The sequence below is a fragment of the Anoplophora glabripennis genome, unplaced genomic scaffold, assembly GCF_000390285.2.
Source record: "Anoplophora glabripennis isolate ALB-LARVAE unplaced genomic scaffold, Agla_2.0 scaffold1, whole genome shotgun sequence".
In the NCBI taxonomy this organism is placed as follows: Eukaryota; Metazoa; Arthropoda; class Insecta; order Coleoptera; family Cerambycidae; genus Anoplophora; species Anoplophora glabripennis.
This window is the reverse complement of record NW_019417028.1, coordinates 1,004,809-1,076,897: the sequence shown is the minus strand read 5'-3', so window position 1 is coordinate 1,076,897 and position 72,089 is coordinate 1,004,809. Positions and strand designations below refer to the sequence as shown.

At 32.7% G+C, this 72,089-nt stretch overlaps 2 protein-coding genes across 2 annotated transcripts; both read left to right on the top strand.

Moving 5' to 3' along the window:
- The first annotated feature begins 30,887 nt into the window (after positions 1-30,887).
- LOC108903152 (cuticle protein 19-like) lies at positions 30,888-31,428 on the top strand. The gene is made up of 3 exons (XM_018705617.1): positions 30,888-30,937; positions 31,009-31,056; positions 31,105-31,428. The coding sequence occupies exons 1-3, from the start codon at positions 30,926-30,928 to the stop codon at positions 31,426-31,428; spliced, it is 384 nt and encodes a 127-aa protein (XP_018561133.1). The 5' UTR covers positions 30,888-30,925.
- Positions 31,429-33,883: 2,455 nt separating this feature from the next.
- Positions 33,884-67,710, top strand: LOC108917186 (cuticle protein 18.6-like). Its single transcript, XM_018724076.1, has 3 exons — positions 33,884-34,003; positions 67,269-67,316; positions 67,387-67,710. The coding sequence occupies exons 1-3, from the start codon at positions 33,884-33,886 to the stop codon at positions 67,708-67,710; spliced, it is 492 nt and encodes a 163-aa protein (XP_018579592.1).
- Positions 67,711-72,089: the final 4,379 nt, after the last annotated feature.

Genomic DNA, 72,089 nt, shown 5'->3' with positions numbered 1-72,089 from the left:
ATCTAATAGGCCATGGATTTTAACCAGGCTAAATTCACACACGCACGCATTACCGCTAACAAGCTAAACTGTGCAGATTATTTGCTAAAATACCACGTGACTATCCCTTTCATGTGTAATTACTTCGTAATTACGCTTACTTGGAGTATATCAAAGTCTTAGGAGTTAGTTGAAGTTGAACCGAATGAAATTGACTGTATACGCTTGGTAACGTGAGCATATGAATACAGTCCTGTGCAATTTCGTTCGGACAATTCTTTCTGTCTCGACTACAGCTATGTCTCTTGTTTTAAAATTGGTATTTGCAGCGTGCTTCTGTAAGTGTACATCAGATGAAATATTGGGCTTTGTATTTTTACCCGACGCCTGAGAATCTGGTTGAATGGTTACGAATAGTGTTCGGTGTGATGTTGTGGAAAGAAAGAAGTATTTTATTCTTTGAAATTTCTTAAAGTTTCAATTAAATTTAACAGAAAAAAATATATGATACAATTTTTTGTTTATCTTTTCGCGCTTCAGGAAATTTTGATAACTTATAGAGACTATACAGTATGTTTCGAAATAGGCCAGCACTATTGCTAGCTCCGTTATTATTGGAGGTGCAAAATAGAGTAAATTGACAAAAGTGTATTAGTTTAAACCGTCGATTAATGTTAAACGAAAAACAATTGGAAATTGCGTTTACAAGATAGTTATCTAAAATTACATTTTTTAAGTATTAGATTTTGTTACTGACATAAGGGACCTTGATGTTTTTCAAGTGGAGTGTACGAGCTAAATTGACAGAATAAAACTCATCCTCATGTAAATAATTTTAGTTGGAAAATTGATGATTAAGAAACATATGTTTTCTAGCTTTAAAAAATGTGTATCCAAATCAAATTTTTACATTACGATAGACGGGAAAACATCTCAAATGTATGCTTTGACGGAAATATTATGATACTTTCGCTAAATTACTATTGTTTTGAAAATAAATATGGTCAAGGTAAGTCAGAAAAATAAAATAATCGGTCTGGGTAGTATTGAAGAAATTTTGCAGTAATTAAAAGAAAAAGGAAAATATACAGTATGTCCATTTAAAAGAAAACAACAAAACTTTACAAAAATAAAATTACTAGGCAGAATAAAAGGAATGTATTTAATTTTTGTTATCCATTATTTTTTTTAAGTTAGTTTTGTGTATTGTACAAATCTTTAAATTTCTGGGTGTTATAAAAAATATTATATGTTATTTTAATATTGTCCAATATGGTCTATTTAAAATTTCTGTAGATAGTTTTGATATAATTGTTAATTTCAGTCAAAATTGTTCAGTGTTATTATAAGGGAAATGTTTTTTTTTTCATCGGTTTGTGAAAAATTTGACTTTTTTAATCATTTTTACTAAAGAAAAATTCTAAATGACACTGACAAAAGTAATCATACAATTTTTTGTGCCAATTTTAACATTTTTTATTAACACGCTGTCACCGCCGTTTTTGGTGGTGAAAATTCGAAATATTTGAAATTATTAAATTTTCGTAGCTTAACATATTCATAGATATTGTATTTTTGAAACCGAGAGAGTTGCAAGAAACTAAATTTAGACAGGACATAGTTAATACAATGCGAAACATCGCCATAATGTTAAAAATGTTGTCACCATAGTTCTTGGTGGTGAAAATTCGAAATATTTGAAATTATTCAATTTTCGTGGCTGAAAACATACATCGGTATTGTCGAAACCAAGAGAGTTGCATGAACAAAATTTGGACAGGACATAGCTAACACTATGCGAAATATCGCCTTAATGTTAAAAATGCTGTCACCGCCGTTCTTGGCGGTGAAAATTCGAAATATTTGAAATTATTCAATTTTCGTGGCTGAAAACATACATAGGCATTGTCGAAACGAGAAAAAAAAAAAGAAAAAAATAGTTTATTTTAAATTTAATACTCATATACTAATTTTCAGAACTGTAGTAAAATTTTAACCAATAAACCTTCGAAGAATTATTTATTTTTACTACCACAAATAAGTTTTGTTTTTTGAAAAATCCAAGATACATTATTAAATATTTAACAAACAATGTAAATCGTATTTAGTTTTAATAATTTAGTCTAAAAATTCGTATATGAATTTCAAATTATAGCTTGACTATTTCTTTTTATACATTAAATAACACAAAATATGACGATTGATTTAAAATTTATTATAAAAATCTTTTATTTTCTTATTTTTTACATTATCGCCTACTTTGTATAAATCTTTAAATTTCTGGGTACTAAATAAATATCTCATAATTTAATTTTGTCTAATATGTTCTATTTAAAATTTCTGAAGATAGTTTTGATATAATTCTTAATATCAGTTAAATTTGATCAGTGTTATTATAAGGGAAATGTATAATCAATTTGTGAAATATTTCACTTTTTCAATTTTACTAAAGAAAAATTGACGCTGGCAAAAATAATCATGGGATTTTGTCTGTCAATTTTAACATTTTTTCAGAAAATATCATTATTTTTCAAAATTTCGTAAAACATACCAGTAAAAATGTGTATTTAAATTTTTCTTTTCATATACCAACATTCAGAAATTTAGTAAAATTTTATTAGGTACTGTTTTTTACAATTTTTGAAGTCAAGACATTTAATGGTATATAAACAAAATTATATTTTTGATATTTTTTTCAGAAAATTATGTTTACAAAATATCAGATTTTTTTCTTTAAAAAAATTGAGATTATTACCCGTACGCGCGACAATGATGAACATAAAATTCTTAATTGCGTGTCAAAAAATGCGCAATAACTACCTCTTTAACTACATAGGCATTGTCGAAACGAGAAAAAAAAAAAGAAAAAAATAGTTTATTTTAAATTTAATACTCATATACTAATTTTCAGAACTGTAGTAAAATTTTAACCAATAAACCTTCGAAGAATTATTTATTTTTACTACCACAAATAAGTTTTGTTTTTTGAAAAATCCAAGATACATTATTAAATATTTAACAAACAATGTAAATCGTATTTAGTTTTAATAATTTAGTCTAAAAATTCGTATATGAATTTCAAATTATAGCTTGACTATTTCTTTTTATACATTAAATAACACAAAATATGACGATTGATTTAAAATTTATTATAAAAATCTTTTATTTTCTTATTTTTTACATTATCGCCTACTTTGTATAAATCTTTAAATTTCTGGGTACTAAATAAATATCTCATAATTTAATTTTGTCTAATATGTTCTATTTAAAATTTCTGAAGATAGTTTTGATATAATTCTTAATATCAGTTAAATTTGATCAGTGTTATTATAAGGGAAATGTATAATCAATTTGTGAAATATTTCACTTTTTCAATTTTACTAAAGAAAAATTGACGCTGGCAAAAATAATCATGGGATTTTGTCTGTCAATTTTAACATTTTTTCAGAAAATATCATTATTTTTCAAAATTTCGTAAAACATACCAGTAAAAATGTGTATTTAAATTTTTCTTTTCATATACCAACATTCAGAAATTTAGTAAAATTTTATTAGGTACTGTTTTTTACAATTTTTGAAGTCAAGACATTTAATGGTATATAAACAAAATTATATTTTTGATATTTTTTTCAGAAAATTATGTTTACAAAATATCAGATTTTTTTCTTTAAAAAAATTGAGATTATTACCCGTACGCGCGACAATGATGAACATAAAATTCTTAATTGCGTGTCAAAAAATGCGCAATAACTACCTCTTTAACTACATAGGCATTGTCGAAACGAGAAAAAAAAAAAGAAAAAAATAGTTTATTTTAAATTTAATACTCATATACTAATTTTCAGAACTGTAGTAAAATTTTAACCAATAAACCTTCGAAGAATTATTTATTTTTACTACCACAAATAAGTTTTGTTTTTTGAAAAATCCAAGATACATTATTAAATATTTAACAAACAATGTAAATCGTATTTAGTTTTAATAATTTAGTCTAAAAATTCGTATATGAATTTCAAATTATAGCTTGACTATTTCTTTTTATACATTAAATAACACAAAATATGACGATTGATTTAAAATTTATTATAAAAATCTTTTATTTTCTTATTTTTTACATTATCGCCTACTTTGTATAAATCTTTAAATTTCTGGGTACTAAATAAATATCTCATAATTTAATTTTGTCTAATATGTTCTATTTAAAATTTCTGAAGATAGTTTTGATATAATTCTTAATATCAGTTAAATTTGATCAGTGTTATTATAAGGGAAATGTATAATCAATTTGTGAAATATTTCACTTTTTCAATTTTACTAAAGAAAAATTGACGCTGGCAAAAATAATCATGGGATTTTGTCTGTCAATTTTAACATTTTTTCAGAAAATATCATTATTTTTCAAAATTTCGTAAAACATACCAGTAAAAATGTGTATTTAAATTTTTCTTTTCATATACCAACATTCAGAAATTTAGTAAAATTTTNCCTATGGAGTTTAAGAGGTAGTTATTGCGCATTTTTTGACACGCAATTAAGAATTTTATGTTCATCATTGTCGCGCGTACGGGTAATAATCTCAATTTTTTTAAAGAAAAAAATGGTACGCCACTGAGATATTACAAATTAAAAATAATTTTTGAATTCCTCGTTCAATTTGTGGCAAAAAATCTCTCTTATTGACAATTAGATCAACACTGCCTTTGGATGACGTTCCAGGTATCGAAAGGCAAGGAATACGGTTAAATTCGAGTCTTTCATTTTGGTTACAGAACTACGAGATCTCAAAGTCGACGATCCATCACACTTCGGGGTGGCTTCGGGAATTCTCAGTCTGCTGTTCGGTTTGAATGTCAACAATCGTCCTCTCAGGATTCGGGAGATTAGTGACTGTTGACTTCTCTGTCGTGGAATACGACTGTTCCCAGTTCGATTTCGTGGCGATCCTGATATTTCCAGTAACCTCTTGTTATGATAGTTTATATCATCATCTAGAAACAAAGTATCGTGTTATTGCTTCGATTGGAGAATAACGATGAAATATCGAAGCTGCACGGCTTCTTCCGCGACATTTTTATTATTTTATGATTTCAATTATCACACGCAATCAAACATTATAGGGTTAAGTCCTGGAAAATTAACGTCTGTGCGCGGTTGCTCCGGCACTTCCAGCGTGTACCATAAAGCGTAGAATGCGGGTTGTTAGTTTTATGGGGATATAAACAAAATATTTCCTGGAAGCCATACTGTAAATTAGAAGTGAAATGTTCTAGATTATACGAGACCCCATTCCGCTTTAGTGTGTTGATTTACGCCGAATTGCTCTCGATCTCATAAAAGAGATTTGTCTTGAAATCGAAGGAATTCATTTACTAATTTAAGATCGGGGGAAACGGATCAAAAGCTAGCAATTTATCGCACACTGAAACAATTATTGTCTCCGGTGTGTACACCCCAGGCAGGTAATGAAATCTAATTTTACTTTAATATGTTCATTTGATGTCGCTTGGCACGGCGATGATATTTAATTATACATTAATTTATACCAAGAGAGATCAATTTATCTTACAATTATCTTGATCGAAATTACGCATTTAGTCTTTATTTGTATATTTTACAAATTTTGAGTAAACATTCCAATGAATTGTATTATGTCAAGTTTAAATTCTTTAATAATTGCGTTTCAGTTACAGTTTTTCAAGGGATTATTGAGTTCTTAGAAAAAGTTCCCCCTATATTTTTTATTTCTTTTGACGAAAGGAATCAGTCTTGAAAGTTATAAGGATACTATAAACAGTTCTATTCTAATGTAGCAGATTTAGATATAGTACAGTCATTAAAGCTTTACACCTTCGAATTCTTTGAAACTGAACCGATCGACTTGAAATTTGGTAGATAGTTAGAGAAAAGGTCAATGAATATTAGTGACATAGTGCCGATTGACGCTTCCACCCTGTTGGGGGTTGACACCCCTTCTCGGGGGTGGAATTTTTTTCAAAAATTACGCTGGAAATCGATAGAGAATCAAATTGTGATAAAAAAATAATGGAAGAATTTTTTCGAGAAATCAATAGTTTATTTATTTGCGATTGAAAACTTGGAATTTTGTGTGAAAAAAACACTTTTTCAAAGTATTTTTCGCGAATAACTCAAAAACTACGCATTTTGTTAAAAAAAGTGTAATGAACAAAAATGTAGCTTATAAATAAACAAAGAAAATCTTTTTTTAAAAAGTGTTGCACCTCCTACACAAAGCGAAATATGGTTAGTGAAAGGGGACTTGTTTTGGGGGGAATACTCGAATTCAACGTCAAATAACGGAAAAAGGATTAATTTTACGTGTATAAGGCTCCAGGAGTTTTTTGTACTACTCAAAAAGACATTCAAAATGAGCACTTATAAAAGTTAATTAGAGCAAAATTGAAGGAGTTATCGTCAAAAACAGATGGGTTGCTCATATTTTTTGAGGAAAAATGAGCAGCAAACGCTATAGCTGCCTAGGGTTTCTGATTTCTCGGCCTACTTTTTTTCTCGGGACTCGAGGAATTCCCGGGAATTCTCGAATTCTCGAGTAATTTCTAAAACTTAAAAAAGTCATAATTTTAGTATTGCAATACGAAAAATAAACATGCTATTATACTTAACAATCATTAACATTTATTATTTATTCAGTATTTTTATTAATTACTTATAAGTTTCTACTTCTACTAATAAAACTAAATTAAACTTTAAGTATCTTTTTCTTAAAAATCTTTAACTTGTTCTTTTATTAAACACTTTCATTACACTTATGTTTATTTCAATGTTTTTGAATCGTAGCTTTCNAAAACTAAACTAAACTTTGAGTATCTTTTTCTTAAAAACCTTTAACTTGTTTTTTTATTAAACACTTTCATTATACTTATGTTTATTTGAAGGTTTTTGAATCGTAGCTTTCTTCCAATAATTATTAATAATCATTAATTATGCAGTATTTTAATTAAACAAATAGTAAATAAGGAATTTAACCGAAGAAATCTTAAAAAAAACAAGCTTTAATTTAAAGATACAGAAGCGTTTTTCCTAGTAATTTATCACTTATAATCACAATCTTTTAATTAACAAAACAAAAATAAAATAATCAACTAAATATTATCAGAATCAACATCAACATTAGGTATCTGCTTATAATAAAATGTCTACATAGACTTATAACAAGGTACATTAAAAAAATAAGAATCGTCAAAGTAAAGTAAAGCCTTAAAAACTTAAAATAAATAAATCATGAGCTAGTCAAGAAACCACATTAACCGCTCAATTATTTGTCGAGAAACGAATTGAACGCATGAACGAAACGAACTCCAATCAAGAACTTAAGACGCGCGTGATTTTTAAAATTTCTCGATTTCTCAATACTTTTTTCTCGTCTCGAGTAAGGCCAGATTTCCCGGGAATTCTCGCTTCGAGAAGTCTCGACCAGAAACCCTACGCTGTACCATTTCCATCAGAATTAAAATTAATCGTAGACCCTTTACAATTCGTTTTGTTTTAGTGTTTTCACACGATTCTGAAGTTAGACCGGTTTAGAATACGTATTTTTTTAATAATGTAAGTACGGTAAAAGTTGAAAACGTATTTTTCATTATTCAAAAAAAATTGCCTTATTTATATAATAACTTTGAAAGATGCGTAAAAAATGATAGACAACAAAAATGTAGCTTTTTTTTCAACGAATATTTTGCTTTTTTTTATTCCTATAGCATAAAATATAAAGGAGATATCGTCGGTTGAATTTTTTATTGTAGTAATTTATTTATTAATTATAATTTATTTAGTTAATTTTAGTGAAAAAACTACCTGTCTCGAGCCCTTCGATTCTTTCCCTATAAAAAACGAAGGACTTAGAAGGTTTTATATGCAAACGATCTTACAGCTCTTGAAATTATCTTTAAAATGTTTTTTTGTAGGATACTATAGCTTCAATGTTAACCGAGTTGTGGTAAAAAAAACCAATCACATTTTTTTGGAGCAAAATAGGCTTTTTCATTTTTATATATTATATATTACATATATTATACAAATAAAATAAGTAAAAAAAATAGTGTGATTACTTATATGCAGCAATTATATTTAAAAATCGATTATGATAAAAATATTTTACATTAATATTGGTAAGAGGGTAGTTTATAAGAGTTGAAAATGGCAAAAGTAAAATATTCTTTCATAAACAATATAAGGGAATTTTTATTTTAAATTATTGCACAATTATAGCATTCCAAGATTTAAAACGTAATTTTTTATCATTTTCTTAGCACAGGGGTGATTTATAAGGGTTGGAAAGTGCTATGAGATACAAATTCTTTCATAAGCAATGAGGGAATTTTTATTTTAAATAATTGCACCGTTAAAGCATTCCAAGCTTTTAAAAGTAATTTTTTATTATTTTTGTCAATACAGGGGTGGTTTTTAGGGGTTGAGAGGGAAAAATTCTTTTATTAGCTATAAGGTAACTTTTATTTTAAATAATTTACGATTTAAGCATTCCAAATCTTTAAAAAGTAATTTTTTATCATTATTTTCTGGATAGAGGTAGTTTTTAAGGGTTAAATAAAGGGTCGAAAAGATCAAATATATCATAAAACATGTTCGAGAGCATGGAATATTATTTAATTTTGTGCTGAACAAGATTTCTATCAATAAAATGCTTAAAACTTAATTTTTTCAATTTTTTTCACTTAGGGGTAGTTTTTACCCCTAAAAAACAAAAAGCGTCAATCGGACTTATGTCACTTGAGCCTAAGATGAGCCTTATTCTAAATTTTCATGCAAATCCATGCAGTTTCAAAAAATTCGGAAGTTACAGCTGATTTTCAGCTTCAATGACTGTACTAATAAGAAATATCCGACTTCGAATAACGGTTTGTAATTGTCCAGTATCCTCTATCCTGCAGTTATATAAAAAAATCCTCACTCGCCTCAAAATGACGGTTGGCCACTGTAGGAAAACAATTCTTCTCGGTCGACATAAAAAGAATACATTCGCCGTTATCCTCCGAGAACGTATGGATTCATCCTGAGGGAGACCATCTTGGCAAACCAGTTCCTCAGGTGAATATGTATGTGTCAAGAGGGCCCCATGGGAAATATAACTATACAACGAGGTAGGTTAACATTGCATGGGATCATTTCAGCTGTGACGGTAAATCAAAATTCTATTTGCGGGTAGGTAATAAATTGAATTTAGAATCGATATAGGCGTAGGTAGAACATTGCCTGTAAGTCAATTAATTGGATCCGAGTTAATAGTCTTTAGGTATGTCTATATTTTCAAAAACTCTTTATTTTTTCGAATTCGGTGATATATTTAAAGTTTGACCATATAATATTTGTATTAACTCAGAGGATCACTAAATTAAGAAAAAATATTTCTAACCCCTTCTAAGTAGAGGAAGAATTAAAAAAAAACATTTTATTTACACACAGAATAGTTCAGGGATGAACAACAAAAACACAAGATATTTCTTTGAATTTACATTATTTAACAATTTTAATATATGATTGAATATACGTGACTAGTGATTTTATTTGAAAAAATATCCAAAATCATAGCATCTGGGCTGCTGAGAATCCTCATACATTTGTAGAAATCAGTTTGCATATCTAAAAAGGGCGTTTGGGTAGCGGCAGCAAGATGACATACCTACCTATATGTACTATATTCTTCTATGAAACTATAAACGCTGAAAGGTACCGAACCCTTATCTTAGAGCGATTTTTAGCACAATCACATGACGATGATGAGTTGCTAGTAGATTGTTTTCAACAAGTAGGGGCATTGACTGATTAGTCAAGGGTTGTGACCAGCCAGGTCACCGGATCTAACGTCTTTAGATTATTTTATGTTTGGACATCTGAAGAATGCTATTTTTAAAACAGTAATGCCCAAGAATGCGTCAAAGAATGTGTATAAAAATGCACAGGGTAGTAAATTTGTGTATAGTTAGTGAAGGACACCATTGTTGAACATAATATGTAATGTTTTTATGGCGAATATGTCAATATAGTTTTCTTCATACATTAAACTGTAAATTATAATGCTATTTTATCTATTATTCTGTGATAAAATTTAAAAAATAATAAACTTTTATGGAATCACATCTTGTCCTTTTTTTAACAAGTTTTCATATAGTTTTTAATACGGTTAAAAGCATTTCAACGAAAAAACAAAAGTATAATACTAAATTGTATGTAATATCAATAGTTCACTTTAATCAATTTCGAGATAATTTTTATTTGTAAATATTAGGGTGGCCCAAAAAAAAACAATATTTTTTTTTCGTGTCTCTTGTGAAAATATGTTAGTTTATCATGTTTTAAGAGACCCTCTCAAAAAATCAGCTCAAAAAAATTTTTTAGAGGTCGCTTAAGATTTTTAAAAATTTCCAAAACTGTCAAAAATTTAATTGTTTTTAAATTTTTTTCTCGTTATTTTATAATTTTCTAGGTTGAAAAAAATCTCGATTCTGAAAATTTCAAATCGATATTTTCATTTCTAAAGGTCACTCATAAAATTATTTCAACTTGAAAAGTAGTATACCTACTTGTTTTCGAGCGACCTCTAAAAAATAAATATCAACGATCTAATAATTTTTTTTATTGAATTTGATGAACAAAATAATAGAAATAAATCAGGAGACACTTAAATTTTAAATAATTAAAAAATTATAAATATTTGAAGTAGTAAATTTAGCCTCGAGAAATTTTTTAAGTGTCTCGTGATTTATTTCTATTCTTTTGTTCATCAAATTCAATTAAAAAAATTATTAGTTCATTGATATTTATTTTTAGAGGTCGCTCGAAAACATTTTAGGTATACTACTTTTAAAGTTAAAATCATTATGAGTGACCTTTAGAAATTAAAATATCGATTTGAAATTTTCAGAATCGAGATATTTTTCAACCTAGAAAATGATAAAATAACGAGAAAAAAATTGAAGATTTTGGAAATTTTTAAAAATCTTGAGCGATCTCTAAAAAAAATTTTTTATGAGCTGATTTTTTTAAGGGGCTCTTAAAGCATGATAAACTAACATATTTTCACAAGAGACACGAAAAAAAATATTCGTTTTTTTTGGGCCACCCTAATAAATATACAGGGTGAGTCAGAAAGAATGAGCCAACACTAAGTTGGAGATACTAAACACCAAAATATTATGTTTGAGCTCATCATACCTTATCAAATCATGTCGCTAGTTTAAGAAATACAGGGTGTTCAAGATTTAAATTTTATTCTGAAATTTCTTAATAATTGAGATAGTTTTGATAGCATGACTGAAAATTGGTAGTGTTGGGTTTTTGGTGTGAGAATTACGAATTTGAAGCTTATTTTGACGTTACTCCTAGAGAGCGCTAGGTATTATTTACGTAAATTAAAACATATATTTTTAAAAAGGTTAAAAATCTAAAAGAACATTCAATTTTACATAAAAATGTACCTATTCTTGTTTAGGTCGCCTAACTTTATCGGTATGTAAGTATTTTCTGGTGATTTTCTTTCGGAGGCTGATACTATGATTTATTTTCTAAGTAGGCTTGTATCAAATTTTTATGTTAATAAATATTAGCGTATTTTGCGAGCGTGTGATTTATTATTCGTGTAAAATTATTAGCTAGTGATCAAAAAATGCCACGATATAATAATTTTTCCAACAGTGAGATGCGTGATATGATTTGTGTTTTTGCTCAGGCTAATTTTAATGGAAGATATGTACAATTGTACCCAAATAGATTGCAACTTAATTGTAAACTATTCAGAAATCTTTACAACTGCTTAGACGAATCTGGATCTTGCTATCAAAACTTTATCAATTATTGAAAAATTTCGAATAAAATTTAAACCTTGAACACCCTGTATTTCTTAAACCAGCGACATTCGTATGTCTAGTATTCGTGTCTAGTGTCTCCAGCTTAGTGTTGACCCAGTCTTTCTGACTCACCCTTTATATATTGTATTATTAGTTCTCACATCTTTTTACTTTTTATCGACATATTAAATTAATTCAAGCAAATCCTATCAAATGAAGTCAATTTTTTTTTTATTTAATTGTATCTAACCCCTTCAATCACTCCATTGAGGTTTTTAGTTGATAGTGCCAATCGTGCAATGTTGCTTGCCTATGCTCTACGGTCACGCGGCTCTCAATTATTTATGAAGGATCTGTATTAAATGCAATTAGATATGTCATTTTAAGGTTTTATATAGATAATTCAGTGTAACTCACTGTTAATTCCACAATATCAACAGTTAAAAATCGAAGAACATTGTTTGACTCCATTTAATAAGATTTTTTAGAATTTTTTTTGTTTGAATTAGTTTAATACCTATTACTATAAAGAAAAATACGAAAGCTAATAATAGAATATATTTTTTCCCCATAGAACATCATATAGGTACGTGATAATTAAGCATTGAGTAACAGCAAACGGCAGATAAAGTCACCAAACGATTCTCACAAATGTCGTTCTTTGCCCTGGGTAGTCCCTCATATCAACCCCGTACCTGCATGCCAACGTCCCTAAATGAAAAAAAAATAATTGTCCCTATTAAAATCAATTGTGGATGCGACTGCTCTAAATGATTTCGTGTAACGGGGGCCTGTAGAGAGTGAAAATTTTATGAGGGCCTCGTGAAAACGAAGTACGATGGTGGTCACGATTAGCTGATTAGTGCATACGGGCCCCACGCTCCGATGCCGTTATTTAGAGGGGTTGGTAAATTTGGAAATTGTAAATAGCCGGTGGCTTGATGTCAGAGATCCTATAGTTCCGTTCCGGAGTATTGGTTAGGACAGTAGGGGTTCGTTTTAATATGGAGCTCTTGGGAATCATTAAACGAAAACATGTTCAAAATACTGTAAATATTACTATGAATTTGGGTAAATCGCTAAAAATGGCTAAAAATCCCATAAAATCGTGGACTAAGGGCATCAGTAAGGTTTTTCCTCTTGATAGGGTGTGTAGATTTTGTTATCCCATACTGAATCGGTAGAAAACAAAAAAAAAGATACATGAAATAGCCGCGGCGTATTCCATGTGATATCGTTTATTTTGCTCATGACAGAAAGTAGGCTCTAACCATATCAACTCTTCAGTACCTTTCCCAAACCGATAAAGTGGAAGACTAAACAAATATGTAACTAAATGAAACAGTGCAGTTTTTGGCTATTCCTGTTTTAGATCAGGTGCGAGGACAGTCGCCTTATCCGCGCCTTCAAAGACATACCGCAACAGAATTGCGGTTTTTTAGTGTTCGACGTTTCGTCCACATTAACATAGAAAAAAATATCGTGACTTTAAAATAACAAGTCGTAATGTTAAATTAATCTATTTTCATAAAATTATTTTTAATTAGATTCGTTGTCTAACAGTTGATTAAAAAAATATATTTACAGTTAGTAACGTATCTCTGTACCAATACTAGTTAATATTTAATAAATCATGTAAAAAATTTTTGTTTTTTTTTTTGGGAAACGATAAAATGTTTTTTAATGTTCGTCGCCCCGGCCACAGTGATATCAAAAAAATATGGTGACTTTAAAATAGCACCTTGCTAAGTTATACAAATGCAATCTGTTTCACTAAATTATTATTCATTGTCACAGCCCACAAAGTAGATTGATTTAAAAACAACTGGCAACTTTGATGTGCATTAACATAACTTCACACATAGGTAATCCATTTGTCAAAATTTTTCAAACATGTTTGTAAGAATTTTTTTTCTTATTTTCTTTCTCTGGAGGAATCTCTTGAATTTATTAGCAATACTAATGAATCACCCTGAATCAATATCAGCGCAGGCCCCTATCCTGACAGCCTACAAGAGCAAACATTGATATTTCCCACAAATTTTCTGATTTCATAGAACGTTCATGTTTAAACCTTTTGTTGTATTTTCAATTCATTATCACTATAACTGTGATTTGTACCTTTTATCACAAAAATACAAACCTAATTCATTATCAGTTTTATCAGTTTCGGCGGACGAACTGTTATCGTTCCACCTATGTAAATTTCTCCGTCTTCCAATGAAAGTCGGTTATTGAGGCGGACACGTGTCTAGAAGTTGCAGCTGTGTAAAGCAGAAGTAAAGCCAAAGGACAACAATCGACCAAATAAGAATAAGAAAGCCCGAAGATAATGCTTCTTTTCAGTCTTTAATGCCTCTGCTCAGCCTGTATTGTGCGTTAGATAGCCATAGGCGGAACCACACATTTCTGAGGGGAAATTCAATTATTAACTGCGGTTAGGCCAATGTCCAAAAAAGTGTATCAATATTAAATACAGAATTTGTGTTTTTTATGTTGGTATACATTATAAGGATCTGCATCGAGTCTTATAAAAATAGCCAAAACGTAGAGGTTCATCAATATTATCTACATTGCCACCCCTTGTAATCATCCACATCCATTTGCTGCACAAAGGTCCAACCTACACAACGACACCAAAACCACTCCGATCGGACCACCCCAGCGCTCAGCGGTAGCTTATCAAGCTACTTTCTAATAAGAAAAAAAAACAGTTTAAAACAGAGAAGTTAAATTTGGAATTTCCGTGTCAAGAATAGATTTATATGAGATATATTGTTTATTTCCTCCTCTCTGCTCGTTTTTTCAAGAATAAATTCAGGCTGCCTAGGAGTTACTTCGTATGAGTATTACAGGGAATCCATTGTCAAATAGTTGTGATTAGCGAATTAGTTTTACATAAAAGAGCAAAAATAATGAAAATGCAAAAATAATTTTAGACTCTCTAACAAGAAGTCCTCATGTATCTCTTTTACACATTCATGAAACATTTCAGTCATTGCGGTGCGTTACAGACTTATAAACTACTTCCGGAACTCTTAGATTATTTAACACATTTTCTCCTATGTTACAACGTTCCTTTTCGTTAAAGAAGACGCATATAAATAGGGGGTAATACACAGTGTATAAGTCAAATAAGGAACCTGTTTTGAGATAAATTTCAAGAGAAAATATCTTCGCATTTTAGAAACGGATTCCTCAGTTCCGGATTATATTTTTAGAGGACGTAAATTCGAGTTTTTCTATTATTAAAATGTTTGCTGTATAGGGAAAAAGTTTTATTAAGATACAAAAAATAGTAATGCATCTTTATTTACCTGATACAACAAAATAAACAAAAAACTTCAAACTCCCAACAGGAATTTTTTACCGAAAAATAGGTTAGATCGTAAACGTTTTCAGAACTAAGAAAAAATATTTTCAGTAAAAACGATATATGTACATAGCTAAAAATAAAAAAAAAAATTTACTTTCCTCCCATTGTCAACCCCGTAATCGTGGAATGCGTAAACCATTCTATTCGATGAAAAAAGGTCCGACCTATAACGACACCAAAATCATTCCGATCTTTCCACCCCTGCGCCCAGCGGTCGCCACCTGAGAAAGAACATCTAATCCCTGACACATTTTTCTCAAAATGGTTATACTCGTATATCATTTAAGAGCAAAACTAAAAAACGGAAGTCGGAATATGCGGAATTGTCATTATTTCTACTTAAGCGTCTTTTCAGTATAGACCATCCCCAATCCACGCCCCTGTTTGTTGGGACAGCTGCATGCGAACCTCTTAAAGGAGTAGTTCTTTTCCTCGGGGTGCCCGGGTGAGATTATTCCCGAACAAGTGAACTGTATCTTCAGGAGGGGGAGACTCCTTTATTGTGTTATTGTGGGGAAGAAGGGTGGTAAATAACGACTAAATAAGGTGAACATGATATGTCAGAAGTTCCAGAAATTCTGGGATGTGTTAACTTCGCTAAGTACGATGATGTTTCATATGTCGTGAAATATGTTGTAATATGTGCGTGTAATATAAGGTAACAGGTGCCTATTTATAACGTACCTGATGCCGCAAATTGTCGTGACAGCTATTTCTCTATTGTTGAAGTTCTGAACACGAATTGGTTTAGTAGCTATCATAGAAATGATTTTATACAGGGTGATTATCCATTAAGGAAGACCAAACTCTAAACTGTAGTTACTACACACCAAAATATGATAATTGAGCTTAATATGCCATATACAAATGTTTCAGGTTTAGGAGATACAGGGTGTTCAAAGTTGAAATTATAGTTTGAGACTTCTCAATAATTTTGGAATTTTTAACAAAATCAAATCGAAAATTGGTAGCTTTATGTTTTTTACTTAGAAAATCACAACACATTTTTTTTTGTCTAATGAACTATAAAGTCAAAAATTTAAAAGGCAATTCAATTTTACATAGAAGTGGTTTTGACCGTGGAGGTGAATTTGTTTGGCCACCGAGAAGTCCATATTTAAACCTTCTGGACTTCTCAAGAAAAAATTAATTCCATCGAAATGTTGTGACAAAAAATTTAGATGCTCCAGTGGCATATTTTTCTAAATAAAATAGTACGGCACTGCTTTATGGTAACAATTATGATATTTTCGAATTCGTTTTTCAATTTACTACTCTCTTATGTTTTTCAAAAAAAGTCTGATTTTCGAGTAAAACTTAGAAAACGTGGCGTACTATTTTATTTAGAAAAATATGCCACTGATACCCTGTATCTCCGCCACTGAAGCATCTAAATTTTAGAAAAAAGCCTCAGATTTTGGACAATGTTTACATAAATACATGTGCCCAATTTCAAATTATTTCACTTACTAGTTTTTAAATTATTAAAAAAAAATAAAAATATTTTTTTATTCCTTCTAAATTAGAATATGCATTAAATTGCAACTTTGGAAAGAGTTCAGCGTAGGTTTATGAAATCAGCTGTGTACTTATTGGATGGTACATATCCCTCTCAGGGTTTTCCGTGTGATCTATTACTTGATTACGTTTCAATATTCATGTACTTATAATTTTCGGGAAAGAGTAAAGACTTAGTAATCTCACATCTGTTTACTTTTTCCCGAAAATTATAAATATGGACTCACACTTATCAATTTCAAATTCATGTCCTTGCTAAAAGAAGATCTGTTTTTCAAGTAATGTTTTTGTATAAAGTTCTACATAACATTTTGGACTGTCCAGGCGTTTTAAGTAATGTTAATATCAAAGTACCACGACTATCAGCTATAAGTAATAATGTTTTTAGTCTACCCGCAACACGTACTAACATCCTAGTAGTATCACTATTGTATCAAATTGTTTCCAAGTACAGTGATAAAGAAAATAAAGTCGATCTTTTTTGTTGTTTAGCTAATGATATAAAAAATACTTTACTTATGTAGTCGTACTGTCTTTTATAGTTTGTTACCTTTTTATTTTGTTCTTTATATTTGTGTTATTTGTAAGTTTGTGCTATTTTAATTTTTTTTTCTCTATTTTTCATAGTTAATTTTTCTCTTTTAACTCTTTTTATATTTTAATACTAGACTTAACATATCATCTTATTGGGCATCGCCTGTTGGATGTATATTTTAAATAAATAAATAAGTTTAGCATCCTGTATCTTTTTAACGAAGCGTCCTAGATAAAATTTTAAATGAAAGACAAAGAATTTCAAGTTTCATTTTTGGTCAGCATTTGTGAATAAGTTTAAATGTGGCAAATCCAAACAAAATAGAAAATATAAAATTTATGCCACAACAATAGATATTGAAATATAATTTCTATGTATGTGTGTGTGTTGATTTTAATTTTAATTTTTAATTAAGCTGTAAATTGTTCCACGCAAACCTCTACTATCTTTTACGTCTTACCTTTTACTTTCTTATTCCTGGCCAGCTGTTGGTAGACACTTGTTACATATCAGACAATATCAGAAAACCTCAGGAGTCGGTTCTATATTTAAACACAAACTAGTACAATGCAACACACTTTGGAATGAATAGAGAGTTTGAAATTCAATAGTGTTTATTCAAAAATTTGTTATATGACTTTATACTTGAAAACTTAAACTCAAATTAGGAATACCTTTTTATATGTAATATGTTTTCCACAATAAAGAATATTTTAATAACAATTTTTTTTTTTCGGTTCAGCTAACAAATATAAGGAATAATTTAAAAAAAAATTAACTATTAACTAACTTTATTTAATCTATGTAACACTGAGTACGTCTCCTTATATTATTCGTTGCCTGTTAGACAGGGGCATCTCTTATATCTATACAGGAACGAAAATAATTGAGACTAAAGTAAAATGGCTGTTCATTTGACAGATTTTGTCAGAGCTCGTGAAAATAGTGTAATATTTAAGTTACAAGTGATTAGATTATGTTTATTTCTGTACAAGTAAGTGTCGTGGTTTGTTATTTATACTTTTCAAAAATTTGATGCGAGAGAAAGCGTGATTTATTGGTGATAGCTAGCAATATTATAATGCACTATGTTTTAGGTATCTGGCACGTTGTAAAATTTGAAGTTTTCTTTGCTGGAAACTACGTATATCTTTCGATTTTTGTCTCCGCATAGCCCTAGAATTTTTCGTAAGGGAACCAGATACCACTCTGTGTAAACTTGTAACCTTTCCTTGTTTTAATAATCCGAACCGGATAAATTCGCTTTTTATAAGAAAATACACCGCCACATCAGACGAATATGGAACAGCGAACTCAATATAAATTTTCATACCTCAGGCTTTATGAGAAAAATCCCCGGCGTCAATAGAAATGTGCCAAATAGAGGGCGATTCCCGAAGCCAACGTGTCAAATATAACTTTCAGGATATAATAACGGGTGTAAGGTTGCCGGGGACCGTGGGAATGCGGCGCAGCGTGGGGCAATTCCGAACTTTCAGGTGGTTAAGCACAAATACACGAGGGGTGGCTCTGTGAGAATTCGCTGTTGCGCGGTGAAGGCATTTACATACACACATAAAGAATCAGATCGGGGGAAATACACGGCTACGCGCAATTTATGCTCGGATGTAGCGGACGGGTTTTTTTTCTTCGCTGAAAGTGATGGCGAACAGCTGGGGTCATCTTTGTGTTGGAAGACAACCCTCTAATACCGATGTTGCCATGAAATTTAAGGGATAACTCTTCTCGTCTAAAAAGCGTAATAATTCTCTCTAAAGCGGCTGCTTGCGCTTCTAAGATACATACAATGTGTCCATAGATTACTGCATGGGGATGAAATTTTTTCAATAACCGACAGATTGAAATCATCAGGTACATCTACAGATTCGTGGACTCAAAATAGGCAGCAAATAGGCTATATCCGAAATAGTTTCGTTTGGTCCCTAGGTGGCCCCAAAGTTATTAAAGGACCCCGCAATAATCTTATGGAAATTGGGTTTCTATCTAATTCTATCTAATTCGCCAGAAGTAGGTTTGTTAATGGTTATGGATTTTTTTAATAAAAACCACGACAGTGTTGAGATGAGAGGAGTGAAAATGCAAAGATTACGTTTCGCTAACGTGTAAAGCTTCTTTAAAGTACGTTTGTTACGGAAGTTCTGATGTTTTTGTACAATAAGAATAGTAAATAACAATAAGGATTTTGCGTTTCATTGAACGAAACCGTTTCTGTCACAGGTTTCAAAGATTTGCCTAATGAAATACAAAATTCTTATTACTATTTCTATTCCCATGGAAACTACATAAAATCTACCTAATATTTTATAAATATGTCGGAGACAGACTTTGGAAATTCCAGAATTCTTTACTCAGGGAATATCCTTTTATAAATTGTACTTAGACCATAAAACTTAGAAATAGTTATTTAGGAATTAAGCCGGTTATGTTATTCCCGAGTTTTATGATGGCAAGCTGAGGCTTTGAGGGACTTACGGGTCACTCAACGTAGCCGCGGTCAAAGGATAGATAGCATTTACCTTATAATTACTTTGTAAGGGATTCCCTAGGATATAACGAATTTGATTGGTTCATTTAAGAATAATTTTGACCTGACGAGTGAATAGAAGTAAGAGAGAGATGTACTGAAAGCAGTTCTACTTCTACACTACTATTCTGTTGACCGTGGATTCGTTATCGGGCCTCTGGTTGTTGTCCTAAAACACCTCGAGTACTTTATTTGTAACGTTTTATTTTAAATCATTTTCATTCATTATTCATTATTTCGTGAAGATGAGTGACACGAGTAGTGACATTAACGCCCAAGTTAGCCCTACGACTCCGACAAATATATTAATAATATAACATTTATTATGTATTTTCATATAAATACTTAGTACCTATAGGTACTTGTATAATGTTCTAGATCTAGAGGATACAAACGTATTTATTACATACCTAAATTACACAGGGTAGTTTTGTTGCTTTGAAAATAAGTTATTTTTCAAATAAAAGATATTAAAAAAACAAATCAAAGTAGAGACTAATAGAGTCTTCCAAATTGCTAATAAAATTCGGTATCTTAACGTACTCGATCGAAACTTAACAGGCAACTAGAACCCGACTACCCAACAAACTGACAACACACGTAAGCATGCGGCAACGGTTTCCCATGCGGTGACGTCACAGCCGCCGGTTCAGCGGATACTCAGCGCGCCAGTTTATGATTTTTTTTTTGGATGATTTGTAGGCGATATAAAATTCTATTTTTTTGCAGAGAACCTTAAAATTGCAATATCTTTCCGTTAAGCAAATAAAAAAAAATTGATGAATGAGCCCATTGTGCGGATCTGACTCTGTTTGTATCCGTCTACGAAGACACACTTTGTGTGTAGAAATCTTTTTGACAGAATCTTGGGGCAGTTCTCGAAACGGCCCTGCATAATTCACTCGCAATTTTCGAAAAAAAAGCTGAGACCGTTAGCTCTTAATTACAACGTATCTGCCAGCAGAACGAGGACAAAGTTTACGCCACCTCCGCCGGGCGGGAGCTCCGTAACGAGCCCGTTAAAAAGTTAAATCCAACGAGTAACTGCCGCACGGCCTGTTACCTTATAAAATTTGCAGGTTACTAATTAAGTTTCTGTCCGGTGCAGAACAATTCTCTTCATTAAACATCTCCTTTCCTCGGTTGTTAACAACTTAATTACTTCGGAATGTTCTGCAGTCGAAATGAGACCCGTTCATGAACAACTTTTCTCAACTGTTGTCTTCTGTTTGCGACCGTTTTGCTGTTCGTGCTATTACTATTTCCCGCGAAATGAAGTGAATAACGAGGAGTGGCTCGGACATTGAGTAATAAGTTAGATTTATTGCCGGTTTTATTAATATTCGCGCGATGTTATTGTCGAACCATAATTTCAAACTCTTACTTCGAATATGACGTGAGTATTGCCCAACCTGAATTTTAATTCCATTATTTTAATAAATATCTGCTCTATGTTTCATAAAATATATAAATTTTATGTTTGTAACTAATAAAATTGTACATGCCGTTGTAGTTCTCGAGCTAGGATCTGTGGGGACAGGCCGCTATCAAAAACGTTCGTCATTCTTCACTATCGGCATCTTCACTGTAAAAGCTTCGCCATTACTGAATCGTGCAAAGATCTATTAATTTCTATCTACTATGAATGCATGAATAATGCCGCACAACTACCCCATGAGCTACAGGCCCTGTCCATTATTGAATTATACAATTATATTATGTGATAAATCTTCGCTATATAATACATTTTTTAATAGTAAACTGGAAAATGATTTTGTTGAGTTTTGCAATTGGTTTGTAGGTACTTACAAAATATTACGTAAATCTTTGTATGTACATTAATGTGTAGCTAGAACATGTGAAACAAGACTGTTAGACTACAAAATGAACAACTAAGTGTATTACTGGTTGCGTGTTATTCACGTGGGAAAAGGCAACCAGTAATGCATATCTGTTTAATTTTTCCGATGATCTACCCTTATATATTACCCGAATTCTACGGAAAAAATATTGTAAGGTCCGTTTATATATTTTTCTATATCTCTTACAACAACCAAGACAAAGGGGCCAATAGAATATGGGTCAAATTCGAGAAATCCTCTCTACATCGAAAACCAATCAAGTTAGCCAGGATTTTCACCACTCTTTTTATTTTTTTTTATTTGTAAAATAAAATACATCCATTAGTAATTATTAAAACATTAAAAAAGTAAGAATAATTTATTTAAAAGGTGGGGAAAACAATAACAAATCAAAAGAAAGCATTGCAAAGTTATGTTAGCTGTTCTGTGTACTTAGAAACTATGTTTATAATTTATGGTTCATAGTTAACACCTCATAACTGGCATCTATTTGATAAACTAATACATCTTTTAAAAAACTGGTGACAGATAAATCATTGATTCTATTACCACTAATATTGACGTGACTGCAATTTTGGGATTAAAAATTTAAATGTTTCTAGTAACTTGATACAATCGATATACAGTGATTCACAACTTATCCAAAAAAAATTTGGGAAAAGATGCCGCATAAGATATGGAGTCAATATCGTAAAAAAAATGTTAAATCCTTATAGTTTCCGAGAAAAAAATTATTATAGTTGTAGTACTTTCAACCATTACATAGCTGGACAACTCTAGTGTCATTCGTAATCCGCGTGGAGAGCCATGTGGACTCAGCGACTCCGAATACTGAAATCCGATTTTACAGTCGTTGTTGCCATAGTGTTTACAATAGTTTTTTAGTAGTTAGTGTCAACGCATGGCTTGCGTGTATATCAACTCGGAGTTGGTTAAATATTTGTATTATGGTGAAGCATTTGTGTTAGTTCGTAGAAACTGAGTAAGACGGACCCAAATGCGTTTACACGTCGGTGGACAAAATTTTGATCAGTTGTAACATCAGGTATGTCAAACTATTTTATTATTTAAAACCACAAATTAATTTTATTAATTAGTAATGACAATAGTGGCAAAATCAGTTGAATTTGCTGATATAAAATAGGTGCTATAAAATTCTATTTATTGCATAAGTGTATTTTTAAATCATTTTCGAACTACCCTTTTTGATTTTTTTTTTTACAAAATTGTATTTGTAAGAGTCCCCTGTACCTCTATATTTTTGTTCTGAATCACCCTGTATAACAATTTATTTTGGACAATAATCAGTCAAGCTCAAACAAAGGAAAAAAATTGCTGATCAACTTTAGGGAATTAGGGATAGAAACCGTAAGTTCTAAAAAGCAACTATTTAATATATTTCCGTTGGATCGCTTCTATAGTGTATTTTGATTTTGATAAATGGGTGTCCATATGAGATCTGCGCGCTTTAGATTTTCTCACGAATACAATAGTGAAGGTGTCACTGTTATACAATTTATAAATGTGGGGTTGCTATCAATAAAACTCCTATATCTTTAATCTCTCACATACTTCTAAACTTTCATTAATAAGCATAATCAAAACAAAGGCCTCAAATTGGAACCTTGCGGTACAACTCAGATGGCAACATAACAATCAGATCTACAGTCAGCATATTCCACGAGTGGTTTTCGTTCAAAGAGATATGGGCTAAATATCTCTATTTTAGACCTCTTTTTTAACAAAGCCGCCATGTTGAAATGTGGTCGACTGTGTAACTATATTATAATTTTTTTATATTATAAGTGTAAGTGTTGTTAGAGCATCAAAAGGTGTTAGAATATCAGCGATGAGAAAATCGATTTCGATAATGTCGCGGCTCACAATAGCCAAAGGCTTACATCAACGATTACCACATCCCCGTTTTGAATCTATTTACTTTATCTGGAATCTTACCGCACACAACAAGTTGTTAATTTATAGTCAGCATTGTGTCTCCTGAAATGACCAAACTATAACGTCAATAGTCCCCATTTGTGTGTTAATACAATTTCGGCTTCCGGCCATAATTATTGTGGCTCCATTCGAGATTTGAATGGGGTAATTATCCTTATCTCCCCTCATCGCCCACGAACAGTAAGATTTAGGCCAGCAGGCTCCTACCTCCATAGAATATCTGAAGTCCGGGAAATGCTGAAAGGGTGGCGTCAGATCTCTGAACTCGCTATCTTGCAGCAACTATCTCTGATTACACGATCGTGTATGTATTGGGCTAATATGCTGCCCGGCGGTTTTTGTCTGTTGGATGTTGACCTTTGTTTCGTTTCTATTTTCAAATATAATTTGTTCGGAATCCAGATTTTGCAACTTTCTAGTGTTTACGTTTGTTTTACTCTATTTTTAATGTGTTAAGATAATTCAAAAAAATAAAATCTTATCAGATGAGTCAGAATATCGGAATCTGATCAGATAACCTTTTTATTTATAAATATATGAGAAAACGTCAGTGTTTGTAAAAAATCACGCTTGCCTTCAAACTCTTAAAATCGTCATTTATGCCCCTACTCAAAAATTACATTTTTATGGACAAACCTGCTTTTGTCGGCCGAGGTGTCTCCCGAGACTAATAAGCTAGCGAGGCTATAAAAATGCAGGTTTTACAGTTTTGGCTTATTTTTTTCGTCGCCCCTAATAATTTAGCTTCTCTTCGTCAATCAATATTTTTGGTTTAGTGTCATTTTTTAATACTCCGTAGATACAACTATAGTCCGTACGATATTTGTCGAGATAGAACTTCAAGAAGACTCCTGCGTTAGTTTCTTGGAATTAACCGCAATCGACACCTAAGATAGAAAGACATTGGTGAAAAATTTCAAGGCACGCGTCTGCCGCGGTAAACTGTTACATTAGTACCGATAAGAGAACTTGAAGTAGCGAATAGTTATAATAGTCCAGGAAAGTTAGACATAAAATGACGGAATAACTTTTTTACTGTGATATTTTTTTTATAGAAAGGTGTAGGTTTTGTGGCGACCAAAAATGGAACCTCGCATTCATCGGTGAATTTTAATGGGAGTCTTTCGTATAAAGCTTTTTTTCTAGAACGCTTCGTTAAAAAGATACAGGGTGTTAAACTTCAAAAAATATTTTAGATTTTTAAACATAATTGTTTAAAAACTAGTAAGTGAAATAATTTGAAATTGGGCACATGTATTTATGTAAAAATTGTCCAAAATCTGAGGCCTTTTCCTAAAATTTAGGTGCCCCAGTTGCCAAGATACAGGGTATATGTAGTATATTTTTCTAAATAAAATAGTACGCTACTGCGTTACGGTAACAATAATGATATTTTCGGATTCGTCTTTCAATTTTCTACAAATTACTACTCTTTTATGTTTTTCGAAAGAAGCATCTAAATTTTAGGAAAAGGCCTCAGATTTTGGATAATGTTTACATAAATACATGTACCCAATTTCAAATTATTTCACTTAATAATTTTTAAATTATTTAAAACAATTTAAAATATTTTTTTAGTTTAACACCCTGTATCTTTTTAACGAAGCGTCCTAGTTAAAAATTTTATACGAAAAACTCCCTTTAAAATTCGCCAAAAAATACGAGGTTTCATTTTTAGTCACTGTTTGTGGATCACCCTGTATATATGATGTTACGCGTTTTTTAACCAGAAACTACCAATATCTCGATGAAGATGAAATTTTTCGAAAAAAAAAAGAATTCAAAGAAAAGCTGTTCAAAATTAAATTTCCTACGAAATTGCTCCTATGAAAAGTTTCGATTTTCCCAATAGTTTTCCCGAATATTTTTAAAATAAAGTAGATTATATGGCCATAATAAATTCAGTCCAAGTACTTAATTGATGATGCTGAGAATATTGATGATCCTGCAGATGAAAATAATATAGTGACATCTGATCATGAAGATGGAAGTTGTTGAAAGTGAACCTTTTTATTTATGGAAGACGATGTTATAGAATCTCAGGAGGATAAGAAAACACCTTCGAAAACCTATAAAATGATACGTTTGATGTTCCTAAATATTTACCAAGAATTGACATTTCTAATTCACTTTTGTTATTTAAAAATTAATTGACCATTATTTTGGCTCCAAAACATTAATTTTCACATAATCTGTACTTTATTTAAAAATATACGGGAAAACTGTTGGGAAAATCGAAAATTTTCGTAGGAGCAATTTTGTAGGAAATTTAATTTTGAACAACTTTTCTTTCTGTATCTTCATTGAGATATTGACAGTTTTTGGTCAAAAAACGCGAAAATTCATATCAATACTTACACTTTTCTATAAAAAAATCTCAGTAAAAAAGTTCGCTCAATTTTTCCTTGTTTTCCTGGATTATAAGTGTGTTAAAAGACACAAATCGTTTTAAGGACATGACATTACACCTAAAAAGTGACTCATTCAGAAATAGTCTGTTTTTGAATGACATTTCTGAAAGAGACGTTAGCTTACCTAATTATGTACTTCCACATGTGTGTCGACTGTCATCTCTTAAGAGATATTCCTTGTAGTAATATGTACTTTAACTTGCCCGTCTGGTAGATAGAGTAGAAGTACCTACTTCATCATTACCTACCTAGTTTTTCAGTTCAAGAAGTGACCACCTCTTTACCTTATAAAAGCAACACCAAGTTTTATCCCATGTGGGAGTCAGCCTGAATTGGTGTGGTTCACCGAAACGGGCATCAGATATGTGTCATTGAAACTAATTTTTGTTAGTTTATTTCAGCTACTATTTTATTTTCTACACATTCCATAAATATATACCTTTTCTGTGTAAGTTATTTGAAATTACAATTTTACAATTTCGTTTTTTACAATTTTTCTCATATTCATGTACATTTCTGTCAAGCATTAAAGGTACAAGTAAAACCCTTGTTAAAATATTACACATCAACCGTAATTATAGCCCCTACAATAATACCCAACAAAAAGGCAACACGTTTTTATAAAAGAGGATTAATTACAGCCGCACACTTTTTGAAATAATTTATTAAAACACGGCTACCATCCAAATTAATTATCAAGCAAAGAAACTAACCGGCCACAAAAAGAAACTTTAATAACCGGCATTCGTGAACCATTTACGAGCCCCTGTCGTTATTAATTCCTAAATAGTTTTAAAAGAGCTTTTAAACCGTACGAAACCTCCATTTTACATTTGGTCTGTTTTAATTTGCTTCCTCAGTAATTAACCCCAACTAAAAACTAAAACGAAGTTTCTCAAACTTCCATGGCAAAGATTAAGGCCGAGCACCGAGATCATCCTTTACACCGAGAGGATGTAATTGAAAATTCTCACTGGTTAATTAAATTATAATCTGCTACAACAAACAATGTGTAATTTGTTTATTCCAAGCAACTGTTTGAAGTTATATTTTTGTATTTATTTATCTAAAGGAAATCCCAACTAAGTGGCTAGAGATTAATTACACATAGAGGGTGTGAATGAACTTATGTCAAAAATTGAAAGAGGTGAAAAAGGAGCAAAAACTGAGTTAACTGACGTCACAAACTTGTATCGGAAGTTTAGGGTCATAGAGAAAAAGCTAATTAAAAATGTGTATAAGACTGGTTTGGAACTGCTGAAATACATGTATTTTATAGCGGCGAGTACTTACAAAAAGTTCTGTAACACTTTTTACGAGTTTATAGGTTTCTTATGAAGCCGGACTATATTCGAAAGTCAGTTTGTAATACATTGTTGTAGTGATTGCTGTGCTGTTTTGCGAGAGTACATTTAATAGTCGTGTTTCCAAGTTTTCTCTTGAAGATGGCTTATTTATTTAGCAATCGCAAGTGTACCGTGCAAGATATGACCGTATAGGAAATTAAATTTTAAATTGAGTTTCGTGTTCTTTAAACTCGATCCAAAATGGCGCACATGGTCAAAAGAATTCACAAAGTTGCAGAGAAACGGTTTTTGTATAATAACGAAAAAACTACAGGGTCGGAAAGTCCCCATGGTTCATCGGCCGTTACGTGAGAGCGATAAAGTAAGTCATAGAAATCCATGCGATAGAGAAAGATGGCTATAATGAAGGCGTCTATTAGTCACCGCCCATTTCGCCCTTCCACAAATAAGAAGTGGATCTTATTTGTGGAAGGGTGAACCAAAAAATTGTATGTAACCTCAATACTTAAGTTAGTTAACTTACTTAAAAACTACAGACCGACACAAATAAGTTTGCGTCTGAGATAACTCCGCCCTCAAATGCCCCCCTAGTACTCGTCAATCCTCTAATCCAAATCGCCGCGCCTAAGTCTTATCCTTACTTACACATTTTTACGCTTCAAAGATACAATCTTGAACGATTAAGGTATTAATTATACCTGTGTGCACGCGCAACTTGCCTTCGGCTCGCTGTGCAAACATTTGGAGGCGTATTATAATATTGCGTTAAAGCCACTGGTTACATAATAGTTATTTATGTAATAAGAGGGATAAAGGTATTACACCTCGCGTGTGTGTGTTTGCATTATAAACCGAAAGCGATTTCTGGTTACATGCCCTTAGGGTGCCAGATTTGGGAAATGAACAAAACTACTCAATACAGGGTCTCCCGAATTGCGCATGCCAAACTTTACTTTATTCCTCAAATTAGGAAAAAGTTCCTACAAACATGTCTCGAGATATGCTTAATTATCCACATACTTAACAGCGTGTTCTTTGAAAATTTTATAAATTTGTCCAAGCATCCCTGAAGATGTTTGATATAGACGGATGCAACTTATTGTGTTGCGTAAAAAGCAAAAGAAAAATGGCAAAATGTGATCGAATGCATAGATCGTGATTCGCATGGGTTCCCGGAAGACGACCCCGGCAGAGTGGCGCCAAGGACCAGGGACTTCTGCCAGCGACTACACACGAGGACGGAGACTCTCCACCAAACATTCGAACCGACAACACGTCTTTTTCCACAAGCTTAGTTTTCAATAAAAATAGTTTATTTGTACCGTTGAGGGAGCGTTTTATTTTTTTTTATTTTATTTTCAACGGGAATAATAAAGTATTTTATTGAAAACTAAGTTGTATAGATTAAGACGTGTTGACGGGACGACTGTTTGAGGGTTGCTTTCGCTGTACAGCAAGAATAAAACGCTCTTTCAACGGAAATAATAAAGTATTTTATAGAAAACTAAGTTGTATAGAAAAAGACGTGTTGACGGGACGACTGTTTGCTGGAGAGTCCCTGTGTGTGGAGTCGGTCGTAGGTATATGGGTACGCATCTGGTCGCCGGCGCCAGTAGACCCTTGTTGGAACGCTGGTACATCCGGCGGCGTCCTGCTGGCGCTCTTGACGTAATGCTTAAAAATGGGTCACTTGCAACATGTGTACCCATTTTACCATTTTTCTTGAAAATATTGCGTTTTATGAAAAAATATCAAGGGAAACAAATTTAATGGCTTTCTAGCCGACTAATAATTTTTTAGAAATTCAAATATGCGACGATTTTTCCACATGACATAAAACCCCCGAGTACCAAATTTAGTGCTTCTTGTACAACGGGGAGCTGAAATATAAAAAAAGACTATTTCTAGGGGGCGGATTTCGGGGGGCTGTAACTCCGAAAGAGGGGAAAAAATAAAAAAACGGGTTCTCTAAATTGGTCCTAAGAATCTGTGACCAGATTCTGTTACATTTGTTTCGGGACACCCGGAATAGATATATTTAACAATATTAGGTGAAAAACGGTCCTCAAAAAGAAATTGAATTCAAATATATTCATGAATAAAATCAGTTTCCCTATAACATTACCAATTTACATTTTTTTAGTTGGATTACATTCCTGAATGGAATAAAAGTCCCTAGCTTTTTTGTGGCATTCTTCCCTTTCCCTTTCCCTTTATACATTCTCTATTCTTGCTCCAAGGTAATAATTACCGCTCAAATATAAATGCATTAGCGAGATGGGTTTCATCAAAAGGTATCTCTAATAAAAATAGAAGACCGCAGCAGCAGGCTCTTTTGTTTTTGGAATTAGTAACCCTATTATCTTTCTCTCTGTCCGTAATAATATAATAAAAATATACTTTTTCTTTTTACCGAGTAGACATGAAAACGACTGATCCGATTTTAATTAAGCTTATGTAATATTAAAGTAAAAATCTCTGTACGTAATTCGTATTCTCCTTCGTCGTGGTTTATAAAGTTGGAAGTGAATAATAATAAATTAGATTATTACTAAAAGGTAAAAGGAGAGTACCAAATTTTTTTGCAGACTTTTACCCTTGTTGATTACCAATATAGGGTGTAAGAAGTTTGACTGCCATTACTTCAACATGAGATAAAGTAATCATAAATGAACAAATAAGTTGTATATTACAGGGGCGTAAGATTAACAGTTTTCAAAATGCAGCTAGTATTAATATTGGCAGACTTGCCCTACGGAAAAAATGGAAACAACTATTATTGTGAAACATTTAGTAAATTTCAAGACAATTGTTTTCCAGCTTTTAAATAAATAAAATAAAATGTGTCAATTTTATAGTACGAATCTATATTTCCTGGCCTATTGAGTTTTCGATAAAACTGAATTACCCAGTCTTTCTCAACACTTTCAACGATAAGGCACAAGAAATTCTGTTGGTAGTACAAAATTTTAGGCAAACTCTTTGTTCATTGACTATAGGTACATAGTAAAAATCGCGGAACACACTTGGTGGACTGACAAAATTAACAGCTGTAAACAAACTGCTTTACAGATTTCGCTCGAAGTTTGCGACGGAGTATAGTGCAGTGCTACCACCTTTCCATCAAACAAGAAATTTAAATCTAGTTTACGCGGAATTTCTATGTGACAAATGGCTGATACATTTCTAACAAATGTATGCTTTTATGTATTAGGAAAGAAAGATTTTCCTGAAATATAGTTTTATTCCTAATGTCGTTACAGACATATTAATGCACTAAACTCATTAAATGGTATGAACATTTCTTCATATACACCTGTAGACTGGAAGGAATCCATTGTGCATTCGACAATAACTATAATTAATACTTATGAACCATAAAAAACGGTTTCATTTTTCCTCACTTCTAGTTAGAAATATTAAATACTTAACAAATCTTACCGGTTATTACTATTATTAACTAAATCTTGTTTAACTTTTATATTCCCTCATAGAAACTAAATCCGTATAAATACCAGACAAGGAACTAAATTGTTTATCAGTAGTAGCAGTTCACTACCGCAAGTAACATTTCATACATACAATTACATTTCAAAATGGAAAAAATTGTAAGTTTGTATCACATTTTTCACATATTTATTCATTAGATAAAATTTACGAGGACTACAAAATTTTGCAGGTCTTAGTTGTGCTTTCCGCTGTCATTTTGGGCGCTTCAGCTGGACATGTAAGTAGATCACCTTGTTTTTTTGTATATTTTAAAATGTAAATTTAGCTTCAGGACCAAGCTCAATACACCTTTGAGTATGGTGTCCATGATCCCCACACCAACGACATCAAATCGCAGCATGAGCAACGGATTGGCCACCACATAACTGGAAGCTACACCCTGAAAGAGGCTGACGGTACTACTAGAATAGTTAAATACAGATCAGGACCTCACACTGGCTTCGAGGCGGTAGTGGAAAGGATTGGACAAGCCCAACATCCTAGCCAGTATGCTCCTGGACATGGTCATGCGCAAGGTTTCGGAGGAGCCACCAGCCATGTTGGAGGCACCCATTGGTCCAATCAGGGACCTGAAGGACACGGACATTAAGCTGACTACGGTGTACCAATTCGTCTTTTTTGTTTACAAATTTTCTATTTTCATAAGACATAAAATAAAGAGTGCATAATAATTGTGTAATTTTAAATGATACAAATCACATCAGTTAATAAAAATACCACACCAACCAAAGAGATTGGAAGGTGTAGAGGGAACAAGGACTACAATTTTTCTGCACAAAAGTTGCTATTTTTACTTAAATTCTCACTGAAACCTTTAAAATATAATGTAATATTTTCAACGAGTGTGATAAGTGCATGGAAATCATTTACAGTATCTTCAGACAACAAATATGTAAGGTGTAAGAAGTTTGACTGCCATTACTTCAGCATGATATAGAGTAATCATAAATGACCAAAAAAGTTGTATATTTCAAGAGTGTAAGACTAACAGTTTTCAAAATACGAGTATTAATATTGAGGAGTTTCATCATAACGTGACAACAGCGCTTAACCTGTTGATGCACACCACGTGTACACGCGACAGACTTGTCCTACGGAAAAAATGAAAACAACTATTATTGTGAAATAAATAAAATAAAATGTATTGATTTTATAGTACGAATATAGTGTTGTGCTTAAATTTTATCTCGAATTTTAGTGATTATGAATCTCTTAAAACAGGAACTTAACTTTTAATCAAATTATGTATTTGAAGAATATGTAATTAAAGTACCCAAAGATTCACGTGGTCCAAATAATCATACGTATTAAAATTAATTTAGGTACGTACCAAAAAGCAAAATTCAGTAATTTTTAAACGCACAAGTACAAAACAAGCTACAATATATGTTCAAAATGTCCACCACCATTTTCGATGCACGCACGACACCTTCGAATCCAAGTTTCGCGTACTCGCTGGAAATCACCTCAAGAAAAGGAAATAGTGGTATGCAAAAAACACTCCGACACGGTCGAATCCAGATACCAACTGAATTGCGTATTGGTGATAGCTGGACAGCTTAGTACCTCATTATCCGCCGCGCCGTTGTCACATTGCTCGATATGAATTTTATCGAATTTTAAATTTATTACAACGCTAATTGTTTTTTAGAATTAAGCATAAAGGAGTTCAACAAAGTGATAAAGCACTGTATTTTATGGTATTCTATGCACGCAGTTATGTCAGTATTCCTTAATTAATCGAACTTTTGTACATCAGGTTGGAAACTGTGATAATTTTTTTCTTGGAAATGGTTGAGTTTAGGGCCCATGCCATATAAGTTTTTTTTTTGTTTATTTTAATGTATTCTATCGTCTGTTAAATTTAAGGCAGTCAAATTTCTAACATCTTGTATAATATGCCCATAATACTACTAATAAACGATACGTATGTAATGTATTACATAATTAAAATTTGTAATTATAACTTTTTACATATGTGATGCCAAACATTGAAAATATAAAATAAAAATACTACATTTGTGTTTATAATAGCTAAATTAGTTTTAATATTGTGTTATTTATTATATATAATAATTGTATTTATTTTTCTTTATAAAACATAATAGAACTTATTGAATATATATATTTATTTTCAAATTGTACCTGGTAGCAAATTGTTATTAAATTATTAATGGCTATGTATGATGCTGAAATGAACTTACTATTGTTATTATTACTATTTATAGATATAGAGTACCGTATTTATTGGAGAATTATATAATTTACTATTCCTAACTTACATTAGAGTTATTACAATTACAGTATAAACATTAAAACATATTGTTTTTTACAACATAAATTTATTAAAACTGTTATTATAATTTAGAAACAAAACAAAAAGGTAATATACACATTTTCAGTTAATTTGAATGTAATTGCTATCTACTAATTTACAATTAAAACCAATTGTACGATAAAGAAAATAATGAATATTAATCATATACAGCGTGTTCCGATCAAAAACAGACGGAAAGCTGGTGTGTGTAAGGAACCCAAAAATATTGTATTTTAACGAAACATACTAATTAATTAATTATAATTAATAATTAGTTTGATAATAAAATGGAAACGAAGAAAAACTGCATTCATATTAGTTTTTTATGCTGGAAATTATCTTATTTTATACTCTTTGTACAAGGATAATATTACTGATAATGAGTTGGCCCTCTTCTTTACTGTACAATTTTTTGACAGCATCTAGATATGCTTCATATTTGGCTGACTATTCTCACAAGGCATTTACCAGTTCATGCTGTATCTGTATTTACACTCACAACTGGAACATCTTTTCTGGATCAATATGACTTAAACCTGGGGATAGAATTGGACATACCCACTGATGCCATTATTTTCAAAAAATTCATTGACCATATTTGCTCTGTGAGGCGTACTCTTCTAGTCTATGCAATAGTGTTCCTCCCCCCGGTATGCAGGTCCAACATGTCTGTTAAATCCCCACAGTGCAATAAAACGAACCTCCTTCTGGAATCCCATTGAAAGCGATGCCTTTACAAGTTGATACGTCCTACATAACAGCTAAGCAGATAGAGATATCCATTAAAGAGTCCTCCATTATTAAAAGATCCGTACCGCAACAGGAACCGGCCATGTCCTGTTTTAATGTAAGAAAAAGGAACTGCACGACGACGATGCCGGCTTGTTTTGAATGGGCGCTGGATGGGAAACAAAGGACCGTAATAGCCGTCGTCCATGCATAGCGCACATGTGGTCCGCTTATAAGTAATATTAACATCCTATCTGCAAGTGACTATTTTGCCGAGTTTAATGTTTTTCTCGTCCGGACTGGGTAACAGTTTCAGGAGTTTTGATGGGGAAACAATCTGTGCCGTTTAATTTTGGTCGGCCTGCTCTTTTTGTAATATGCTAATAGAGCACCGTTGAATTTAATGTATCTATTGTTATGATTTTTGTTTGTGTTAATTAAAATTTTTTTATTTAATGAATTTATTGTGTTTTGATTGAATTTTAATTTTAATTTTGTTGTAATTTTAAATTTTATTTTGCCTGGACGCCAACAAGAACTTGTCTTGTACAGTAACTTGGTTTAGAGCTGACTCTTCCTCACTAACTTTTGTTGATATGTTTTGAAGTAAGACATTTGTTTAGAAAATGAAAAATTCAATTTAGCATTTAACTAACAGATTGTATTGCTTATTCAAATATTTGCACAATTTAACAAATTTTATTTTAAAGTGATTGTTATTTACGAATTGAGATTTTTTAATTGGCCAATTTTTAAAAGTATGACACTCACGTAATGCATTTTTATGTATTGCTGGTTTCGGAGATACCTTCTAGGTGACGTAATCCTCGTAATGGTCGATGTTGGATTTCAGGTCGTAAAACTGTTCCCATGTGCTTGATTTTCCAATGGTAAATAGGGTTTGCACTTCACCTGCCGTTGTACTTTCTCACTGCACTTCACTAATTTTTATTTGACAATTTATACTTTGCTCTTTTGGTTAAATAACATTTGTTCCCATTATATAAATTTCCAGTAGGTATTTGGTTAGTTGAGAAAATTTTAACTGATGGAAAATTACACTTTTGACATATGGCAGATTACTTCTGAATGTCTTTTGACGTTTCAAAACTGGTAACTAAGTTCACCATTTATTTACTTAATTTTGAGTTGCTTTTGTTTATTTTAGGTGTGACTAAACGATATTTATAGCTTGGCAAATTATGAAAGACCTACTACTACTATAATAATGCTTATACACTACTTGGAACGTAAATTGGAATTTGTATACAGTTTTATATGACTAGAAGGATTTTTTAACACAACACAATCATTTTACATCTTATAAATACTTTTTACACAACAAATTTCACACATTAATGTTGAATCATCTTTTTGACATTTCGAATATAAAATTATACAAAGAACTTCAATTTTGATTCCACATATAAATATAGACTAAAGATATGATAAACTTTAATTATTATAGCCTTAGTTTATTGCATGACTTTTATTTATAAGTGTAACTCCTCTCTCCGTCAATCTATCTGTCAAAATCTTTTTTTTATTTCCTCAAACCAATGTTCCTATATTACACATGACTTTACAAAATTGTACTTTGTACTACTTTCTACCTTTCTACTATATATTATTTCCTTTTACAGCCTATTTAATTTAAAATTTTACATTATTTAGTTTATTGTGACAGATTGATGTGTTCATCTAACGATTTTGCCTTTTTATTAAACAAACTTATTCTATATGTAAATTTTATCCTTCATTTTCTCATGTCTAGTATTTCACATACCCGTTGTCAGTTTTTCTCAACTTTTCTAGCCTGAATATGTTTAAATTTTCAACATTACGTTATGTTATTTATTTATTTAAAGTTTCACCTTAGAATATCATAACACGAAATTACGAAAAATAATAGTTTTCAATCTGTTACAAGAAAATTTGGTGCAATGAAGGTAACACACTTTTTTAAATTATTGATTCAATCTAAAAATATACAGGGGTAACTTCCTCATTTTTCAGGCTACTTGTCTCTGGATGTAAAATTGCAAGTGGTCAAAGTCGACGTTCGATCGTCTTTTTAAAGAGAAGGCATCGAAACCTAAGGAATTTGGCGCTGCCCTCAAACATCTCACATGACAGTATGATGCATCTGCGGTTACTAATGTTATAGAACTTTCCAGTCTGTGTATTCAATATTTTGATTCAATAGTAAACAAATAAATGAAGTGTTAATGTTTGAAACAAACATTTTTCTCTCACGGAAAAAGGTTTTAATACGTAGATCCAGATATATAAAAATATATACATTTTTATTATATTTTTATATTGTACAAAAGAATATCCCAAAGGGGAATCAAGCTGAAATACTAAAGGAATTCGAGAAATCTAATTTTCCCGGGCCATTTCGCCGGTAATAATTTAGTAAACGGAAAGGGATACATATACATTTTTAATGACCGTATAGAGGGACACTTGCTATCTATGATTCCGGGCACACGTCTTCCTGTAATAACATCTCGTAATCCTGTCCGACGTCCCATTAGGCTCCATTTAGTTGGGACCGGGCCCGATATCGGCGAATACTTCGTTCGGAATCCTCGACGTAACCCGCAGGGATGTACGGGGGTCGTACGATGAAAATGGAGGGACAAGATAAGAATTTCCGGTGGATTTTCCGCGCGACGCGTTCGACCAGTTCGGCATGGCGACGAGGAATGGAATGACTGAGAGAAATACGTACGCAAACCCAGGTATTTGGGCAGTTGTATAAATATTTGCATAGTGAGGGTCATATTACGGTAGCTCGTAAGATACAAATGGTTAATTTACACGGGAAGACGAAAAAAACTGTTTATTATCTAGTAATGTTATTATACACAATTGTTTTAAATATACGCATTGTTAAATAATAATGCAACACACTTTGGAATGAATAGAGTTTGAAATTTAATAAAGCGTTTATTCAAAATTTTGTTATATTATTTTTGACTTGAAGACTTTATTAACTCAAATTTATGAATGCCTTTTTTATATAGAATATGTTTTCCACAATAAAGAATATTTTTAACAACAAAATTTGCCTTTTTCTGCTTAGCTTACAAATAATATAAGGAATAATTAAAAATAATTCTATTAATTAACTTTATCTATGCAATCCGGAGTAGGTCTCCTTATATTATTTGTTGCTTATCATTAGGGGCATCCTTACCTCTAAACAAGAATGAAAATTAGTCAGAATTAAATAAAATGGCCGTTCATTTGACAGATTTTCTCAGAGCTCTTCGAAATATTGAATTATTTAAGTTGTTAATGATTGGATTCTGCTTATTTTTGTACAGGTAAGTTCTGTGGTTTGTTATTTATACTTTGCAAATATTTGATGCGAGGGAAAGCATGATTTATTTGGAATAGCTAGCGATATTTTAGTGCACTGTGTTTTAGGTACCTGTTACGTTGTGAAATTTGTAGTTTTCTTCACTGGAAACTACGTAGAAGCCTTGCAGACTATTTATGGGGCCACTAGAAACTGCCTTGGAACTGCTTTCTACTGCTGGTAGTGGAAAATTGTCATGGGTTGCCAAAATAACTTTTTCTGGATTCTGGCAAACTATAGATTTACTGGTAAGTATTTAAATTTCTTCTTGTTTTATTTTTAATTTTTTGGGGGCTGCGTGTCCACGCTGTACATCTTACAAAACCCAAGCCGTAACTAATCAATAATTTCTTTGTTTTTCTCCACCTTCCTGATTATTCTATCTCTAGCTTTGCTTAAGGTCCATGCACAGAAATTTTCAGTCTTTGGATGACCTTTTCAAACACTCTTCACACCACTATTTATAACTAACACATTTTTAACAAATGTCCTTTTACTTTATTTTTATAATATTCTTTATTTTATATTATATTATTTGGGATTTTTCTGTACAACAAAATAGATCACTTCAAACACAAACAGCAAAGCCTACTTTTACTGCTGTATCGTCTGGATTATAAGAATAAAACTAAAAAGAAGACAGACTAAGACTACGACTACAACTAAGAATAAGAGTAATATTAAGACTAAAACTAAGACTATGACAACGACAAAAACAATGACAATGGTAATGACAGCGACAATAATAATTTTTAGTTTATTTTAAACGTATTCAAAGTAAATTCAAAATTTTCTTAAGTGTAGATTATTGTTAATATTAACCGTACCAAATTGAAAAAAATCGCTTAAGTTAAAAGAAGTTATGGCAAAATATAAATTTTAAAGAAATTGACCCCATTAATATCAAGTTGAGTTGAGTTTGAAAAAATGTCATAGGAATTTGCATAATTACTTTTATTATCAGAATTACCTCCTAAATTTATTGGTGATAGTTTCCACGTACCCTGTATAGTTGTGTATTCAATAGTTTTTTAGCTTTCAGATGCTCGGGGTCAAAATCCATCAGAACTGTCAATATTATCCTTTCGAATAGTTGAGACAATAGAAAGTGAAAATGAAAAAAATCAAGATGATGAACACGAAAAGAAAAGCTTGTGATATATTGAATAATTTTTAGTATATTCTCCGAAAAGTTGTTATATTTATCTGTAACAGTTACAACCTGAAATAAAAACATTAGAATTTATTATAATTGTATCTAGTCTACTAACAAGCTTCTATAAGATTGTAATGATCCAATATGTCCACGATTCTTAGTCTTTGGGTAGTCAATATTCCTTCAGTTCCTCCGATATTACGAATTTATTTGTTAGGAGTTTGTACCTTCAGTAAATATGTTAGTTTCCATGTTTTATATTGAAAATGTGCCCATCCCGAGCTTACAACAGTTTCCTATAAAGTCGGAGCAAGGAACGTGACACAAATATTTTACTACCGATTTTAGTATCTGCAGAAGACAAAGAAGTTGGGGTAAATAATGTTTTGAACATGATAAATTTTATCAGATTTTTACAAAACAATAAAAAGGAGCTATAATAAGATATTAGCTAAAAACATGTTATTTCAAATAAAATACTACCCATACAGGGTGAATTTTTAACTTTAATCCCCGGACTGTATTTTTAATACACATGCAACAAAACGAAGTAGGTTTTTAAGAAACCGCACCGAACTGCAGTAAAAATAAATTATCCTTATAAAACACGTAACAACACGACTGTACATTTATTTATTTTACGTTTTTAAGTGTTCTTCACACTTTTCTCGGGCTGGAGCAGCAAATTGAGTTCCAAGAAACATAAAAGTGGAGCGCCACGTCTCGGCCGTTGACAAATGGCTGAAAACTGAAACGAAACTCATGCTTTGGCTCCCGAATGCATGACACACTCATAACTATGACAGGAATTTTTCATCTCCAAAATAGTCCGACCATATAACTTCAAACACATTAGAGTTCTGCCTAATGGAATTTCCGAGATATAACCGTAATTTATGTGATTTGGCGAATCTCTAATGGGGTCAAACCTAAATTGTATTGACATTTGCGGTTTTTCTGTTACTTTTCGTAAATATTTAAACTCCTTTAAGACATAAAGTTACTTTTTTATAATAGAACATTTTGCCACACTGAAAGGAAAAATAAATCAAATAAAAAAACTCCTTTAATCGGAAGATCTGTCAAGGAACTGTTTCATATAATTTCTTAATTGTATAATTGGAAATACTTCGTACTGAAAAAGTCGATAATAGCTGACCTGGATTCTTCTTAAGTTCCCTAACATTGCTCCCCTCTTCGAACCATTTATCCCAATCAAGTTACTTCATTGTAAACATACCTGTCTTCATAAGATGTCAATTGATTTATGTGCACAATATTCATCATGGACTTAGAACCTTTCTGGATCTATACACCATACCATTTAATTCTATCAAATCGTATAAGCGCCTTTCTACGATCTCTGTAATATCAATAACTTGCACTTTATCTTTAGTTTAACCAAATATTCTCATTCTCTTGGAACCCTTTACTGTTAGGTACACTTTCCTATATCTTGGTCCTTTGGCAGACATAATTCTGTGGAAAAGATAACATTGATTATTGTTTTACCAGTATTTAATGAGTTCAGGCCCCGTATGCCTCTAAAAATGGAAAAAGCAGGTGTCCCAATTGATCGGCTTTTCATGAAGGCAATTCTTAGGTTGATTCTCCTGACCATTCTATCGTAGTGCAGATGATGAGGTGAAGAACTGGTTTTTTGCATTATCTTATACTTATACATATAATACAAGGAAAACATCCACAATCTTCATTCTGTTCATTAGCAAGGACCTTATGGTTAGTTCTAGTAGGCTAGTGTCCTGGATAAAGTATCAGCATTAGGAAAGTTAGGTTTATATCCGGCAGTCAGTCTTGAAATCCTACTTTTTCAAACCTTGAAGTCATCTTGCCCCTTGGGTTTCGAGGTCTACAACAGTAGCAGCCACTTCAATAAAGCAAAAACAGTTCTGACGACAGAGATATTCCTCCCGATGACGTAGTAATCCACCTTTTGATTAGATCTGATTTTCCTAAAATAGCAAATCGCCTTCTCTTCACCATCAGTTATTATTATCATTATTGTCTACAATAATCATTTTTCCGAGCTTGGGATACAATAAGATCGAAGAAACTTCCTTTAGCTTCTGAAAAGTCCCTTGATCCTGTTGTATCCAGATGAACAGGTTTTAATTGTCAGTGTTGCGAGAAACAACTACTCCGAGGGCTATATGCCCCTACCGGCATCGAATTATACCCGCAACACCTAGTGCAACAGCTAGGATCGTTCGTCAGTTTAACCCACCAGAAACAAATCGGTTTCGGACTTATTAGTCCTCATCAGTGTGACATAGGTGAGACAACCGACGAACGATCCAGCTGTTTTGCGTCGTATCATCACGACAAGGAAATACATTGTACGGGGGAGCCGAGCACGACAGATGAAGCCATTTGCGCTCCCGCGTACAACAGATAAACAGGTGACTATTTTAGTGAATCGATCTGGGGATTTGGCAATCTCGACAAAATTTTTCGTAAACTTCCAGTATGAAGTGCAAAGTACCAGGAAACTCTCTCATTCTTTTGGTACAGGCCATTTTTAGAGAGTTTAAGTTTTCTCTGGATTAGCGTTCACTGCACCAGAAGAAATAATGTGACCCAAGCGCTTGATTTCCATTTGAAAGGGCATACACTTCTTGAAACTTAACTTGAGTTAAGCTTCCCTCAACTTTTGAGAGACTCCTGTGATCTTATTCAAATTATCTTCAAAGTTTTTGTCAAGTATTGCGGTTTGAAGACATAGGAATCAAGTTTTCCAAGTCATTCCACGAAGATCTATTTCCATAATTCTTTGAAATGTGGTGGGCGTGTTACAAAGTCCAAATGGTATAACGTAGAATTGCTATGAACCTGGTGTAGTGAAAACGCTGTCATCTCTTTATAGTTTAGGACAAGAATTTGCCAATAAGCATTTTTCAACTCTAGCGTAGAAAACCATTGACGTCCAGACAATATGTATAGTGTGTTGCATATCTTTGGATAACTATAACTGACTATCGTTTAACTTTTCTTTTTACTAAAGTTATTAGAAAGTTATTGGGCTTCGGGATGGTTCGATGACCCTTGTTGCATGTCACTCATCATTTTCGATATTTCTTCTAGAATCGCTAAGGGAATTCTCCACTGAAACTTGCGCTTTAATTGTTTTTTTTTAACTTTTCCAGAATCTTGGTGATTCTCCCTAGGATTCAAAGGCTTTAACCTTTATTGGTTGTCCTTCAGATTGACCATTCTATCATTGAGTTGCTTCTGCGTCAATGTCTTTACAGGTAATATTCTTATTTTACAAATGCGTGGAAAAGTAACTTTAAATGTTCACAAATGTTATATATTAAGTTTAGCATTACGCTGTGCCATTATGCTTAAGAACCACAAAAATTTTACACAGATTATAACAGTTTTAAGCAGCAAGTGTGCAAAATAAGATTTTTTAATTTAGAAATTAGTAATTTTTTTCCCATTAAAAAAATATGCTTTGCATACGAGTGATAGGCACATAAATAGTATTTTTTTCCAGCACACGATGCCTATAGCGATATGAATAAAAGAGAATGATTATTTTTCCATTATTTTAAAATAAATAAAATATACTATTTAATCATCATAATCATCCATATTCAGTTCGTAACAATTAAATTTTTAAATTATTGTTGAACAATCGTCATTTCAGACAGCGTTTGGAGTTGCAATATTAAAATAGATTTCCTGAAACACAGAAATGAACGAAATAAATTCCCTCGTTATTCAGCTCTTCCATTGTCTTCGTGTATTCGCGAAGTTTTTTTTGCCGAGAGATAAAAACACAAAGAATTAATCCCGTCTCTCTAAATATCTCCCGTATAAAGCTCTAAATCATTAATTGTAATTATCATTTCCGCATATTCCAGAAAATGCATTAGCGCCTTTGTGCGTAATGAATAGGTGTATTGTTAAAAAAACTGCAAATAGCGACTACACAGAGGCGGGAAGAATAAAATCGGATTTCCCAGGATTTAGAAGAATTTATTTTGGCTCAGCGCTTAAGCATGAAATGCCTTAAAGCAAATTATACGGCATAGAATCGTTACAATAACATGTGAGATTATAAATGCAGTTATCTGCAAATTAAAACTCAACAAATGTAGACAAAAAAATTATAATTATCACCAGACACATACTGGTTTTGCGGATATTGTTCTGTATACAAACGAGAAGTTGTTACTGCATTTTGTCTTATTTCGCCGTAAATTCATTAATTATGCACTAATATACACATAGACCACTCTGAACACTGATGAAAACAATAAACCACAGTGATAAGAACGCTAAGAAAGCCACAGTAATACTGAGAAAATACACAATGGCACAAATCAGATTGGTTGACGCTTGCTGGAGAGAGATACGCTTTAATAGACACTCTATGATCGTCCAGTTACGAAATGCTTTTAAAAATAGGGTGTTTCGATATTCCGTGTAAGTACATGGAATATACATACTACTTACTATCCTAAGTTCGTGAAATAACGTATTCTAATTTTACAGAAACTTGCAACGTCAAGTTTTTTTTAGGTAAATTGTGAATCGTCCTTGTATGTGTATAAGCGGAATATCGAGCTTGTTGCGGAAAAAATGTAGCCTGGTATTATAATTATAATGGACTTAAGTAAATCCCCCGTTTTAAAAACAATTATATATTTTCGCTTACGATTTTTAATTATCTTTCCCGTAATCCCTTGTATTTCCACGAAAGTATCGGTCTCGCTGGATATTTAATTACGCCGGGAAAATTAAGAGACAAAATTAATGATTAACAAGGAAACGCCCCAGTGTAAACGTGAAGTTTTTGATAAATAGATTTAACTTAAATCAAAAGTAAGCAAGAGCGTATGAGAGTTCTTTGTAAATAATACATCAAACGTCTCAGGCATTCATTCTGTTTGGCCAAGACACATTTTCCAAGATTAATGATTTGTTTGCACTGGGCTGAAGAGTTTCTCGAAAGATGCTACGCGTACTAGCCGTCCCTTTTCAAACGAATAAATAATAGGACAAACACATCCGTAGCCGAGGAGCGCTCAAGATGAATAAACGTTACGTTTAAGTTAATCAGATTCAATTTTATTGCGCCATTAGTGCTCCAGTGTTGTTTGTTTCGACGGGGATATAAAGCGAGCGAAGTTTCCATACAATCCAAATAGTACGATTATTTTTATTTCAATTTACTGGCAGATAACTGGTGGTTAAATATGTTCCTAGCCTTCTAGATTAATCTACATTGGCCAGGGTTATTTAACTTTTAATATATTATTACCAGCCCCGGGCCCAACGGAGTTTAGCTTGGATATTTATGAATATATATGAGAATTAATTTGCGTGAAAGAGGTTGTAATACGGCAGTAGAATATGTGATGATTTATTAAAATAGGAAACCTTGGGGTAAATTTATTTTCATAAATAAAAAGAACCGTTACTCGAATGAAATTTCCTCCAGATAATATTCTAAATCAGCTAAGCGCCAGCAGCTCAGTTGTGTAGTGGTGCTGAAGCTTGCCACTTAGGTAAGAAAAAACATTGAAGCAGGTGAGTGTACTGTTTGGATATGGGTAAAGGGTTAATCAAATAAATTGAGGGTGTGATTTGCTTAGTTTAGGAGTCCCCCAAGTATGTAAATGTTTAATGAAATAACACAGCTACGCAGAAAAAAGTCCAAACCCAATAGAGCCACATATCATTTCCAAAGGAATTCGATGCTCTGAACATGATCCTGTAATCAAAATTCATGACTTGTCAATGAATTTCGGAGAAAATTGAAATTTTTTAGTCAAAAACTATTTTTTTCGAAATTTTTTCCAAATGTATCATTTTCATAGTATTTTGAGGCGCTGAACACGATGTCATTAGTAAAATTTATCCGTGATCTCAATTTTTTCTTAGAAAGTCCAAAATTAGTGTTTTTTGCATACTTGAAAATTAAAAAGTAATTACCAAGAACTTCATAAGAAACATAGGGACTCTTTTACCTCCAACATCAAAATAAAAAAAAATCCAAAATTATTGACCACTGTAGAATTTTAAAATTTAGACAAAGTTGTGGTATGAAAATATTTACTTAAATACAGAATGAAGGAAATTTAGCAAAAATTGATGGACAATGCTGTTTATGGAAAAACCATTGAACATGTTCGAAAACATAAAGACGTAAAGTTAGTGACTAGATGGTCAGGCGGATATGATGCAAACCATTATATTTTAAAGCCAAATTTTCACAGTTGTACAATTTTTGATAAAGATGGTTATAATTGAAATGAAATGATTAAACATTACATTTAATAAACCTATATATGTAGGATTTACCATTAATTTCCTATTTCCCATATTTCTTCCGATTTTTTTCGTCATTTGCTTGTGTATATTTTTTTTTATAACTTTTCTTATCTCTCCTAGTTCTAAAGGTATAAATTTAAAAATTTCCGCTCCTACATAGCGTCGCTTCTACTAAAAAAAAACTTGGAAGATCCTTTGATGTAAAATAGAATAAACACGCTTTGGCAACATTAAATTGGAATTATTTTATCTCTTGCCCATAATTTCTACAAATCAAACGCTATCAAGGAAAGGCCTCTTTCCTCTTGAGTCGCTTTTTCATAAAAGTGACCTTAGTGTTTTCAAGTTTCTTATTTTTAATAAATCCAACCATGCAGAAATGATGGAGATACCGCCCTGAAAAAAGATTGGGTGCTTTGCGCCAGTAAAGCAATTAGTATATTAAAAATATTTTAAAAGAAGACATTCTATTTCATTCTATCTTTCGATAACAGAGCTGGTTCTTTCACGTTTGATACTTTTCTAGATTTATAGGTACCCCAGAGATGAAACGAGATACGTTAAAAATGTTGGAAATGCTTTGAAACATATAAAACCCTTTATTTAAATTGAAGCTGGTATTTTAAAGGAGGACGCTGAAGTTAACGAGTTATGAATGTATCGGAGTGATAAAATATGGAAACGATGTGGCTTTACCCAGAAGCACTCGCTATGATTAAGAGAAACAAAAGTAAGCAATACAAAATTTTTATGAATGTAAATCTTTATACGAAAAAATTTCCTCACGTACAATTTTGGCGCCCATTGTGGGGCTAGTCAAAAAATTTAAAAAAATCAAAACAATAAAATTCTAATCATAGTAGTAATAGTTATTATTACTATTAACATCAAATGTCAACCTCAAATCTATCTACAAATGTCACATATTACTTTGGTAACTGAATTGCATGCACTGATTTTAATTGGACTCTAAATTAACGTTCTTAATCCGGGGTATGAAAAAAAAAATCATAGCAACCTCGTAAAAGTGGGTCTCCCGTATTTGGTAAATTTTATTGACGTCGGATGGCCTAGTTCTAGCGTCGTGGACAAAGACAGATCGTGTTTTAAACCCTCGTGGCATATTGCAGGCGCGGTCGTCCCTGTATCCATAAATTACACAGACGTCTGTACGTATGAAGGAGATTTAAACGCAATGTATTTCGAGAGATCAGCGGACAGGGTTGGGTAACGCCGGAGTCTGGTTAAACTACCATCCCGACGAATTCCTGCGTTCCTTACAATTCGATATTGTCACCCCGAATATGCTTACTACTCTAATTGGATGATAGAAAGAAGCGCTAAGAATGCAATATATATTTTTATAATTATGATGCTTTACATTTGGTAAGAATTTCACATTAATGAGGCAGGATAAACTAATACTCGTCGCGAACACCGTTAAAGAAATCGCTTTAACTTATGAAAGACCTTTAACACACAAAAAGAGATTTTACGTCTCGGAGATTGCGAATTTTTAGCGAGACATCATCGTACAAAACAGGACATCAATCAAAAGCCGTTATCCTCGAGAGGAAGACGTTTGTGAGGAGTTACTTATAAGATAGTGTTATATTTTTCTTTGTTTGCGCGAAGTTATCTAATAAATTTTCGAAACCATAGTGAAAAAAGGCGTTAAGCAGTGTGACAAACATTGTTAACGGCAAGGGAGTTTTCTTCGATTATTATGGAAGAGATTAAACTGTTGCTATTAAAGAAGTAAATGTTTCGTGCAACGTCAACTTTATATTTTCTTATACACAGTTACTTTGTGCTACTCCGAGATAATGCTGTCGGTATTTACACTTTCTCAATTTTCAATTTTTTTTCAAACGATTTACTTTTTTTTTGTTTTTGGTAATTTTATACAAAAAGAGAAACACAATTTAATTTAATATTATACCTGGTAACGTAAATAAGACATTACGTAAACAAATTATTTCTCAATAAGTATCAACAACCAAAGATACTTATACTTAGTAAGTACTACTAAGTAACAGTCACTTTCTAATCATGTAACAAATGGATCTATTGACAGCAACTTAACACTTCAACTATTGCCGAATCAACAATTCGCGAAGGAAACGCAATTCAGAAAACAATAAAAACAACAGAAAATTAATTAGAACAGAATATAGTTCATGCTGATAAAGAAATACGGGGTTATGTTGCTGGATTGTTAGACTAGAGGTGGTCAAAATTGGAAACATCAAAATCATATCTAAAGACTATATTTGTGCATAAAAAAATAGTAGATGTAAATTTTGCACATACACTGTAAAAAAAATTCACTCAATTTTACCCAATAATCAATCAATCAATTTCTGTTCACACCTGATTGAGTGAAATTTTCACTCATTAGTACGAGTACAACTGAGTGAAACTATTGCATCAGAAATGAGTGAGTTTTACTCAAATCTGAGTTACTGCTAACTATTAATTGAATGGCTTTTGACTCTATTCTGAGTATATAAAACCAATTTAGAGTTGACTTTTTCTCTAATATGATTTAAATTTAACTATTATTGAGTCATTTTTTAGTCAGACTTGGTTTAAATTCTCTTTAAATTTTAATTTTAATATCATTGTATTAAAATCATAAACTAGTAAGCTGCCACAGTGGTTTCTACACAGATCTGTTTCAGAGACAATATTTTAAGGCTCGATTAAAGGAATTGGTAAACTGATCGGACGAATAGATTATCATAATCTATATTGTACCTTACAAATACGTAATTATAGATAACAATTTAACTATCCATTTGTTTAACCAAATATTAATCGAGACTTAATATATTGTCTTTAATATAAACCGATACTTGTCCAACTCCAGAGCACACCATACGCCATACTGTCATCCTGTCTTCTCTAAGATGGTGGATATTTATAGACAACGATGTGACCGCAGGTGATCCTACACCTGGCACAGTTGCAATCTGCATAGTGCTTTGGATAATAAGCAATACATTTCAGGAGCATGGTAAGAACGCATATAATTTGTCTCTTGAAGAACAAATGAGGCATACGCCTTACTCTTAGGACCTAAGTGCTTATTATATTCCAAGCTGTGTATGAGAGTTATTATCCATTTGAAAGAATTAAATCAAGATCATCGGTGAAATCATTTTCTAATAGTGTTATATGAAAATGTGCCACATTAGATCATAAGTATCATTTGATGGAATAAGTGTTGAGTGTAAGAAATGTTTCCAGTTTTTTTTCACCTATCAAATTAATTTATATATGCATATTTTCTCATACTAGTTCCAACTTATAAGCAAAAACGTGCCTAAATAGAGTGATAAGAAAATTTTAAACTATGCATGGAGAGACACAAAATAATTTTCCACTGTTGATGGAACCTATACAGGCCCTATCTTCTACCAGGTCAATAATATTAAAATCTTTCTAGAATCCGAACAAATTTCAGTTGGTCACCATCCTTGATATTCTGCAACTTTGCTTAAATAGGTCCACCGTTAACTCATTACCCTGGTGTCTTTCATCTGTCAGCTAGCACTACCAAAGCTTTCAAATAACTCCATACCAGTCTGAACGTGACTTGTTATGTGAAACCCTAAATTTTTGTAATTTAATATTAAACCATTTTGAAGTTATAAAATAAAAACTTCCCTTCAAGGGGCTATATCTCCCTTAGTGACCCCCATTGACAAAAACTCTACTGAGGTTTTCATTATATTTCGACATGTTTCACATACTCCGCAATTTTGAGTACTTATTTTGTTAACACCTTGTATACAAAATACAAATATGTCTGTTGGTACTTTTCCGCAACTAATTTTGTGTACAACTTAAAAACCATAAAACTTATTGTGATAATTATCACTCCCTTTGTTATTTTCCGAAACACAAATGTACTGTGACAAAATGCTGGAAATTCTTAGGTAATTAATTCTTCAAACTTTAAACAAGTTTAAAATGAATTTCAAAATAAAACCCTCTGCCCCTTAATTATTTATTATACTTGCGAACTTTTCTAATTAGGCATATTTCGAATTGTTAAAAAAAACGACGGGTTGTATAAATTTTCCCGTAAAAAAGTTTCATTTTCAAGCAATATACAAACGTCTGAGGACCGGAAAATTTGCATTAAATTAAGCTTGACAGTAATCGCATTGTTAAAGTGTAGTGTGTGTCGAACAAATTTACTCGTATATCTCTGGATTTATATCCATAGTTCTGTGTTCCGGTTCCGGTTGCCAATGATGTATTGGCTTAATTAGTATTTTCAAACGGATTCCCTAACGTACAATAAAAACAAAAAATTGCAAGTTCGATGTCCATTTTAATACAAAATTTAACATCTATGCTTTAAATTATCGGATATAGTTCATATCCACTTTTTGACAGCGTATTTACTGCTCTTAGCGTATAGAGATGTAAATATTTTACCTACACCGTCATTTTGTATTCGAGTATATTAATTTATGTATTAAATCAAACTGCAAAGTCACATAAGGGCGAGCATCAATCTGAAACAAATAAGAACAACAGAGAAACAGGCTCAAACCTTTTAACTGATGACATTACAGTAATTACACCACCAATATCTCGTACATCATCAGGTCCTCAATCATAAACTGGCATCGTGAATATGTTATAGATGCGACGACCAACGAATTATTTAGATATCTATCTACTGATATGTTTTGGGTACTAGTGAGATGTAACCTATAAATGTCATTACTAGTTTGGATAAAATAATGTTGTCTACTATTTTTTTAATTTATGTCGTGTACACCGAGCACATGCAGATGCTATGCATGATACTACTACTAGGAGATATGATATTCCCTTGAATTAGAATCGGTGTATGATGTCATGTGGAGAGTGATTTAGTGTTTCATTAATTAAGCTTATACTGATAGTATATGGTTACGTATCTAATAAATTAAAAATGGTTACGCTCCCTTCAGTGTCCCAGCATTTTTTATGTTAAATATATATTTACGTCCTCAAGTCAACACAGTCTTTTGAAATGTTCTTATTATATATTTAGAAAATAGAAACCCTGATGTCCTCATTAAAAGATCAGCTTTGGTTGTCTGTTGTACAACAAACAACGGAACAACGCATTTCAAGAACTCATTATTAGTAGACGAATAATTATTATTATCACAGGTATTAAAAATATTTGATGGATTGGCACAAAGGCACATACATGTATTAAAAATTAATACCACTTTGAAAAGCATAGATCAAGCTATAAACATAGCATTATTAAAGACACTGTCTATCAGTCAATATCCACAAATAGCTGTTTACTCTCCACGTGACGTAACATCGCCCCAGTATGAGCAATACCATATCTCTCAGTGCACTACATCGTCAACTACAATATCACTATCTTCAAATGTCCTTTGAAACATAGTGTAGCAGTAGGAATAGAAATAAATCTATCGAGGATATGATATTGTTTTACAAAAAACATATTGCCCCGATTTATACTACGCCGACTATACTGTAAAACAATGCTACGGGCATAACTTCGTCATCATTGAATTAATGCCCCTCTAAAGTCGTGATTTATTCCCCACTTCTGAAAAACAAATCAGCTTTCTATTTCACGGAAACGATATCCTCGACGCGTCAAGCGGGGGCAATTTTTAAAGCGGCACGGATCCGCCCATTATCATATACCGCCGCCGCACAATTTGTCGAACTTATCTAGCCAGTTAGGATAACAAATGAATGACGCTGGTTTTGCAAATTGTAGACATGGTAATGTATGCACATATATTTGTAGCTAGTAGGTCCTTATGAGCGACGAACATGCCGGAACGACGCCACGCCGAACCTCTCGTATAAGAGAATATACGGCCAGGCAATTTGTTCTCGTCTTACACAAGACACTTGACTGCAAATACTCCAGGATCGTTACCTGGCTGTAAATCTTTGTTATATATATTTTCGCGACTAGCACGGTTAAACCTACTTCGTTTGCTATCTTTGCGCCTCGACTTGAGAACGACGCTTCACAGAAGCAGATTTCGTAATAATGCAATAAAAACGTTACTTCTGGTTCGTTAGAGCAACATTACTTTCCTCTCGCAGTAGTGCATTCGTATTTATTCGAGATTTCAAGGGATTCCTGAACGTATAGGGCTATAATCCAAATATATTACTAGCGTTGTTTTGATGACAGTTGAGATCCGTCACGTTCGTATATTTCCACAAATTGATTCTCTAAATAGGTAACGAGAGCGATAGCGAAGGACCGAGAAGTGCCAGTCCGGTTGTTGACCCATGTTGGGCGCCAGGACGCAAATTTTGCTCGGTTCTGCTAGCACTTGGCGGAGATGACCTATTTGTTTCTCCTCTGAGCATAATGTGATCGGTGGGATCGTGTTGACCTGACTGCTTTTTCACCCTCGGTGCTACGTCAGACGCCTGCTCACTGGTGAAGAGGTTCACCTGTATCTCATGTGACTCCTTCTTGACGAAAGACCGTGAGGTCGCTAGCAAGGGAAAATGAGATTTACGATCCTCTGTCCTTGGGAGTACGATGTGCTCAAATGGAGAGTTCACGATCTAAATTTGAGCGGCTGGTGTGACCCAATAGGCCTTTGGAGCTGAGATTTTCATTTACTTTTGAAGGTCATCGGCTTTTATGGCAAAGTTGCTATGATCTCAACTGCAACCGCATAAAAACATTTAACTCATAAATTCTACGGTATCCATAGACGTCCAGAAAAATTCAGCCCTGTCTCTTCTAGATATACTATATTCCGAACTATATTACCATATAATTACCATGCGATTGCCAAGTTTTTTATGTTTAAAATCGCATTGTAATAAAGCATGTCGTAAAATATATAAAGATTTATAATTATAATCAGGATAATCGCTTAATTTATCTCGAATTATGTTTAAAGTAGGAACTTTATTTTCTTTATACATATTATAAATATACATATTTAAAATGTTTCATAGAATTTCAAAATCAATTTCCCGGCGTTGTTGAGTACAAAATTTTTCAAAGTGCAGTTCAGCGTTGTGTTAATGTTTTTCGTGAAACGGGCAGTGTAACAAGAAAAGAAGGAAGCGGCCGACCTAAAAAGCGGACTGAAGAATTAAAAGAAAATGTCCAACAAATAATGGAAAATGCGCCAAGAACTTCTGTACGTGTTTTATCACAAATGGTGGGAGTATCAGTCGGTACCTGCCACACAGTGTTAAAAAAAGATTTGCGTTTGTTCTCCTATCGTTTAACTTGTCAGCAAGAACTTCATGAAGTTGATTTTCCGCGACGGGCTGTATTTTGTGAATGGTTTTTAAACAACTACGGTGAACTTCATAATATCACCTTTTTTTCTGATGAAGCCTGGTTTCATTTAAGTGGTTACGTAAACTCACAGAATATGAGAATGTGGTCTTCTGAAAAACCAGATAACTTTTTTGTCGAGGGCCCTCTACACGCTCAAAAAATTGGAGTTTGGTGTGCTCTCAATCGAAGGAGGATTTATGGACCTATTTTTTTTAATGGTACTCTTACTGCGCAAAGGTATAGAGAAGAAATTATCGCTCCTTTTGTTAACCAGCTGGAAGAAAACGAAATTACAAACTTTTACTTTCAACAAGATGGCGCAAGGGCACATACGGCAGGCGAGACGATGAATATGTTGAGGGAAGTTTTCCAAAATCGACTAATAAGTCTCAATGCTGAACATGAATTTCCACCGAGGTCATGTGATATTACGCCGTGTGATTTCTTTTTGTGGCCTTACCTTAAAAACACTATTTTTGAACTGCCTATTCCTGATTTAAACCATCTGCAGACTCGACTTATAGACAAGATTCGTGAAATTAACAATACCCCGAGCATCTTAGAAAATGTCTTTAATTCTTTGAGGAACAGGTGTGAAAAGTGCTTGGAACAAGGAGGGGGACACTTTCCGCAGCTCCTTTAATTGTTATTGTTATCACGATTATTCTTTAAAATAAAGTTATATAGTCATTAACGTTATTGAAACTGACAGCTGCTATACGGCTTGTTGAGAAATGAGGTTAAGTTGGTCGCTATAAGCCACTCCCTACGTCCAATGTGTCAGAGCCAACTTCGACCACGTTTTTATTTGAACGCTCGTTACCAACAACATACCTGCAATGCGCTGCACGGCACTGGCAAAGCGGTAAAGCTAAGTGAACCCGTGTACCATAGAAAAAAATTATTTACGACCTAGTGGACCAATACAGGTTTGCTTTATGACCAGCGCGCTGCCGTCCATTCTACATCAGGCGGACTAGTTTACCAATACCGGACTCGCCGAATTGATATTCGAGTATAAATTACGAGACTCATCATGGTCAAAGCATAAGAAGAAATTTCAGAAGTGCTTACGGTCCTGTGCTTTAAGATTTACAGGATCCAATTGATATCGTAACAACTATAAAAGATCTGCAATAGTTCGTCGCACCCAACAAAAAAGACAAAGTCTAGATATCAATCAATATTAAATTATTTAATTTCATGTTTTGTGGTGGACTTAAATGAAGACACCAGAGGTACGGACATTTTTTTTTGTTGGAGGTACGGCGACCTTGTGGTATTTATATGGCAAAAAATAAATTCAATTTTTTAGACTATACGACATCCTCCTGAATTCTATAAATTTTTTATTAAACGTCTAGATATGAATCGGTTTTGGGCGATGCTGTAATATATTAAATCCAGTAAAAACCCTCTTTCCTCGGAGAAAAATTTCAGTCACATTTAAACGCGGGTACTCAGACCCTGACAATCAAAGCCCTATTGAGAAAAATATTACTTTTGTAAAAGTGGGTATTGTTCACAAGAAACCGCTCGCTGTATTTTATTGCGGATTCGGCCTGAAGTAAAAAAGTGCGTAAAAGATGTAACGAAATCCCAAGGAAAGCGCCTGTAACATGGAGGATCCCAAATGTCATATCTAATTCACTGAGTTTGAAGGCAGGGGGCCTACATTGCTTTTTTCAGGCTAGCTGTTTTATTTCAGGACGACGCACGGCGTTGTGAAAACGCAAGAATGGTATATTTTTACTGTTAAAGTTATGTGGGCTCTTTCAGGTGCTTGGAACTTTTTCAGCCTTCAAATGCCTGACGGATATCCCGGCTCCCATCGTAAAAGTATGTATATATTGTAATTTTTCCGGTATATTTACTTCCCCCTCGATTGTTAAGTTACGGCAAAAAAGAGGGTGAAATAATATTTACATGTAAATGTAGCAGAACAACCTTATTATTTTCGTGATAAAAAGTCCTTACTTCTGATTTAGGCCAGGGCCAGGCTTATTTATTTAATAAAATACTTTTATAATTCGTATTTCTTTTTAAGATATGAAGTTAATTTTGCTCTTATTAACTTACAATACACTTTCTTTGATGTAGCTAGGAATTTTTTTGTTCTCGAGCAAGGCTCTATGGAGACGGACCCGCTGTTAGTTGTTTTTTTCTGACATTTTTTGTATTTGTCTATGTCTTCCTCTAAGAGAGAAAACAATCTTTATCTTCGTCATGTTATTCGTCGTAAAATTCCATAACCTTACACTAATTTTAACGACTTTGACTCTCAAGACCACTAAGATCCCCATATTATAACTCCAGAAACGAACATATAACGCTTTGATGTGTGCTAAAGAAGCAGCTGCATAAACAAGATAGCTATCTAGTACAGAACTTTCATAAATGATTACAAGTCACGTGGCGGCCGAGCATAGGCAACCAATACAGCATGATTGGCACTATCAACCAAAAGTCGTTCTTTATTTTTTGTTTATTTCAAATAAGTTATATTTTATAATAATAAATAATAATAATAATAATATAAGTTTATAATCAAAAAAGTTGAATTTTGCATTAACAATGGGCGTAAAATATTAGAAAATCATATGTATATTTGGAGCAATTTTTAAAATAAGTAAATATTTATAAATATTGACGAAACTTTGTGAACAAATAGTAAAACATATGTCAATTCTATCCTAAAAATTTTGCAACGATCGATCGCGTGGTTTTCGAATGACAGTATTGTTAATAAAGAAAATTTCAAAAAGTTTATCGCGTACCGTGGATTAAAATTAGGGTTTACACTTGTCATAATAAACAATGATCATTACTAAAATACCTTATACTCTTATAATCATTTAGATTTTTTTTTTAATTATTCAACATTTCTATAATAATTTTTTTATTGCCAGAGGACAATCGAATGCAAAGAAATATTCGTATTTCTCTCATTTTGCTATATCAAATTAAAAATTACTGTAGCTGAAAATATAGTAATATGTACCTCCGATTTTTTTATAACTCCATCGATTTTCCTCAAAATTTAGAATTAGGCTCATCTTACCCCCCACTTCAAAACTTATATATGCGTTAGGTGTGCTTTTGTTCTTAAGGGGTGAAAACCACCCCTTATTGGAAAAAAAAGAAAATATACATATTTAAGTATTTTATGTAATCAAATCTTTTTTATTTGTGCAGTATGAGTAATTTCATGTACATGAAACTTAATGTATCTCAACCCAAATTTTCAACCCGGAAAAACCTTTAAAAAACCACCTCTGGATGAAAATAATATAAACATTTTTTTTCAACTTGAAACGTTTTAATCATGCATTTTTATCAAATTAAAATTGATTTCTTGATTAAAAAATATTTTTTATCGATTGCAACTTTTCAACCCTTGAAAAATACCCCTTCTTTCGAAAATAAAATGAAAAACTATTATTGCAAGAGTAGAAATATTTTAAATGTGCATTCGTCGTGCAAATAAACATAAATAAACATTTATTCCTTTATTATAATATAGTAGTTATAATATAGTATAGTACTGGTTTATTCGAATATACACATACTAAATACGTATACATATATACAAAAAGATCTAAATGCTTCAAAATTCTTGTTTGGCCTAAATTTTCCTAAAATTATCACCTATACACGTGTTAATTTTTTTACGATAACTTTCTTACTTTTTAAAATCGCACAAAGGCTCATTTTGCAGGGAATTGTAAGGACTACGCGAACTGTTGAATTGATCTTTTTTAAGGCCTTCATTTTTAAGTTTGAAGGATTTAAAGGGCTCGAAGAGGGTAGTTCTCTCATTCATATGATAACTTAAAATGGCGATATCTCGGTTAATATTAATTTTAGAGGAATAAAAAACAATAATGCAAAATCTTCAGCAAAAATAAAGCTAAATTTTTTTATTCTTGTATTTTTTTCATACACCCTTTAATTTTTAAGTTACAGCGTAAAAATCGAATTTTTTTCAAAAATTTGAAAAATTTACTTTCAAAAATTAAGATTTTTTTCGAAATCATGCTTTGTAAGTGAGCCAAAGACCCAGAACATGTTCTTAGAACATAAATGAAGAAATCTATAAATGGATTGCATTTAATTTTAATTCTGTCGCCAAAGGCACTGATTTGATTATAAATATTTTTCTTAAAAAAATTAGACTATCATGTGATTTCGATCATATGTCCGTTAATTTTGATTCTAAAGACTTTTACAGGTTTTTCAAAGTACTTTAAAAAAGGTTCAAATAGTTTTTTTTCCTAATATTGACGGTTTTGGCGTTATTTAACGTTAACTGGTTCCAATTTAGTTTTTAGCTAACATATAATAATGTTTAAGAATCCATAACTCGGTTTATATTGCAATTAGAGAAAACAAAATAATGCCATTAGATTTGTTTTTTTATTACCTTTCGTTTTATTCATTAAAACTTTTTCGTTAAATCCAATGGTTTCAAAGTTATTTGCAGAAAACTGTCCGTAAACAAGCACTTTTTCAAAAAAAAATCAACATTTTCAATGACAAATTACTCGGAAAGTGTTGGATTATCCAAAAAACTTTATATAACATTTGTTAATTTGGGCGTAAAAATTTCCACCCCCAAGAAGGCGTGGGAACCACCCCCAGAGCAAAAGCACACTTCGGCACTATATAAGTTTTGTTCCTTGAGGCATTCCCCACATTCAGTCAAAATTTCACGTCAATCGGTTCAGTTATAAAGAATTCGGAGGTAAAAACCCTAGTAACTGGACTATAAGTGCTTCCGTTCCCGAGAAAAGTCATCTTCTATCGCGCATACGCATTTGGTATATGGGCCGTTACGTGAGAGCGATTCGCCCATTGTTAATGCAAAATTCAACTTTTTTGATTCGCAGTTGTTGTATATTTATAGAAATTCGTCAAATTTTCCCCAGTTTGCTCCCAGTGCAGAACAATTTTTTTTCCTTTGGAATTACTACTCAAAACCTGTAGCAACTGGACTATAAATCAAATCCAGGAAAGCAAACACCAACTCGCCCCATCAAATTATTTATAATCCCAAATCTTACTCCCTTTAATTAGCAGGATTGAACAAACGAAATTAAAATGTTATTATAGTTAATCCCTCTAATGCAATCTCCAATCCAGCTTCACCCCTTCACAGAGGTGGTTCTAATTACGTAATCTCCTTGTTTATGTTATGAAGTAATAATACCAACTTGGCAATTGCCTCGATAGATTTCGCCAGCGTCGAACCTTACCGCAACATCAAAGGAAAATCTAGCCAGGCCATGTAACAAATTAACTCGAACAATTTGATCCAATCAAACTGCGGGAGTGGGTCTATTTGGTGTCCGTGGGGAATATGTAGCTGTGGGGCCGATAGGCGGCAATTTATCAAAATTCAATGGCTGGAATTGCGTCCTTCGCTGGTGAATGTGTTGGACCGTGCACCATTCGATTTGCCAGTTTGAATTTGTCCGTAGGCGCCTCAGCTTTGCCTTTATACCACACCGTAATTGACACATTTTCGGGATGCGAAGAACGGTTGAAATAGTGACCGATAGAAGCTGGGAATTGGTTAGCTTTCCTTCCAGTGAATTATATAAAAAATATAACTTTGTGAGAAGTAACAAATTGGACTGATTACTTGGCTGCAGTAGAAAAAATATATTTTTTTTTGGAAACGATTTTTAGTATTGAAAATACTTCTGGGCGCATGTATATGGGAGCTATCTCTTAGAAAACGTTTGCGACATGCGACGTGCTGAGCTGGCCTTGCAAGAAATGTACCTACTAACTGGCGGCCGTCTCACAAGAATACAAATGATGTTTGTTTTACGAAATGGATAAAACTTCTTCCGCCACTTCATCAGGCGAATAAATAATATTTTATCACATTTAATGACGTTATTTATTATTGTATACCGCATCCAAACGATCCTGCATAGTAGGTATAAATTTAAGCAGAATGCAATCCTGATCCGAACGCTTACGAAGAGCAACGGAGGCTAGCCTCCGCTGTTAGGCCCTTATGTAAAAATATGGTCTGTAGCAGAACGATGCCTCCGGTGTATCTTTGGTGGCGCAGAGTGACCGAATATATCACCACTCCTTCATTTTATTACGTTTATTTTAGTTTACCAGTTTACGAGAAAGTGCTTATAAAGAGTGTCTTTGTGTAGTTTAAGTTCTTCCGAAGATATTTATGTTGACATGGTTAGAACCTAATTTTTGTCAGGAGAAAATGATGCTGCTACAAGAACACCAACCACCTACAGAATAAGAAAACCTCTGTTCAACATTTAAGAGATCGTGAACGCCAATATGCTACTTTTGGATAGAGAAAAGCTAAGAGAGAAAGAAGCTTTCAACGTCGTGGAAGAGGATCTTGGTATCAGTCCTTGAATATTAGCCACAAGATTTCAAGTATATGTTGTAAAAATCAGGTGAGTAAACAGATAATCTACTTATTTTCACGTATTTCAATCACACTAGCTTGTCCACTGACTTGGTATGAGAATTATGAATAATAAAATTGTTACAACAATCAGTTTTTACGTCGGAATTTGAGAAAACAAACTTATAGGAAAAGGTAGCTTTCGTATAAATATGACTCCCAAATATGACCCTCTGTGTATGTGTCTTGCTGCCAGGAATGTTAATGATAACGTAGCCTTTGTCTTCTGTATCTTACGCTGTCATATTTAGTAGTTCTTTTCTACAAACCCTGTGAGTGCCTATTATGAAAATAACCTGGGAAATATCATAATTATAGAAACTTTGATTGTCACTTTATACAGTGTGTATCAGCCAAATGGAATAAATTCAATAATAAATAAATGGGGGCGTGTTCGAAAAAACGCTCGGACACTTCCATCGGAATTTTTAGTTGCGCATTTTTTTCAACAAGAACTTTTTATACAGGGTGTGTCATGTAACAATGGTCAATACCAACTTTCTTATTTTAAACGCAACACCCTGTATATTATTCAATTTTTGGATTCTTCAAAAAATTCTAGACATATTTCATGTACAATGTCTATACCTATCTTCAACTGTTTCGGAAATATTAAGTGTTTTCAGATTTATTGTAAAAATTAATACAAAAAAAGAAAATTATTTGATTACAGAAATTCGATACAACACACTCAAAATGCTTGCCGCTAAAGTCTTGGCAACATCCTAATATTAAATATAAATTTCTTCTAACGTTACTCAACATCTCAGGCGTGACCGATCTAATCGCAAGCGTTATTCGTCTTCTTAGGTCAGCGAAGTCAAGGGGTTTAATTTTGTATACAATACTTTTGATATATCCCCATAAGAAGTCTAATGGTGTCAGATCAGGGGATCGTGCTGGCTATTTCATCGATCCTCGCCTCCCTATCCACCGACTTGTAAATATTCGGTTGAGGTACTGCCGAACATTGATTTGGTAATGAGGCGGTACTCTATCTTGCTGAAACCATATCATATTCGCTGGAACTTGTGGGTTTGCTGGATAAAAGTTTGTCAAAGTTGGCAAATTATTTTGGAGCAGTGCTAAATAATTATCTCCATTCAAATTGCCATGAATGAAAAAGGGACCTATGCTATGATCTCCAACAATTCCTGCCCAAACATTAACCTTTTCAGGGTATTGTATATGTTCTCTAGACGAATATCGGCAATTTAGACGATTAGCATGACCGTAAAGTGTAAAGGTGCACTCATCAGAAAACAAAACATGTTCTAATTGGATCACATTGTTATCTAACATTGCCATCAATTGTTCACAAAAATACGTTCTTCTATCGAAATCGTCTTCCTGAGTTGGTTTCATTTTATAGAGATGCATTTTATTTTCTATTCGAATAATCAATAATGGCAATCGAACATTGGGGCTGCTTTTCGACTAGAGGTATTTGGGTTTTCCTCAAACTGCAGCATAATATCCAATTTGATGTCATCACTTATTGCATTGGTAGCGGCTTTTTGTATCTGCCTTACATGTCCAAGCTTGCGAAACTGCTTTTCTATTTTACTGATTGTCCCTGGAGATATAGGCGGCTGGAAATATTTCATGAAATAAGCGAGCAACTTCCATTTGTGTCTGTGTGTTATCTCCATAACCAATCAACTGTAGAATAATTGTTATTTTGTGCATTTCTGTTAAATGAACCATTCTTATAATATGCTGTTAAGGAAATTCAAACGACTATAGCACTGACAACTACTTTCATGCAAGCAGACAACACGTTGCTAAGGCCGGGCATTTTAAACAAAAGTAAACAAAACTACTTTTGTTTTTTTTTTATTTCATGTCAGTAAAAAGGAACGCTGAAATATTTTTTGCTTACTTTTTCATTATCAAGAGCTAATGGGATATAAATATTGAGTGTGTTGTACCGAATTTCTGTAATCAAATAATTTTCTTTTTTCAATATTAATTTTTGCAATAAATCTGAAAACAGTTAATATTCCGAAACAGTTGAAGATAGGTAGGTATAGGACATTGTACATGAAATATGTCTGGAATTTTCTGAAGAATCCAAAAATTGAATAATATATAGGGTGTTGCATTTAAAACAAGAAAGTTGGTATTGACCACTGTTAAATGACTCACCCTGTATAAAAAGTTTTTGTTGAAAAAAACGCGCAACTAAAAATACTAATCGAAGTGTCCGAGCGTTTTTTCGAAGACGCCCCCATTTATTTATCATTGAATTTATTCGATTTGGCTGATACACGCTGTAATAATATTTTACTTACGTTAAAAAACGAATATGCTATTCCATTTTAAAATTAAAAATTATTTTCGCTTTGTAAGGGAATGAAGTACGTAGTCGTAAATATGCAGAGCATATTCCAATGCGGCTTGCCTCGATGGCACTATTAGTTTGTTCAAAATGGATGTCGATGTAGTTTATGCTACTTTTTTGTTTTATTTTTGCAAAGCGGTGCATTTCGAAGCAAAAAATCTGGTAAATCAGCAATTAGGGGCGTTTTTGGTGGAGTTTTAATTCCGAAATATCCCCTCCGGCCTAAAAAATTCGCCGTTTGAACCATGCCGTGTCCACGCGGTCGATCAAATGGAAGTGCTATTTACCTTCCGCAATGGATTGTGAAATGGCGTACAAACTATTTTAATGTACCCATTCGATGGATTAATCGTCAGGGCAAATTTTTTTTTCGGCGTCCTTTTATTTGATAAACGCGCGCCGTAAACATTGGCCCAGAACTAAAATCAATTAACGTTCTCCGACAAATTAAAATGTGATAATGAGAGATGCGAGTGAAATATTGCCCGGCTAATTGAAGCCATAAATCTCCCTATTCGCGAAATAACTCTGCCTCGGCAAGGAGAGCTCCGAGAAACAATTGAAGTTTCAACAAAAACCGGGCTGCATCCTTCCAACCAATCCGGTTGACGTCGTCCAGATGTGAGTAGGTACACAAATGCACATCCGCCCGTCGAAGTAAAATTGAAGAGTAAGAACCGGTTTATTCAATTTTCTAAAAGTCGTAGGAATACCAAATAAGTAAAATAGTTATTATTTACCAGTCGAGGACGATTTTGCGCCCGAGCGGAGCGAGTGCTGGCAATAGAGTCCGAGACTGGTAAATTATACTTAACTGCTGCGTGGTGTATAACATTTTATCTGCTCCCACAACTCTTTATGGTCCATGAAATAAAGATTAGGTTTTATTTTTTGACATTTCTTAATCAATTTATTTTGACATTATTCGAAATCTTGCAAAGTCGCCTTAGTTGTTTAGATTTTGTCGTTTCTAAAGTGTTTATAATCAAAGCTACATAACAGTTGCAATTTTGCTGGTTTTGAATTATTGTTTCTAAATGAGTGATTTTCAAATAGAAAGTGCAGCAAATGCTGCCTGCGAATTTTTATTGCCCGGGAAGTCGAAAGTGCGCTACGAACGAGTAGTATATAGAAATTTCAAAGAATGGTGCCAGAACAAAAATACTGGTGTTTCTAAAATGAGACTGCTAGCATGTTTCATGGAGAAGTCAAGAACTTTAAAGTAACGGCTAGTTTGTGAAGTGAATACTCAATGATTAAGTCAACTATCTTCATAGAGGAGAACGTGGATATATCAAAATACCCCAAGCTGAGAGCATTTTTGAAACGTAAGAATGACGGCTATACACCTAATGAAGGTAGTGCCGGTCTTAGGCATTGCAGGAGCATGCCGTTCTGACGAGTTATGCAAACTTACTTTGGAGAACGTCAATTTCAAACGTTTCGATGACGTTATTGTAGTTACAATTTCACATTCTAAAAATGGTATGTCACGTACGTTTACAATTACTTCTCGTCTGGGTTCTGTTTCTCACCTAGAAATTCTCAAGAAATATATCAATATTAGACTGGAAATTAAAACTGAAATTTCACGCTTTTTTATTCGCTATCAAGCAGGTGGATGTTACAACCAACCAGTCGGCAAGAATACCCTTTCTATGATTCCTAATAAAATTGCAGTTTTTGAAACTAGAACATCCTGAAACATATACCGGCCATTCATTCCGAAGAACATCGGCAACGTTACTGGCGAATACATGTTGATGTATTAGCAGTCAAGAGACATGGTGGGTGGAAATCAGCCACAGTTGCAGAAAGTTATGTTGCTGACAGATTATTATGGAAACGGTCTATAATCTCCTAAAGTAAGATAACTTTCGAAGAATCATAAGAAGGAAACGTTTTAGGGTTTTCCAAAATCTATTACAATAAAGAAAAATTAAGTATAGGTACAGGATCAATAAAAATGTAATGACGAAACAAAGTTGCTTTTTCTTTAACATAACACCATGTATGTTATTCCATATTCAATTCTTCTAGAAATACTAAACAAACTTCGTATGTGCACATCATGTATCTAAACTGAACCGTTTTCGAGATATCGAACTTTGAAATTCATTTTCTTATAATAAATTATTCAAAAATATTTGTCCATTAAGTTTATAGTCCATCTAGTTACTTTTAAAAGTTTCTAGCTCCATAACAACGCTGCGTTGTTCTTTTGTCTGATAGTGATAACACATGTCAAAAATACATTTAGTGTGAATAATTTTCCCGCGAAAATGGCACCTTAAAGTGAAACCGAGCGTATTGAAGTTTGAGTGATCATACGATATGGTGATAGAAGACGAAGTTGTGACGAAGTAGTGGATATTTTTCATGAATTGCATCCCGATCGGGAACGTATTTCTAAATCAACCGTTTCAAAAACATTGCAGCGTTTTCATGAAACTGGATGTGTTACAGATCGACGAAAAAGTGAAAGACCAGTAAGCGTTACAAATAAAGAAAATTATTTGAATGTCATGTTAGATGTGGTGGAAAATCCAATAAATTCCACACAGCAGAGGGCTTTAAATCATAACATGAGTGAGATATTTTAATCAAAAAATTTGCAAACGGTGAAAATTACATCCATATAAAATACACTTGTTACAATACCTAATTGAGAGAAAACGATTGTGATGGTAGAATCGAGGTCTGCGAGGTTATTATTGATAAATTAAAGAAGATGTCAACTTTGTCGCCCTCATATTATTTTCTGACGAATTTGTTTAAACAGGCACGTCAACCTATACAACTATAGGTATCGGTCAGACCAAAATCCACATTGAATGGACGAAGTTTACACCCAACGACCACATAGAGTAAATGTTCGGTATGGCATTATTGGTGGACACATCATAGCACCCTATGTTATAAACGGAAATTTGACTTCTGAGCGATATTTATTACTTTTACAAGAACGTTTTATTTCAGAGCTTATATGATGGGGCTCTTCCACATTTTGGGCATATCTAGATGAAACTTTTCCTGATAATGAAGTGGTGCAGGGAGGCAATTGAATGGCCAACTAGGTCTCCCGATATGATACTGCTTAACTTTTCTGTGAGATTACATAAAAAAATGTAGTTTACAAAAATAGGCCGCAAAATATCGAAGAGTATTAGAAAAGTATAAGGCATGAAATTTCCACTATTTCTCCCAATACCCTTTTAAATTCAATACAAAATTTTGTTCAGCGAATTCATAACTATCAGGAGGTAAATGGTGAACGCTTTGAGCACCTTGTAAAATAAAATTCCAAAGAAAATATTTGTTGTTTATTAAAACTCGTTTTCTCTTTTTTTATTCTGGCACAACTATCGTTTTCATAAAATTTAAAATATCCAGGACATTCATTAAAAAATACGTTTTTTTCGTTTCATGCATTTTTATCAGTCCTGAACTATTATTCTTTTTTATTTTCTGTAAAAAAGCTAATAAAAAAATTACATCATAATTTGAGAGTAGTAAAAAGTTACCGTTAAAGTTCGATATCACGAAAACGGTTAGGTTTAGATAGATACAGATGTGCTATATGAATTTCCTTTGCAATTTCGAGAAGAACTGCAATATGGAATAATATACAGGGTGTCTCATTAAAGAAAAAGCGTTTGTGTCTTAGGATTTTTCGACAGCTTTCTTACTTTTGGAGATAATCGATCGTTTCCATCCATATCAGCGACCCTATATAATTTTAATCCTTCTAATGACTTGCTTTAAAAAAAATTGTACTTATCGAGAACGCTAACGCTGGCTAAGTATAACATCTTCTCGCACTGTATTTTAGCGTTAATTCCTCCCTTATTAAATCTTTTTATATGACTGATTTATATCGCCAGGTAAAAAATAGCGTATAACTGAAACAAAGAAGGGTAAATTTTTCATATTTAAATTTAAGCATTGGGCTGCTCACCAGTCTACGGTCTTCCCGTGAAACTGACGGGGAAAGGCGTTGGAAAAATATGCAAATTGCAGCGCAAACTCGCCGGATAAAAGTAAGCAAGCTTTCAACATAAAAAAAAGACGATTAAAAGGGCAATCTATTATACCCTTTTCGTTATTCTGAAAGGGGATCAAACTTAGCATGCATCCCTCGGAAAGTGAATGGTCCAAGTTTGGTGTTCTTTATGGAATTGAAGCCTATAGCTCCCGATTAATTATTTACGATGTAACCTGATTGATTCCCCTGGCACGACTTTCGGTTGCCGATGTACTTTCCAATAAAAAATTATATGATTCGTCCGGTTAATAACATGGATTATATTTCTGTGGGTATAATTAAACAATATCTAGAACATGGATACGAATAAATTGGTACTTACCGTAATTTTTTACATTTAATTGCATTATACTTATTACACAACTTACTGAAATGAAAAATGTGTTAAATTGATTGCCATTCGAAGAAACAAAATGAAAATATATCGAGATTAGATGATCATTTATTTAATCCATCAAATTTTAATTTGATTTGATGTTAATTGTCGCAATGAAATGTAGGTATTATAGTTAATTTTTGAACAGTGAATTTTCCTTTTATTGCAATTTACGTATTTGCTGTCGAGGCTTAGTGCGGCGCAGAGTTTAACAGGGCCGTAGTCAGATTACGAATGAAAATATTAATATGCTTACAGAAAATATGTCGCAACATAGTATTATTACCAAAGAGCAAGGCTAAGTAGAGGATAAAATACCTATATAAATTAAATGACACCACTTACCCGATAAACCTTAGTGTTGAGACAAGGCTTCCGTGGCATATTGGAAGTTTATCACTTACTATTGTCTCCTTCAAAATAGGCTCCATTTGAAGGAATAAACCTTTTCCAATGAACAACCCAGTCGTCAAAGCACTTTTTAAACGCATATTCCGGTATAGACTTCAACTACTTCACTCACTTGTTTTATGGCATCTATCGACTGGAAACGTATTCCACGAAGTGATAATTTGAGTTTGGGAAAGAGGAAAAGTAGCAGGGGACATTTCCGGCGAATACGGTGATGATATTCGTTAAGTTTTTGTCAAAAATTCTTTCACAATTATCACTTTGTATGATGGTGCATTTTCTTGGTGCAAAACACAAGAATTGTACTTCCACAAATGTGGCCTTTTGCATGCGGCGGATACTCTTTCTCAAACGTCTCCTAACGCCCAGATAATATTCTTTATTGACTCCGAAAGGAATTCTATGTAGACAACACCACCATAGTAAAAAAAAAAAACATTTTCGGTTCATTAGAAAAGTACCAATCCTAAGTTTGTTGGCTCGGTTTCATGTCAAACTCGTAAACTCATGTGTCGTCACCCGTTATGATGCGTTGTATGAATGTTTGCGATGCTGTTTTTGAAGAAAATTCAGCTCTTTTGGAACCAGCCTTACTGCGACGCATTTCATACCCAAGACATCAACTAAAATGATGCCAACTGATTCGTGAGACGTGTTTAATTCATATGTCAGCTCTCTCAAACTATTATGAAGGTCTGCAAGCACTATTTCCTTCACCTTGTCGTTGTTTTCTTCAGTTGAAGACGTTGGAGGACGACCAGAACATGGCAAATCACGAACCACTTCGTACACGTCTAATTGCTTTGTACCATTCGTGTGCTTATTGGAATTATCCAGTGTTTCTCAACACTTTCAACGATTCAGCACAAGAAATTCCGTTGGTAGTATAAAATTTTAGGCAAACTCTAGTTGAATAGCACTGCCCATAGTAAAAACCGCGGAACACACTTTAGGTTAACTAACAAAATTAACAGCTGTAAACAAACTGCTTGATAGATTGCGCTCAAACTTTGCTACCAACTTTCCATCAAATAAGAAATTTAAATCTAGTTTACGCGGAATTTCTAAATGACAAATAGCGGATACTTTTCTGACAAATGTATGTTTTTATCTATTAGGAAAGAAAGGTTTTCCTGAAATATAGTTTTATTCCTATTCTCGTTACAGAAATAAACATATTAACATATTAATACACTAAACTCATTAAATGGTATGAAAATTTCTTCATATACACCTGTAGACTGGAAGGAATCCATTGTGCATTCGACAATAACTATAATTAATATTTATGAACCATGAAAAACGGTTTCATTTTTCCTCACTTCTAGTTAGAAATATTAAATACTTAACAAATCTTTTCGGTTATTACTATTATTAACTAAATCTTACATAACTTTTATATTCCCTTATAGCAACTAAATCCGTATAAATACCAGACAAGAAACTAAATTGTTTATCAGTAGTAGCAGTTCACTACCGCAAGTAACATTTCATACATACAATTACATTTCAAAATGGAAAAAATTGTAAGTTTGTATCACATTTTTCACATATTTATTCATTAGATAAAATTTACGAGCACTACAAAATTTTGCAGGTCTTAGTCGTGCTTTCCGCTGTCATTTTGGGCGCTTCAGCTGGACATGTAAGTAGATCATACATACAAGCATACAAAAGACAAGGTGTCTTTTGTATGCTTTAAAATGTAAATTTAGCTTCAGGACCAAGCTCAATACACCTTTGAGTATGGTGTCCATGATCCCCACACCAACGACATCAAATCGCAGCATGAGCAACGGATTGGCCACCACGTAACTGGAAGCTACACCCTCAAAGAGGCTGACGGTACTACTAGAATAGTTAAATACAAATCAGGACCTCACACTGGCTTCGAGGCGGTGGTGGAAAGGATTGGACAAGCTCAACATCCTAGCCAGTATGCTCGTGGACATGGTCATGCGCAAGGTTTCGGAGGAGCCACCAGCCATGTTGGAGGCACCCATTGGTCAAATCAGGGACCTGAAGGACACAGACATTAAACTGACTACGGTGTACCAATTCGTCTTTATTGTTTACAAATATTCTATTTTCATAAGACATAGAATAAAGAGTGCATAATAATTGTGTAATTTTTAAATGATACAAATCACATCAGTTAATAAAAATACCACACCAACCAAAGAGATTGGAAGGTGTAGAGGGAACAAAGACTACAATTTGTCTTCACAAAAGTTGTTTTTTTTACTTAAATTCTCGCTGAAACCTTTAAAACATAATGTAATATTTTCAACAGGTGTGATTCCTAGTACATGGAAATCATTTACAGTAGCTCCAGTCAACAAATATGTAAGGTGTAAGAAGTTTGACTGCCATTACTTCAGCATGAAATAGAGTAATCATAAATGAACAAAAAAGTTGTATATTACAGGGGCGTAAGATTAACAGTTTTCAAAATACAACGAGTATTAATATTGGGGAGTTTCATCACAACGTGACGACAACCTGCTGATGCACACCACTGGTACAAGCGGCAGAGTTGTCCTACGGAAAAAATTTAAATAGCTGTTATTGTGAAACATTTAGTAAATTTCAAGATAATTGTTTTCCACTTTTTAAATAAATTAAATAAAATGTATCTATTTTGTAGTACGAAGAAAGTGTTGTGCTTAAATTTTAGCTGGAATTTTAGTAATTATGAATCCCTTAAAACAGGAACTAAACTTTTAATCAAATAATGTATTTGAAAAATATGTAATTAAAGTATCCAAAGATTCACGTCGTTCAAATAATCATAAGTATTAAAATTAATTTAGGTACGTACCAAAAAGCAAAATTCAGTAATTTTTAAACGCACAAGTACAAAACAATCTACAACATATGCTCAAAATGTCCACCACCATTTTCGATGTACGCACGACGCCTTCGAATCCAATTTTCTCGCACTCGCTGGAAAACACCTCAAGAAAAGGAAATAGTGGTACGCAAAAAACACTCCGACACGGTCGAATTCAGATACCAACTGAATTGCGTATTGGTGGTTGTTGGACACCTTAGTACCTCGTGTTAATAAACCGCCACGCCGTTGTCACATTGCTCGATACGAATTTTATCAAATTTTAAATTTATTGCAACGCTATTTTTTTTAGAATTAAGCATAAAGAAGTTCAAAAGTGATAAACATTGTATTTTATGGTATTTTATGCACGCAGTTGTGTCAATATTCCTTAATTAATTGAACTTTTGTACATCAAGTTGATAATTTTTTTCTGGGAAATAGTTGAGTTTAGGACCATAGAAAATATAGTACTAACGTAGAATGAAATGTCCCTAATATTGTCACTAAACCGCGAAACAGCGCCACGTAACGTTTTGGAAGCTTACTACTACTTAGCCCCTAATGAGTAGGCAACACTTTATACTTTGTGAACTGATTACAGCGCCATCTATCGTATGGAAACGACTTCTCACTTATATCCTCTATATTATGTTATTTTAAAAGTATACCCTTATACACATAGGAATAGTCAAGTGTCAATACTTTTGAGAACAGATTATTTAGTTAAACAGAAAATGTAGAGAAAAACTAATATTCAGTACTTTTCTAATTCACTTCTGCTTTGATAACGAAACTAGAGNGAGTTTAGGACCCATGTCATATAAGTTTTTTTTTTAATTTTAATGTATTCTATCGTCTGTTAAAATTAATTGAGCCACCCTGTAGACCAATAATAATCAGTCTAGTCTTAGATTTAACAAGAACACCGAAGGTGCAGAAATTTCACTGGCTAATGAATTAATCAATCACATTAATAATAGGAAAAAATGTCTTGCATGATATATTATTACAAAAATTAAATAATATTGGAGTAAATGGATGTTGGTTAGATTTATTAAAATGTTACCTAAAAACGAAATGCAAAAAATTAAAATAAATAACAATAAAGAGTTGCAAATGGAAAAAAAAGCAATAAAGGGTTACAAACAGAAACAAATATCTTAAAATCACTTTTATTGAACTTGGATATTTCTTAATTGTTGCCAACACAATAAAGTATTTATTTAAACCATTAACAATATTTATTGGGAGCTTCAGTTGCTTGGCTGCCAAGAAACCATAATTTATACCAAACAGATCATACAAGGGGTCTAAACAGTATCAATGCAATTGATCCACAATGCATATTGCCTGTCGATTATGGAAAAAAACACTGCTTCGTCTCCGAGAAATTCTATAATTACGACGGTATTTTAATGATATTGTAAATTTACCTAACAATGGCAGCGTGATTTCTTTTCTGAAGATAAAATTTTGGACAAGGTTCTACAGAGAAGCAATAGAAATTAACAATTCCAAATAATTTCAACCAAAATGGCTTGGAACTACTTGCAATTACCAGCATACATCTCCAGTTTCAGAATATTTCTTCTGAATCCATTAGGCTTCCTTCAATTTTCAATGAAAAGCTTTATATAATACGGCTATTTGCTTCTGTCTTTTATACATCTAGAGGCAGACATATGACAGAACGAAAGGCACCATTCAATGACTTTTAATGATACGCAATTTCTTATAGTTTAATCAACTTTGCCTTTCCAGGCAAGTGAATTAAATTGTGTTATCCTTACGATTTTCTCAATTTTATTGCAAAATTACTACTGATATAAAGATATAAAATCAAACTAAAACGAGTCTTATGCCCAGCTGCCTTACAGTCTTTCTTAAGACCGACTAAACATAAAATATCCAGTTTTTGTATTCTTCTCACATCCATTTACAGATTTCCGTGTTTTAAGTTGGCGCGACGTGCACACTGTCATTCTTACATCAGAGGGACGTGGAAATATGATTGAAAAGCTTTTCTACGTCGAACGGGGAAAATTGGAAGCAAGTCACCACAGTCTAACCAGAGGCGTAGGTGTCCTGATGGGGGAATAATATCTTGATTAAAATACAACTTACGTATGTGGAGAGCATTGTTAATTTCCTTAAATTCTAGACATTATTGAGTTACATATGGCTTAGTTATACGGGGTGTTTCACGAACAGTACGTAATGTAATGGCGGAGTGGGGGGAGTCGAGATTTGTCAATAAAGAAATATTTTAATTTTCACTATCTCCATTAATTAAAATTATATGTACAGACAAGGTATGGCTTAACTGGTGATAAACATGAAATAACAAATATTTATCTAATGAATTTTATTGCTAACATGATTATTAATGTGTACTTGTTTTGTGAATGGCGGTAAGATACTTGGTTAAATATAGAAATTCTTGTAATTTCTGCATTTGTAACGTCTCTGTCGGTATAAGTCCGATTGGAGAAAACGGACGTCAGAAACAGATTGTTCACGGCATCTGAATCTTTCTTCTACAGCCAAGTCAACAAAATATTATTATCGGGACCGTTCCATATTAAAATAAATACTCGGGAGGAAAATAAAGAAGGAACGTTTGATATCTAGAGTTTTACGTTTTTCCTATTTTTCTGAGCCGCTCTTATTTACCAGCAGGTGGTGAAATATAAGTCCTCATAACAACACAAATATGTGAAATAAAGGGAAATATTATCCCTCAAATTTTTTTTTATAAAAAATTCTATATTATTACTTATTAACTAACAAATATTGCAACTTTTACTTTACTTTATTGGTATTGAGTTGATTCAAATTAAATTTTAAATTTTCCCTAAATCCACTATTGGAAATAGTTAATGGAACAAACAATTTTCATGAATTTATTCATGTTCGAAAGACTATCTCCGGGGAAAATGATCGTATCGCTTTAGGCCTCTAGTTTCAAGATCTTTAGACAACAATTTTTTTATGACTGCCCATTTATTCAGGAATTTTTTTTAAATGCAATTAATACAGAGTTCAGTTAGCTTATTTATTCAGCTTCAATTTGATTTTTGAAAGGTCTCCGTGGGACTTTTGGTTGCCGAGATGTCGATGGTTGAATGAGAAATAACACTTTTGTCCAAAATCATCGCAAAAAATTGTTGCACAGTAAATTCAAGGGCAGTTTTGAAAACTTGACTAAATTCTCTAGAAGGACCTGTCATAGTTTTTGAAAATTTTTTTTTCATCAATTTGAAAAAAGTACAAAAAATGACTTTACACTTTATTTAGAAAATGTATCTAATATTTATGAAAAACGAATGCTGATAAATTTTTGAAAACATTTTTTTTTAATTTTTCAACATTAGTCTATTATTAAATATTTGTAAATTAGCGATTGATTTTCTAAAAAACTGTAAAAAGTAATTTTTTTAACTTTTTTCAAATTGATATCAAGGATGAAAAAAAAATTTCTTCGAAAACCATGACAGGGACCTTGTAGATAATTTATTCGAGTTTTCAAAACTGCCCCTGAATTCACTGAGCAATAATTTGTTGCAGCGATATCGGTGTTTA

Bases quoted from the DNA above. Each gene is read 5' to 3' on its own strand.
- LOC108917186 (XM_018724076.1), top strand. From the start codon at position 33,884: ATGCCTTTACAAGTTGATACGTCCTACATAACAGCTAAGCAGATAGAG. The intron at 34,004-67,268 runs GTAAGAAAAAGG...AAAATTTTGCAG, and splicing joins CGGCCATGTCCTGTTTTAAT to GTCTTAGTCGTGCTTTCCGC. The intron at 67,317-67,386 runs GTAAGTAGATCA...ATGTAAATTTAG, and splicing joins TGGGCGCTTCAGCTGGACAT to CTTCAGGACCAAGCTCAATA.
- LOC108903152 (XM_018705617.1), top strand. The intron at 31,057-31,104 runs GTAAGTAGATCA...ATGTAAATTTAG, and splicing joins TGGGCGCTTCAGCTGGACAT to CTTCAGGACCAAGCTCAATA.